Source organism: Ostrea edulis, chromosome 1 (assembly GCF_947568905.1).
Source record: "Ostrea edulis chromosome 1, xbOstEdul1.1, whole genome shotgun sequence".
Taxonomy (NCBI): Eukaryota; Metazoa; Mollusca; class Bivalvia; order Ostreida; family Ostreidae; genus Ostrea; species Ostrea edulis.
Window position 1 is genome coordinate 27,249,009 of NC_079164.1, and position 56,104 is coordinate 27,305,112.

Genomic DNA, 56,104 nt, shown 5'->3' on the forward strand with positions numbered 1-56,104 from the left:
AATTAAAAGCATTTATCGAAGATTGATTCATTCTATCGTGTTTAACCTCTCTCGAGATTTTTTTTCACTCATATGGGGACGTCACCAAGACCGGTGAAGGCTTCAAATGTAGGCCTTTGCCCGGCGCCTACGGCCATTGAGCAGTGACGGTTCTTTAGCGTATCGCACCTACTGTGATCAAGGACATTCGTTTTTAAGGTCGTATCTGAAGACCCATGACATTCACAGCTGATGCCGAGCGTTTGGCGATGGAACTGTTAGTATTTGTTTTAAAGGCTTCGTTCTGTCACGACCAGGATTTGAACCCCGGCCTTCCGCATGTGGGGCGAACGCTCTAACCTCTAGACAACCGCGGCAAGACAGTTATTGATAAATGCCATTAAATAAACTAACATAAAAAAGAAATAAAGGAATTCAATTTTCAGGTAGGGTAACAAAACCACAAATGTATTATTGTACATGCTTAAACGGATGCCCGCATTATAACCTTGAACGAGTTTAAAAGCATGTTGATAAATGCACGAAGCTTAAACCTTTCTCCGGATAACATTGTGTAAATATAAGAAGACTATTAGGTGGGGAAGTTTATCGAGGGTATTGTGCACGATATCGAAGAATACAGTAATAAAACTAATCTATTTCAAATCGAAAGTATATGTCGAGATAGCAAATTTACTGGCCTAAAAATATTTGGCGGCCAAGAGAAAGTGATTGATTTATTGAATATTATTTAACGTCCCTCTCGCGAATATGGAGACGTCACCACTGCCGGTGAAGGGCTGCAAAATCTAGGCCTATGATCGGCGCTTATGACCTTTTAGCAGGGAGGAAATCTTTATCGTGTCACACCTGGTGTGACACGGGACCTCGGTTTTTGCGGTCTCATCCGAAGGGCCGCCCCACATAGTCGGCTTTTACGACAAGTAAGGGATACCGAGGACCTATTCTAACCCGGATCCCCACGGATATACATAACACGACTTTTTTTTTACATAGTCATTTTTGCAATTGGTCCTGTGAATTAAAAAAATTGTAGTTTCCATTTTTTGTGAAGAAAATCTATAGGGGGTGCATCATTATAAGAATGACATAATTTTCACAGTAGTACATGTATGTACATTATGGAGTCACAAAATGGGTCATAATTGCTATGTTGTGAAACAGCTGAATTTGTAAAGGTGGTATTTTCCAAAATGGTATAAGAACAAAACCTGGAATTTAAATTTTGCATTTAATTTAGCTTATTGATAGAACTGTTATCATTGATATATGATAAAGTTTTTGTTAGTTATATGTATCAATAGATAGCATTTTCTTTAAAAATCTTAAACTTTATTCCATACATGAATTCATGTAAAGAAATGCTTTTATTTTAGGTACTAATAAAATTTGAAGTCTCCACTTTTTCTCTACATGTATGCTACACATTAGACACAGACAATTTGCGTCTTTTATTATGGAGTTAAAGCTATGCATAATGGGAAAACCCAGGTTTGGAATTCATGAAAAGGACATAGACACGGTTGATCTGAAAATTTTATTTCTCATTTTCATTGTTTACAATAAGTATTTCTAATGGTCAACTAATTTTTTATTAGTTACAAGTAAGTTACAGCACTCACAATTCTTTGTTATGTAAACAAGGCTCGTGGCATGTTTTTATTTACATATAGATCGCCAGCGTCGAAACCCACAATCGGTCGCTCTCGGTTTACCTCCCTTGGGACACAACGCCGATATTTTCGAATAACTCATTAAAATGCATGACCTTACATGACCTATCGAGGACTAATAGGAATCACCGTAAGTATTCCCGGAAATCAAAGTGTCAGCTGTAATGATGGCTTCTATGAAAGTGTGTGTTTTGTTCGCCACTATCAAAGAAAGATTTGGTACCCAAATAGCAGATTATTTTTGCTAATACTTTACTTTCACATGTGCTCCCCCTTTCGTAAATCCTGGATCCGCCTCTGTTATATTAATTATCATCACTGTTACATGTCACCTGAATAAAATCAGTCATGCATGGTACAATTTAAAAATTAGATGCAAATTTGAATTAAAATATGTTCCTAAAATCCCGTTCACATGTCATTTTGTAATAAGCATAGGTGAGATATCAATTGGGTTTCCACAATGTAAAGAAGGTCATAATTACTGGTTCAAATTGTGCCGACAACACAACTAGAACAACTAGAACTTGATATGCAAGTAAGTTTAACATACCTATATAAACCGATGAAATATCAAGTCCGTTAAAACACGTATAATGGATAAAAGTGGCGAGAACATGTAGACCCGTACATAGACTCGTACGCAGTAGTAAACACTTGGTAACACAGGCGTTCTCCTCCCCTGTCTTTATAGACACAAATACACCCTCCAATAATGCAGTTTTGTAGCTTGTCTAACTTAAACGTAGTAAAATTCTTAGCTCCGAAAGCATGTTTTTCTAATCTTCCAAGGATTAGAAATACGCGGCTTTTTCATTGTTTGAATATCGCAATAAGGAATAGTAGTCGCATATACACTGAGTGGCCAAAAGTATTGCAACAAACATGGCTGACGTCATCACAATTTTACTCGCTTCAAATTTTATTTTTATTGCTGACGCGTAACAAAGTAAGCTTGGGTCGTGATGTCAGGTATGCGAATTAACTAGGGTACGATTTATATGGGGAACCGTTTGTAATTCAAAGTAGCAGACGATTTCCGGTAAGGTATCGAATGAAAACAATGTCGAAGAATGAGAGAGAATTGTCAAAGGACCTAAAGGAAAGGATTGTAATTCTAAATTCAAAGGGATTTAATGACAACAAATTTAGTGAATCATTGGGAATCCATCGAAGCACTGTTGGGCGAGTTTTGAAAACATTCCGTCAAAAAGAAAGTGTTAAAAACGATCCCCGGAGAGTAAGGCCCCGAGTGATAGATGAGAGGGGTGATCGGAAACTGTATCGCTTTCTGAAAACTAACAGAAGACAATTTCTTCAAGACATTACATCAACTTTTAATAGGAATGAAGGTACAAATGTGTCCATGAGAACTGTTCGTCGAAAGTTACACCAGGAAGGATACAGGAGGGGCAAAATTCAGAAAACGCTTACAATCGCTAAAGTCAACAAACAACTCCGAATTTTGTGGTGCCGAGGAAAAGACATTGGAAATTTGAACAGTGGTAGAAAGTTATTTTCTCAGATGAAACACAGGTAGTCATTGGACAAAATAACTCCGTAAGTTTGTGGAGAAAATCGTCCGAGAAGAGGAAACCTTACCGTGTGAACCAACGCAAAACGCCCGTGAGAGTAAGTTGTATGTTTTAGGGGTGTATTACCTATTATGGTATTGGTGTTCGTGTACCTGTTGATAGAAATCTAAACTCAGCAAGGTATATTGAATTGATGGATAATCACTTATGGCCCCTTGTTAGCAAAATTTTTGGAAATCAGTAATTTATTTTCCAAGACGATAATTCCACCCCCCCCCCCCCCACACTCCTCTAGACAGACCAATACTTGGAAATAAGAAAACGGTATTCCAAAATTCAACTGGCCTGCACAGTCCCCGGACCTTAATGTCATTGAAAATGTCTGGCGTTGTATCAAAATCAAACTGTCCCGTGAGTTTGATGATATTAAAAACCGGGATGACCTAATGGCTGCATTGACAAAAATTTGGAATTACCTCTCTCAAACATATATCCGTAGCTTCCATGCTTCAATATCTTCAAGACTACGACAAGTTATTATTCAGAAAGACTTTGCAACAAAATACTAGAAAAAAAATGGTAAATAAATAATGTTTATTTCTTTGAAAGTTGGTTTTTTCCATGCAGCTGTTGTTTACATTGTGATGACGTCAGCCATGTTTGTTGCAATACTTTTGGCCACTCAGTGTAGAAGTCGAGACGCACCTTCCAGGAAAATACTAGCGTTGTGTCCCACGGTCAGTAAACGGAGAGCGACCGACCGTGGGTTTCCGACGATGATAGATTGCTTAATAGAAAATAGCATGTTTAAAACAAAATGATTTGTACTAAGCACTAGAAACTATTTATCTGTGTTTAGAATTAACTTGTAAATTGAAAACTATTCTTTAAACGAACGTTTAGTAGTATATTTAACCTATGTAAACAAGAACATAGCACGAACCTTGTTTACATAAAAAAGAATTCTCCCATGTACATGTACCTCGACAACTGACATTCAAATGTAGGCGGACCATTAAAAACATCGTAATTAAACTTTCTGAACATTACAAATGGAAAAATAAAGTTTGAAAATTTTCAGTTCAAATCGTGTCCATGCCCCTTTAAGTGAACGTGAAAACGCAAATGACTGTAAGTTTTGAAAACAATAATTGACGGATTCGACACACACGACCAGCATACACGACAGCCTTTAAAAATCGCAAGTGGGGATTTGGTGCGTGACTGCCCTTTTTCAAAGCTCTAAATTCGCGACATTTTGTCATGAAAATAAATATGGTTTATCATTATCACTTTTAATATTGTTTTCCATTTATATAACGCCTCATCTAATTAACACAATTACCCAAAACGTTTAACCCCCCCCCCCCCGCCAACCCCCCTCCCTCCCAATAAATACATAAAAAGGATAGAATACTAAACCGAGGTTACCATAGTACTATAAGAGGTTATCTGATGCTGAATTTACACCATTTCAAAGAGAATATCATTCTATCAGTAATACATGTTTCACACCTTGAAAAAAAGATTTTTGCACGTACCAAATAGCTTGATACGCCCCAATTCCAAGCTTCTTGGTTGGGCAACCGTGCCATCGTATTATCATAACAAAAATTGCAATGTATAAAACAGATGGTAGAATTCTGAATTATGGGAGAAGGATAATGAATGAATGAACATTTGCAAAATAATGGGAAACAAAAACAACAGTAAGATGTTGAAGAAGAGTGAGTGTATGAACTTTTCACTGTGAGGTTGTTTATAGATTGCTTACAAGGTCATGAGGGTGAAAGTGATTTTGGCCAGGGGAAACGTATAACCAATTGGAGCATAAGAAATCAGTGACCAGAGGTCATTTGTCTATATCATTTACGAGAAACAAGAAATTAAAGATTATGGTAAAACTAAAGAAGTGTAGTTGAGTATGCAACGCTAAATTACAGGTTTTCAAGGAAAGAATTGTATTGGTTTTGAGTTTGAATTAAAAGCCAAAGTTTATAGTGCTGATTGTTAAGATGTAACAAATATGGTAAGGAATGTTGGAGGATGTACGAGGGTATAAATGCGAGGAACAGAGTTCTTCAGTAGACGATACAGAACTTTGTCTCTGCCCTTTCAGTTGTACAGGTAAGGTATTGAGTATATTTGCGCATTTCTGAAATAACTTTCAAATTTTCAGATGGTTTGGTTAATTTTTGTGTGAAATTTTATAATAATGTTTGTAATTATATTGTATATTGTGTACTATGGATTGTCATCAATAATTATAATGATGAAATGTTTCTTTCATGAAAGAGTAGCTGATACAGAACTTTGTCTTTGCCTTTTCATTTGTTTAGGTTGAACAAGATAGGGCTACTCTGTTCAGTCTGAGAACATAAATATCCCGAGGTTTACTAGCACTTATCGAGTATATGTATATCACGCTTTGCACCATATCTGACCTAAAACACTTCTTCCCCCAACTTGTTATATGAGCAATTATGAAGTTAAAGTCAGTTACCGGTATGGGGTGAAATTTTATATGATAAGTGGTGGCGATCCGGATTTCGGATTAAGTCGTCAAACTCTGTTATGAAAACCACCATTTCGTTTTAATCAACAGGCTTGATATGATAAATGGTGAGAGAATCCTAACTTTGTGTTAATGGAAAAGTTGTCATCGTTCCAGCGATTGAAAAGCTGTTTTCAAACCTTTCCTTTCCGTCATCTAAAAAGGGACCACAACCTGATTTGAGTGACTCGGAAATTCTGTTTAATCCCGTATCGTATCAACCAGACTTTAGTTCGACTCCATTCTCAGTGGCGACTTCGGAAAAACCTTTGGCGTCAACAACTTCGCTGTCCTTTTTTATACAGAGACAACGTCTCCAACAACGAATTGCCGGTACAGAGGTCTCCTCATATAGGAATAAGCAACAAAAGTACGGACGTACAATTCGATATTAATCCAACAGCTCCGTTGTATCAATTTCCGCAGCTATCTTCGACGGTAAACAAAAATCGGTAACCTTGGATTTCCAAAAACGCCCACCACCCACTCTATGCACGTGATTGGGACACCACCCAGTATCAGCACAACGTTCGGGGCTCAAACAACGCTCCGAACAAACACAAAAGGCAAGACTCGAGCAACGTCTAGAACATGGATAGATGAGGATTTGAAGACAGTCGTTCTGAAAGAGCAGTTTAATAGAGCTTACAATTTCTCAACTTTTAAAATGTCATTTCATATCAAACTTGATAAATTCAAAGGCATTGACAGTCAAGATGTTAATGCATGGTTAACAATTTTTTGTCAGTGGGCTAAGTTTCATGACTTGCCTGATTCTAAAACAATTTATGCTTTTCCATTTTATATAGAAGGGCATGCTGAAGTGTGGTATGTTTCATTGTCTGGTGAACAAAAAATCTAATTCTACAACTATTACACGGCCAACCCAATCAAGTTACAACACCAGAAACATATGAGAATCTTTTGTCTGAAATTAGAAATATTAAAAGCAAGATGGGATCTCAACCGGGAATAAATGAATTGGGTCATTATGGATCTCAAGGCTCTTGTTTACCCTCACAATACGTATCACATTATAGGGATTAACCACAGGGTTTCACGGCAGGGGTAAAGTTCACATCGCAATATAATGGAAAGCAGTCGCAAAATTTTAAACGGGTACAATCAAACCAATAAGTATCAATGATTGGTAATTGGTAACAATGAAGGAAGGGCGTCGCGCTTTCTGAAGACGGTGTTTCAGTTACCAGAATTGGTATGGAAGGTGAGGATAACGAACAGTGATCAATCTCATAACTCCTATAAGCAATACAAAATAGATAGTTGGGCAAACACGGACCCCTGGACACATCAGAGGTGGGATCAGATGCCTAGAATGAGTAAGCATCCCCTGTCGACCGGTCACACCCACCATGGGCCCTATATATCCTGATCGGGTAGACGAAGTTATCCGTAGTCAAAATCAATGTGCCAAGAACGGTCTAACAATCGGTATGAAATATGTCAGACAGCATTTGACCCAATGATAGATTGTACTGACGAACTAGGTCGTTTTAACGACCATACATGTATAATTTGCGAAATACTGACTACAATCGAGACCTTTGAAACCCCTGTACCATCAACTTGTTTGTCAGTAGCTAAAATCTTTAAACAAAACCCACAAAAGTTTGGGTAGCTTGGTCGACCAACAGAAACAAGGGATCAGATACATGTATCCTCATAGAGCGATATAAACTCAAACTCTCTCAAACTCTCTCTCTCTCTCTCTCTCTCTCTCTCTCTCTCTCTCTCTCTCTCTGAGGTGTATGTTATGCCCCATTACTAACACTTCCTGAAAATAGTATCAGAAAGCGATACATCGAGCAAATTTAAAAGACTCAAAATCATCACAAGTCAAGGGTTATTGACTCGTTACCTCGCACTTAGCCTTGACTTGTAAAGATGAAAACACAAGGGCAATTTTATATCACTCTATCAGAATATATGATCCGTTTTGGGTTGGCCACCCATATTGTCTGTCAGGTTCAAACGAAAATTTTCAGAATTCGTGGTTGCAAGCTGCACAATGTATCAGCAATACGCTATAATGTATATTCCATGTTCCTTATTGATACAAATATATCTTTAACACCAGGTGTAATTCTTTCAGAGCTTAATTTTCCTCTTTTTGGTACAAGGTCAGGCATCATCGCAAGCCACGCCTAATGTCTTTACACTAGGTCAAACACCGTGGCTGCCTGAGAAAAAAGTCCTCGACTTCATGAATATTTATGCTGATTAGTCGACCAATCGGTGAGCTTCCATGATTCTTTTTTGGTGGGAAGAAAATCATTCGGAGGTCATTGCAGAATATGTTGCCATTTATGGAGATAGCCGAGTGTCTGGTTGCACGAGACAACGATTTGATGCAATTCTTGCGCCGATCCACGTCCGAGTCTTCTTACCGGTTACGGAAAAGGACGAGCGTGTGATCCGATTGCATACGAGGTTCATTTGCATTTACGGAAATAGCCGAATTGTTTCGATTGGTGTGATATGCAATATATAAAGGGGTAAACATGGGACAAAAAGAAATATCACATTGTTTAATAAATGTGAATGAATTGTTAAAACTTTTGAATAGCGTGTCTCAGTTTTGCTGAACTTGTAAGGTTTATTCAATCCATGACATTGTAAACATTTGTAGAAGTCTGAAGTGTAAAATACATGTACTATATACCTAGTAAGGCATATATTTATCTAATCTATTTGTCACATCTAGGCTATAATGTCAGGGTTAGAATAACTAACAAATGAAATCAATGTAAACACATTATAGATAATACAAAATCCATCAGACACAATACAAATGAAATTATACGTGTGCAATACAAAATAGTGATAAAACAATATACAATGCAAATGAAAATTATACACATGCAATACAAGTATACAATGCAAATAAAAATTATACACGTGCAATACAAAATAGTGATAAAATTACACAATGCATATGAAAATTATAAAATATAATAAGAAAATACACAATACAAATGAAAAAAAAAATGTACAGTATACAATTTATATAAGAAAAATGTACATTACAAGATTCAAATAGAAAAGATTATACAATACTAATAGAAGAAGATGAAATGTTGCAACGTTGGACATACATTGTCAGGGCAGATGAATTGAAGCCAGCTCAGTTGACGTATATCGAGTCAATTTGACAAAAAAGTACTTCCGGTCACTAGTTATCAACGATTGTAAAATAAATCAAAGGAAGCTCCATGTATATACCAGTGCATTCTAACAATATCTACCTTTCTTTATTGCTACCCTGTACTTTGGTCTTGTTGCTTTTTCACAATGTTTACTCTACTCCCCCTTCATTTAAACCTGACGTACAAAAATACTAATGTAAACATGCGGCGTTGTTATCTTCATACTTTTCGTTAATCCTAATGCAAATTGGCGACTTTCGCTGGTATTGAATAATTTCCCCCTATTTTAGAAGTTTATAAGTTTATACTAGAGGTAAACTTGTTAATTATTTGGAAGTACCATTGAAGCCATTTGTGTTTTCACGTGTGATTTAATACTTTCGTGTCGATTCAATCAACTCAGATTACGAGTACTTCAAACATGCACCGCGATGACTACTACGTTTACATCATCACTGATATATAAACATTTTATGTCAGTAAAACGTTTATGTAACCTGCCTCTCTTTTATTTTGTGAACACATGATTAGCTGTATTTGTTTACAATTAGCTATTTTCAATTTTGTACAAGACATACGTAATAGAGCCTTATGCTAATTCCGTCGCTAGCGCATGCGCATTCTTAAATCCAATTCATCAACATACGTTATTGGAATAGCCAGCACTCTCCCCACCTTCAACACTACATGAGCGACATTTTTTGAAGGTTGTATGGACGGGCAGGGACGCCCCCTTTTTATGTAAGGTTGCATGCAGATACATGTTGACTCCAGTCTTTGGCACTCTGCTTTTTTTAGTTTTTACAAGTTGATTGTTATATCGGATTTCCAATATTTCGGCTTGAACACCATTGAAGAGACATTATTTATCGAAATGCGCATCTTGTGCATCAAAATTGGTACCGTATACGTTTTACATGTACATATATGTCGAGTTCCTTTACTACGAAAGATATGAAAATTTAATATGTCTAGTCCATTTACTATGGAAATGTGCCATTGATATTTTTATATATGATATTTCTACTTTCTGCAGCACCCATTTTTAAATATACATATTTTTCTATTTGTGTGTGTGTTTATACGTTATTTCTTTTTATTGTCATTCATTCATTTAATGAATGTCAATGTTTATCTTTTATATGAGTTTGGCTTATATCGGGACAGGATGACATAAATTTTCTTATGATTATAAGTATGGTTGAAAATAGTAAAGTTTTATTGTAATTTTCATTCATAGATAAAAATTATGCAGATGCAAGCCCCGCTCGTTGCCCCAAATAACAACGTACGTCATTAGACATATATCTTATCTTTAGTAAATAAAAGTTTAAAAACACACTACTGTATTTTTGGAAAGATAAAAACAATTGACATTGATTTAACCAACTTCGTTTTTCACTGACAGGAATTAAAATAGAAGATAAAATGATGTTGGGCTCTAACTTATATATATTAAAAGGATGGTAACTCTTCCTAAATTCCTAGATTGATTGAATATTGTTTAACGGTCCTCTATATTTCATTCATATCGAGACCTCATCATTGCCGGTCAAGGGCTGTAAAATTTAAGCCTATGCTCGGCGTTTATGGCCTTTGAGCAGGGAGGGATCCTTATCGTGCCATACCTGCTGTGACACGGGATATCGGTGTTTGTGGTCTCCTCCAAAGGACCGCCCCATTTAGTCGCTTCTTACGACAAGCAAGGAGTACTGAGGACCCATTCTAACCTGGATCTCCGCGGAATAAACTCTTACTAGAAAATTACTAGTTAGTAGCAGAAGGGAAATAATCATGACGTCACTTTCTTCGATAAAATCACCCAATACATAGCAAATTGAATAAAATACTATTTACGTCGAAAACGATGATATGTTTTTACCTAAACAGATTATGAATTCATCAAAACTTTGTATAATTAAACAAAGACAATTCTGGACTAGGTTTTTTTTAAGTGCATCTGTTTTTCTTTTTACCACGACCATTTCTCTCAGGAGTTAAAGATGTGAGATCTCTGGAAAGATAGATGCGATATTTACATGTATTTCTTTGTGTTATCACGGGTGACATTTAACAGATCGATATGATATCAGTATTACGAGATTTTCCTATGGATGGTTGGTTGGTTGCCAATGAAGGGCTGCAAAATTTAGGCCTTTGCTCGACGCTTACGGTCCTTGAGCAGGAAGGGATCTTTACCGTGTCACAACTTCTGTGAAACTGGTCCTCGGTTTATATTCAATATTATATTCAAATATCTATTATAAATGTTTATATATTTAGTATTTAAAACAAACGAATGATATAAATTTTTGTTGTCCACCGCACTTGATTTGCAAAACTGGTTAAAACCCCTCAAAAACTCCTACTGTTATGATTTCTACAATACTCGTTTTTGTTATAACGTCAATTTTATACAAATATTGACATTTTAGGTCAATACTATCTTCACAAGTCAAGGGTTATTGATTCGTTACCTCGCACTAACCCTTGACATCAGTCGCTATTTAAAAGTTGGGCTCGAGAAGAAGGATGACGCAATACGCTAAAATTAATCAGCCAATGGGATTTTTTGTTTCAGATGAAAGTTTGGTAAGGGAATAAACAGAAAGTAAAAAATGGCGTCTGTTGACGAAAAGATATGTGAAAAGCATCAAATCGATCATTTGACTGAAAACCAAAAGATTTCGATATCATGTATCAGAGAAGGAAAAGATGTTTTTATTGGGACTAAAACTGGCAGTGGTAAATCGCTATCTTACGAAGTTGTTCCCATTATTTTGGACAATTTGTTAAAACATAGTCGACAAACGTACTTCGACAATCCATCATTTTCATTCGGCTCATACCCCAAAACCTCGTCTAATTGTTTCTTCAAGCAAAACGAACTCCCGAAAATCAATCGACGGTATCTGTCTTGTACTAATTGGCCACACATTCTACACCATAATGCCGTCGCCATGCGTGTTTACTGTTTTGTTTTGTTTTCGACCGATTATAAAAGCCGTTGTCTGATTGGTTTGCAGCTTCAGGCTGCAAACCAATCATATGCTTCTTCTCGGGCCCAACTTTTAAATAGCGACTGATATCATATCTTTTCGTCAACGGACGCCATTTTTTACTTTCTGTTTATTCCCTTACCAAACTTTCATCTGAAACAAGAAATCCCATTGGCTGATTAATTTTAGCGTATTGCGTCATCCTTCTTCTCGAGCCCAACTTTTAAATAGCGACTGATGTCAAGGGTTAGTGCGAGGTAACGAATCAATAACCCTTGACTTGTGAAGATGGGTCAATACATGATTTAGCTACCAGTAAAGTACAATATTCACCGGGAACAGATATGGTGAGTTGAATATTGTACTTTATTTTGTTTTATTTTATGATTGAATGATTTAAACATCAAAATCGGCACAAGAGCTTACGAAACGATACATGATCTTTTTCCAGAAGCTATATATAGCATTGGAATTTCTTTAAAATTCAACTTTTATACCATTAAAGTTGAGGTCTTGAGAAAGTAAATTATCAACAACTTGATGATTACAGATGAAAACCTACTTTGCGAGATTATACACTCTCTAGTTTCCCTCCGAGATCTGGCAGTACTTCAATATATTTATTCTGTGGAGGCAATTTGCAATGAACAGGTTCTCCATATGTGACAGCGTCATCCAATATAAGCCCTGTGTAGTAAGTACTGTGAGGCACATCTGATTTCCTGCAGGTCGTTTGTCGATGTTGCCACTTCCAGAGAACAAATGCCATGATGCTGAGAAACGCTAATATGGCAACCAGGACTAACCATTTGACAATCCCTGAAACTGCAAAATTGTTATTTGCTGTTAAGAATTATGCGTTTTACCTAGGTTTAAAAGAAATTAATGAACCTTTGTTTAGTATCAGATTATCGTAAACAGTCTTTAAGTCAATAATTTATGTTTATTATATTTTCAATGTACATGTATAGGGATTCTTGTGTATTGAAATGTTCTTAAACATTTATGGGGATTGCTTATTTGCCGTTTGCAATATATATATATATATATATATATATATGGAAGTAATGGAAATCAAAATGACACATTGCACCCCCCAAAACAATCATTTACAGTAATTGCTAGCGCTTTCTTAATGCCTACATGGTTGATCACACAGTTCAAATATTCAAAAATAGTTAAGTATTCATACGATAAATCAAACCACAATTAATGATAAGAAAAGTAACCTATGGATAATTCAAGAAGTTGCTAAGTATCTTTGACAACGATTATTCCTTACTGCTCGCATCAAATGTATAAGTTGAGATGTGGCGCGTAATCATTCCCTATTGAGTAAGTGTAGCATTTATACATTTATATGAACGGTGATCAGTCTCATAACGCCTATATAAAAAAAAAAGTAAGAGTAGGGCAAACACGGACCCCTGAACATAATAGAGATGGGATCAGGTGTCTAGAAGTAAACATCCCCTGTCGACCGATCACACCCGCCTTGAGTCCGATATCTTGATTAGGTAAATGGAGTGATCCGTAGTCAAAATCAGTGTGTAAAAAACAGCCTGAAAATCGGCATGAAACACGTCAGGCAGCATTTGACGTGTTATAACGACATAACAACTGTGTATTTGTAAAACTTTGATCCCCTGGAGGGCATGGTTTTAACAAACTTGAACCTGCACAATGGCAGGAAGTTTTCACATAAATGTAAACTTTTCTGGCCCAATGATTCATCAGAAGAATATTTTTAATGATTTTCCCTATACATTTGTATGTAAAAGTTTGATCCCCTATTCTGACCCCATCTTATCTCTGGAGTCCATGATGTTAATTAACAATGTGTCTGTAAGCTTTCACGTAAAAATGTAGTTTCCTGGCCCAATGGTTCTTGAGAATATCTGTACGTCAAACTTTGATCCTCTATTGTGGCCCCATCCTAACCCCGAATATCATGATTTTAATAAACTTGAATCTTCATTTTTTTTCTAGGAAAATTTCATGTAAATTTGTACTGTCCTGGCACAGAGGTTTTTGGGAAGAAATTTTCAAAGATTTTACCTATCTATTCGCATGTTGTAGTTTAAACCCACCTCGGGGGTCATGATTTTAACAAACTTGAATATGCAGTATAAAAGGTGAAGATGACGAATAGTGATCAGTCTCATATAAGCAATACAAAATAGATAGTTGGGCAAACACGCGCCTCTGGATATACATGTACCAGAGGTGGGATTAGGTGCCGAGGAGGAGTAAGCTTCCCCTGTCGACGGTCACGCCTGCCGTGAGCCCTATATCTTGATCAGGTAAACGGAGTTATCCGTAGTCAAAATCAGTATACCAATAATGCTCTAACAATCGGTATGAAACACGTCAGACAGCATTTGACCCAATGATAAGTTATAATGGCAAACTTGATCGTTATAATGATCGTAGAATTCGCGATATGTTGACTTAAAACGAGACTGTTGAAACTCTTGCACCATCAGCCTGTTTGTCAGTAGCCTACCTTGTTATAAAAATTGAACATACGCAGAACAAGCCCTTGCATATCGAATCAATTGAGATATATAAACACCATATACAGGTGATAATGAAATAATTGTTACATAGATTTGGGAAGTTGACGATGGAGAAGCTGAAATAATCCCGTTTGTCCCGTTGAGTTCTTAGTTTACTGTTAATATCTACTTTAAATAAAATATCCAAGTATGAAGCAGACGTGGACGACTCTGTGGTGATTTTTGTCGAGTTCACTGGGATATATGAAATCGACATATGAATGAAAATTATCATTGTTAATACATAAACGTCGTCGATATATCTATACGTCGAACTGAAGCCTTAGCAAGACCTTTTCTTCCCACCTAGAAATTTTTAAATAAATTCTGCTTCTCAGGAATATAAGAACGGGTCAGCTAACAAAGGAGCACAATCCGTGCTCATTGGAATTCCAACAGATTGGAGGAAGATTTGATCACCAAAGACCATAAAGATATATATTGTCTCCGAGGAACCTAAGCACATTTTATTTATGTCAATTGCAGAGTACTTGTGCGTGGAATCAGAGTAGTGTTTAACAAAATACTTTTTTGGATGGCTGATCAGTAGATTTTGAACTTTTCCGTTTTCCGTTTTTGTTGAAAAAGCAACTGTATATGATGTCAAAAAGTCTAGTTTTTGCTTTATCGTGAGCAATGGTCGTGTAAAGTGTTGAAAAGTCATACGTTTAGATGTTGATTTGAGGAGAGTTTTGGGATTTCAAGTTTACTAAAAGTTCTTTAGAATTTTTTTTTAGAATTCACATTTGATTTACACCACTTCTGGCATATGTAGTCGCACAGTACATTTTATTGTTCTACATCACAGATGTTAATATTTTCGCGAGGAGTAAAGATGGGGGCTTGGTAGTACTCTTACTGGATCCAACAATGCATCTTTGTAAGGGTTTTTATAAAGTTTAGGAATCCAGAATAGGAACGGTAACTCATATCCATCCGATCCATTGACTAGAATATCAAATGTGTCTAAAAATGAAGCATGCGTTTGAAGAACTTTATCTTTTGAAAGGGCAGTTGTAGTATAAGTATGATTACCAAAAGTGAAATTAATGCCAAGTTCGTTTCAAATACAGTGGTAATAATGAACTTTACAAAGACAAAGTTGTTTATTAGCTTGACGGAAAACATATTCCTCATGTAACCTATCTAATTCTTTTATCGCCTTTGGTATATATATATATATATATATATATATATATATCTAAAAATGACCAACGACACGAACAACAGTGAATAGTCAAATTTTCGGGACGACCATCGAGTGTCAAGACTAAACTGAACCGGAAACAAACTTTTCTATTGCCACTCGATAATTTTAATATGTAAACCTTTTGTTTGTTATACGTTTTGTAGTGTAGTTGCAGTTTTAGTTTCCTGACTGAGAGAGAGAGAGAGAGAGAGAGCACTGAAATTCAGCAACATCAACAAATAGATAAGGATAATTAAAGCACTAAAATAACCAAAGACGCTCATAACATGAACATGAACATCAGGACTGAACAGATTCGTCTTGACACTTGTTCAGAAGAGATGTTCTGTTACTGCTCATTATTACACAAATTAATTTCAGTACGTAGACGGTCTGTTTGTGTTAAGCTATCATAGTTTATTTTTAATGCTTCAGAGTAGTTTGCATTTTTGTTTTATTTAGTTTTCATTTCTATGTAAATATTCTGTCGTCCTGAAGAAGGAATAGGTTGTCCGATAATTTGACAATTTATATTGTGCATGTCGTTGGTCAATTTTAGTTCTTTTTATTTGCGACAAAAATTTTAAAATATCAAAACACCCTAGAGAAAATACCATAAAATAATTCTTTCACGACACGTTAATGAATAAGTGATAATAACGAAGATTCCAGACGAGAGACATGCTTGTACATATAAGTACTTGATCATGCAGAAGAATTGAAATTCGTTTGTATGCATGAAAAATAACTTATAAGCATAAACACAGCGCCAATTGACCTTGTGATGGAATTTCTATGGAGATTGAACTGTCTGGAACCTTTCCTATAATGTCATTGGACACAGGTGTAAAGTCCAGTATGATTTTATTTGTTGTGTTGTTGGTGACGTCGTTTTGAGAGATATCTGTCACCCTGTCTGGGACGGCGGGTACATGGATGAATCTTGCAGTGGCATTCGATTCTACGTTATCTGGAAAAGAATTTACGTCTCAATACTAACTTTACTAAAACCGTTTTTCAAATACGGAAAGAAAGACATATGTAATGGATGTTTTAGAGAACTATTTCATTTGTTTACATCTTCATGATTTTTTGACAAAGTTTGAGATTCCATATGACATCTGAAAGTTTATGACTTATTCATACAAATATCATTTTAATCAAAATAATTTTCTAATTATCAATCAGCACATAAATGCAATAAAGAGGACAGACCGAGTGGCATAAAATTCTTTAATGTAAAACCTTCAACAAATGTGCTATCATAAGGGTGTAGATACAATATACAGGTTTTCATGTATACCACATATAGTATTATTATTAAGTACATGTATCTGAAATTTAAAAAAAATCTATAAATTTTATCATCAAAAGACACTTCAAGTTGTATTCTATCAATTGATATGAAATACATGTACTTCTATTTTAAGCTGTTAAGATATTTTTTCATATGCAAAAGAATTTGTTGCATTTATTCTTAGATATCCAAGTATGTATGCATAGTTTTGATTTATTTCCCTGACGTTTAAAATTCGCCCACGCACATGTGTTTCAAGAGATATAAAGAGATATAATGGAAAGAACAGTTTTTCCCAGTCTTAAATTTGGCCACTGATAAGAAGTGTTATATATATATATATATGTGTGTGTGTGTGTGTGTGTGTGTGTGTGTGTGTGTGTGTGTGTGTGTGTGTGTGTGTGTGTGTGTGTGTGTGTGTGTGTGTGTGTGTGTGAGTGTATGTGTGTGTGTGTTTTTTCAACTCACCGTCTATTAACACCTTCAGGAACACCACACTCTCTGGTGACGTCAATCTCACAGTCACAGTAAAACGTCGGGTTCTGATTGAGATATTCTGTCCATATATGATGTCTTCGTCGTTTACTGTTTGTGATTAAATGTAGTTTATTAATGATAAAATCAAATATAACGATTTCAAGAAAGGTTTATGATAGACCTATTTCATTCAGTAGTGAAATTTTAACTTTGCTGTTAACTGTTAATTATATGTAAACCAATTAACATTGTTGATAAGAATTAGAAATCGTTTCAATAACGCACATAGAACGGTATTTAACATAATATATATTTATTTAGATATTCTTAAGAAAATGTTCATTAACAAATAATTTCTGGACTGAATTATAATAAGATTAATCATTCATATGCTTTATATTCATCTTCTTGTAATAAAATTTGTTTAGAGTGACCCAAGACCTCTTGAAACGAACATACGAACTAGACCAGGAAGGAAGCATGTGGCAATATGTTATAAACAAGAATGGTTACACCATTAATGATTACACAAAGCACACAGAAAGGAATCACTTGCACGATTCATGTTCATCAATTACGCGTGTTTCATGAAAATTATTACATTACTCCATACAATGGACAGGGACCACCAAACACATCTGTCTATGTAAATCTTAGTTTCGCTATTGCTAATGATATTTATATTCACAATTTTGCCCAAAGAATGTAAAAGAATAAAGAAAAAACCCGATTCTGGTAATTCACAGATTGTTTTTTGTTGTGCATTACATATGAAAGAATAATAATGCTAATGATACAGTGTATCTATCGCAAATGTGGCGTACGTGCACCTATAGTATGAACCGTCGATCGAGGTAAGACGTCGACTTAAGGAAGTACCTTTCACTTAAAAACAAAAAATACAAACAACGACTTACTATTTGCAGGTAATTGATGTGATGGATCTGTCTCAATAACTGTCTTGTATGAGTGTAAAATGACTATACCCGTCATTACCCCGGATATATCACACCTGCATATCCCTGTCCTGCCATCGGACCGCAAATACAGGTTTCCCAATCGACTCACAGTGAGGTTTTTACACAGATCAAAGACAGAGTAATCTGCAAAAATTATCGTAGTTAAAAATACCATTATGGTCTTAAATCACAAACACACGAATATAAAGTATGCTGAATATGATCAAATTCCGTTTTATCACATACGATTGAACGTGTTTAAACTGTTAACCATTAGATAAACAACGAAACACTCTTTTTTGCCCTCCCTATCATGTAACCGACACAAACAACACGAAATAATATAATGCACAAGAATTACAATGCTATCACAGATTTAATACGAACACAGAAAGTGCCATATTGTATTCCAATAATAGTACCAAGACAAAACTCGTACATTGGTTACTCAAATGATAGTACCAAAACAAAATGCAATACATAGTATTCAAATTATAGTTACTGTATACACACAGAAAGCAATATATTGTACCAGAATTAATATAGCCATACAGAATACAGTAAATTGTTTTAGAAGTTAAGCACCAACACATAAAAAAGCATCCACACAGAAAGTATTTACATTGTACTGGTATTATAGTATCAACACAACTAGCAATACTTAATGCTGAAATTATTGTATCAACACTACTAGCAATGTATAATGCTGAAATTATAGTACCACACCAGAAACACCATGCATAGTGATGAACACTGGTATGCTTTCGTATGCAATATTCTGACGAATATTATATTATGATACACATGACTCTGAATCTCTGTACAATCTCTCCGAAATAAATAAAATTACCAACACATGAAATGCATAATACTGAAACTACAATTCCAATCCAGAAAGCAATATGTAGTACTGAAATTATAGTATAAACTAGGAGAGCAATACATTTCACTGAAATTATAATACCGACACAGCAATTAAGCAACACATAGTGCAGATAATATAAAACCAACACAGAAAGCAATGCATTGCCCTCAAATTAAAGTACTAATGTACAAAGCTATGTATCGCATAGTATAAACACAGAAAGCAATACACGATACTGAAATCATAGTACACACAAAGGCAGCAACGAAGTGCATTGAAATCATACGTGTAGTACTAACAAGAAAGCAGTACATATTACTGAAATTATAGTACCTGATATGCATTCGTATTCAATACTCTGACGAACATTATTCATGTGCCTCTGAATCGTTGTACAATCTCTCCAAAATAAATCCTCAGCGTCCTTGAAATATTGTTTCTTTAAAGAACATGACTTTTTCCCATTACAGTTGATAAAAGCATGCTGGAAACGATTCCATCCTGCACGCACAGTAAGTGAATGGCTTGTGGGGTATGACCAATTACAGAATGCATACTGAATTGGACATCCAGACACTGCTTCATTCTCTGAAAGCTTCTGTATTCCATCTTCTACCACGTGAATTAACATGTAAATAGTGTGGTCGCTGAAACATTCTAAACCTTGTGTGTTGAAATCCACTGTTCTTAGACAAGGTAGATAATGAATAGACCCAAAAGCAACTACAAAAGACAAACAAATGTATAGAGAAACGAAGAAATACACAGATATAAAGATATATTTATTGAAATATGGCATCACATACATTCATCTTTGCACACTTCCAGATCTATAAAAGGTCCCTATATATGTCTGGTAATTCATCAATGAATGTATAAATGAACACCTAAGATCTGATAATTCATCAATGATTGTATAAATGAATATCTAAGATCTGATGATTCATCAATGATTGTATAAATGAACACCTAAAATCTGATGATTCATCAATGATCGTATAAATGTACACCTAAGATCTGATAATTCATCAATGATTGTATAAATGTACATTTAAGATATAATTCCATTTCACGTCTTTACAGTGATTTTCCTTACCTTGACATGTGCCTGTGAATAAAAAGAGGCAGGTGAATATATTACGTCTGAAATTCATTGTGCTACCACAACTACCTACAACACTTTCGGCAAAATGAAAATTCAAAGATCCAAGAAAAAATGTATCATCAGCCCTGTCATGTTAAATGACTGTTACGTATTGGTAGAATTAGAATAACCTAGAAAAGAATCTATATACCAAGGCTTTCTTCCGTGTGATGTCAGATTTGTTTGAGGAAATTAGTCTCCATTGTACATGTGTTATTTTGGTATGATACTCAGTATTAAACTGTATTATCCACAGATTAAAAACATTAATACGACACAAATACAGATTATTCATTACCATCCGTGGGGCCCAAAGAGGCGTAGAGCAAATACTGAAACACGTAAATCTTTTCACAATGAAGATATTTATAATATAAAGCATAGACAACAAAAAATAGGACACCGTTAAACCGGTATATGATACACCTGCATACATTATTGACCCAGGAATTTGAACAAGTGAATCCCCATCTAAGGATAATGATTATCTCCTGCAACGTACAAACTGTATTATCCAATGAATAAGGATTGTACTTTGCATGTTCAAGACATGAATTCCTTTGTTTTCCAATTACACCAAAAATAATTATAAAAAACAATACTCATAAAAACCAATACTCATGCATTACCATAATTCACAAAGTTCAGTAGCAATATCTCTTTATTTCATCCCCCCTAATCCCTAGGAATCATATCTTGAACAGTACCATGTAAGTTATATTCACAACTGGAGGTAATTGAGATTACCTTCAAGACTGGGTAAACAATTGTCTCCTTCTAATTCATTCTTCATAAGGACTAAAATTTAGGACATCGCAGCAAAATATAAGTTATGAGTAAACCGAGGTCACAGGCTTTATTATCGCTGTTTAACATTTGTTTGACAGTACTGTTAAATTAAAATCCACGAAAGGATTATCCACAAAAGGATTTCGTCGGAGTTGCAATAACAATGTACTTTGCATTAAATAAATCTATGTCCAAGGGCTGTAACTCCTTCAGAAATAGTGAGACAGCATTTTCTTTGTAATATGCACATCTACACATTGTGATTGTCCTTTCTACTAAGTTTCATTGAAATCCCCCAAAGGATTTAAGAGAAGTTGCGAAGACAAGGTAATTACATAAAATAAATCACCATGGGCCCAAACTCCTTCAAAATAGTGGTGCAGCATGCCCCTTGTAATATGCATATCTCCACAATATGATCTTTCTTTGTACCAAGTCTCATCAAAATCTCCAAAGGGATTAGAAGGACTTGTGAAAACAAAGTATTTTGAATAGAAAAAAAACAAGTACAAGAACCGTAACTCCTTTAAAAATCATTGAACAGCATTCCCCCTGCAATATGCACAGCTCCACATTGTGATATTTCTTTGTACCACGTTTCATCAAAATTTCCCAAAGGGTTTAGGAGAAGCTGCGAAAACAAAGTTAAAGGGACAGACAGACAGAAGACAGCGGTATGGCATAATACGCCCACATTTTTATGCGGGTGTATGATAAAGTATGCTTCAGGAATATACATGTATAAAAGAGATACATATATTACATCATGTTAGTACATCTTAAGAATTTTTGAAGTAATATCTTATACCTCCTTTTTCTCATTGCAATTAAATTTATCAATGGAATTTGTCTCTGTTCATTGTATTTTTGACAAAATAATAAAGAATACAATGCATTACCAATATCATTTGAACAGCAGCGTTGCGAAAGTTTTCATATAGTAAGAGTTTCTTATATCTTCCTTGACAAGATGACGTATAGTATAAAATCTATGATTGCAAGAGTAGTGTTGGTGTTCGACAATATGTGATTTTCCCACCCTTTCACTTTTCTTTTGTCGAACAGTTTATAATCATTTCTTACTTCTATGGATATTCATGTCCATAACATAAATGTATATCAATGAATAACCAATCTTAATGGATTGTCATCGTTTCATTAAGATAGCTACGGATATGAACATTTCGAAGCATCCCACCTCTGGTGTGTCCAGGGGTCCCCTGTTTGTCCAACTATCTATTTTGTATTGCTTATAGGAGTTATGAGATTGATTACTGTTCGTTATATTTACTTTTCATTATAACTAATTGAATATTCCATGATACAAATGTATTTTCGTTTTGATAAATGATTACTACAGGGTAGTGGAATTACTCTTCTCGATGACTTTCCTCACGCAGAATTAAACTGGAATACACACAATGCCATAACGAATGAACGGTTATGGTATTTTCAAAGAAGCGACACAATTTAGATATGAGTATATGACATCTGATCTCAGTTTGGAATGTCAATGTGCAATAAACGCCGGTAGTGTTATTTACTGTTCTGCACAGTTTCAGTTTCCTTGTGGGTAGAGTGGAAAGGATGTGAGATAAATATTTCATAAAAAAATTAATATTGCAGATACTAAATAGAGTACAAAAACTGGTACATCAATATATCAAGCATTTTTGAAAAGGCGATCAAAATATGAAGGTGCTACTTGTTTTGTATCAGTTCATTTATTTGGTTAGAAAGATGGAATAAATTCTTTTAAAAAATATGTTGTATAGCGGGGTTTTTTTCCGCTGGTGATAAATATGGCGGTTACATAGCTTTCCGCCAAACTTTCAATCGCCAAATATGCATTCATTTGCGATTTCAGTATTTGCAACAGAGATAAATCTTGCTGGTCCGCCAAAATTTTCTCCGCTAGAATTATTACCATGCCTTTGAGCTAGCAAATTGCCAAATTTTAGACCCGCGGAAAAAACCACCATAAGTAATTAATGAAAATTAAAGATAACAACAGTGATCAATCTCATAAAGAATACAAAATTAAGAGTTGGATAAACATAGACCTCTAAATACACCAGATGTGGGATCAGATGCCCAGGATGTTTAAGCATCCCCGGTTGACTGGTCACATCCAGTATGATACAAAATCAGTTCAATAACATACAGCATACTGTTACTATTCCAATTTCACATGCTAATTGGGAAAACATCGAATTATTTCACATGTATGAATTGCTTAGATGACCGATATATGAACCTTAAACACAGTAACATTAAAGGTGTTCAAAGGTTCTAGTGGTTTAATCTTGAAACGATAATTCAGCATCCATTCCAAAACAAATGATGTGAAAGAAACATGTTATTGTATAACATTGTCATATTCTTCCAATAGTCTTTTGGAATTCCCATAGTACGAAATGTGCTCCTTTGTTAAGGTAACCTGTTTTTATATTCATATGAAGCAGAATTTATTAAAAAAAAATATCTCCAAGTGAGAAGAAAAACAAATCTCATTGTGGCCTTCAATGCGACATTCAAAAATATCGACGACGTTTTATCTATTAACAAATAATAATTTTCATTCATATGTCGATTCGATATATCCCAGTGAACTCGAAATAAAACACACCAAAGAGTCGTCCACTTCTGCTTCATACTTAGATATTTTATTGAAAGTAGATGTCAACGGCAAACTAACAACTCAACTTTATGACAACCGGGATTATTTCAGCTTCTCTATCGTCAACTTCCCATATTTATGTAGCAATATTTCATAATCACCTGCATATGGTATCTATCTTTTTCATCTGATTCGATACTCAAAAGCTTTTTCTGCGTATGATCAGTTTTTAATCGAGTCAGCCTACTGACAAACGCGTTGATGGTGCAGGGGTTTCGACAGTCTCGTTTAAAGTCAGCATTTCACAAATTCCATGGTCGTTATAACAATATAGTTTACCAATACAATCTATCATTGGATTAAATAATGTCGGACTTGTTTCATACCGATTGTTGGACCGTTCTTGGCACAATGATTTTGACTACGGATAACTCCAATAACCTGATCAAGATATAGGGCTCACGGCGGGTGTGACCAGTCGACAGGGGATGCCTATTCCCCTTAGGCACCTGATCCCACCTCTGGTGTGTCCAAGGGTCCGTGTTTGTCCAACTCTATATTTTGTATTGCCTATAGGAGTTATGAGATTGATCACTGTTTGTTATCTTCATATCAGTTTACTTGCAGTTTATTCAAGTTGACACACCTACATTTAAGCCTCATTCATTTTGAAATGGGTGGCAACCAATATGCACCTCTTAGGGGTTTCAAAATCAATGGTAGATGGAAGTCTAGTGCAGTTAAAGTTCGCAGGTTCCCATAAACAGTCTGGGTAATTGGATCATCCTATATATATTATGCATTCAGTCACACTAAGATCTATTTTGGTAATCGGCACCCGAACCTTATATCCAGGAACAAGTCGATAAGATGTTTTGGCCAGAGGGGCATAGCATGAAATCATATGTCACCTAAATATCGAGGTGACCGGATGTTATAATGTTGCATTATGGTGGCAACAGCATTGGCACAATGTCTCTGAGACAGTTGCAAAGATTTATGAAGCAAACCATTTACAACCTTTATGAATTGTTACCAAATTGCAAGGTTTTTTTGTCTGAAATTTTACCCCAGACCTATTATCGTCACATGTTCTATCTAACTTCCAAAAAAAAGTCCCGCAAGAAAATAGATAATGCGATGAGCTCATTCATAATCCAACGGAGCGGAGGATATATTTCATATCCAGATCTTAAACCGTGTTCCCCTTTTTTGTATCGAGACGGGGTTCATATAACTGATGTTGGACAGGTTATCTTCTTGAATACCATTCAAGGGGGTCTTTACACTATTCTCATGGAAGATGCACAACACTTCCCACAGGGAACAGTTATTTAAGGCCAGTTGATTAATTAATTGGCAGTTTGTCATGGTATTGGCTAAAATTTGTCGCATGTAGCAGATGTCTCCAAACACCTTGCTCCAAAGCATGTACTCTTTGATCTTTGAAGTCCGCCTTAGATTCCTGATCAATAATTGGGCTTTTGTCATTTTATCATTTTCATTAAACTTGCTATATACTATTGAGAAAGTTGGTGTGATCACTGTCATTGTATATTATTGTCATTGTTTAGTGTTGTCATTGTGTGACTAACCAACTCTACGCCTAATGTTACATACATTTCATTGTGTAAACACTAGCTTATCTTAATTGTTCATATCATTGTTCAGGGAATCATTTGATTTATATATAAAGCCATAACAGACACTGCCAAACAGTTTTAATAATTAATTGTGTCGAAATAATTAGAGTAGCTCCTTATGAGTAACTCCCGTAATGGAGATGTACAACGAACGATAACTCGCGTTGAATGCGTGAAATGTGGTTCCTAGTTTTACCTCATCACCAGAGCATACACACCACGGGTGTTTGCTTTTGGAATTTGTAGCTGCTGCATATGACACTCTCCTACCCAACCCATTTTTTTTATATTTATTGGTGTTTGCTGTTGCATGTTTTCTTTGTCGTTTCTGGTTTTGGTAAACCCCCAACGTTATTTTATCTACTTTACTAAATCACAAGCGTCGTGGTGCTATACAGGATGAGCAGTCTTATCGAACTAGTGAGATTTTATGGTGGACTTGGCCGAATTTTGTTCTTTGAAGTCCTCCCTAGATTTCTGTTGTTCATTGCTGTCTCAATGTTTCTCTCAGGATAGGGTGAATGGGCCATCCTTTGCTACAGGTCTTCAATTTATGACGTACAAGCTTACATGTATTAACATCTTCTCATTCACTACTACGTACTAATAACAAAAATAGTGGAGGGGCCAGTCTCGCAATATATCTTCATTGGCATATATGAAAATAACAGGAAATCTTCATTGTCAATTCGTGCAATATGTAGTCACACAGTACGTTTGAATGTTTTCCTTCACAGCTGTTAATATTTTCGTGAGGAGCACAGATAGGGGTTTGGTAGAACATTTACTGGATCCAGCAATGCATGTTTGTTTGTAAGGGTGTTTGTATAATTTAGGAATCCAGTATAGGTACGGTAACTCATAGTTATCTGACCCATTGACTCGGATATTAAATTTGTCTAAAATTGAAGCATGGTTTTGAAGAATTTCGTCTTTTGAAAGGGCAGTTGTTTGATAAGTAAGGTTTACCAAAAATGGAATTAATGACAAGTTCGTTTAAAATACAGTTGTAATAATGAACCTTACAAACAAAGACAATGTTGTTACTAGCTTTGTCATCTGGAACCAAAACTTATTCCTCATGTAACCTATCGAATTCTTTTATCACTTCTGGTTTACTGATCACAGAAGGATAGATGGTACGTACTTTTGTTTTAATATATCTAATGTGGGATTGTAATATTCCTCGTAAACTTTTAAGCTATTCTGACAATGTATCAAGTTCTTTTTCATATTTAGCCCATCGTCTGGCATCATCCTCGACAGAATTCATAATAGAGATGAAGTTATGTCACCAATTGAAAGACCGAGGTTTTCTGTAGGACCTTTTATATTAAGTGATTTGAGGTCCTCATTTTCAACTATATCAACATCAGCAGTAATAACATGTCCAGCTGGACTATAGTTGAAAAATAGATGAACAAAAACACGTTTTTGGATTAAGTATAAGATGGTCTATATCTAGGCACTGCAAAGTTTGTTGATTGAAAAGTTTGGGTGCAATAGTAGAAGTATAGTGGTGGAAATACTGGGTGTAGACTTGAACTTGAAAGAAGTTGGAATACACGACTGAACGCTTTTATGACGAAGAATGTTGCTTATGTTGACAACATCTATTCCTTTTTTTGTAAATTTGAGCTCAAGGAACTGGTGGCATGATTTAGAAGGAATATCATCCCTGATTTGTTGTGGTTTAAAGTGACTGTGATTGGCAACATCCATAATCATAGAGTTCAGTCTACATGTATATTCAAGTGTTGAAAAATCCAAGTATAGTCCAGCTGTGGCTTCTTGAAACAACGGATCTGTGCTGATATGCAAAAATTCACAGTCATGTGAAGTATGGATACTACTATACCCCCACCCCCTCTCTTCAGATTTTTTAGCGGCGATTATTTCTCAGAAATTTGTAGATTCCCCGTTTACCCTATCCCAATTTCAATTTATGTAATCGTTTCACGCTTTTTGTAAGCCTTATACCGACCTTGCAGTGTATACTGTTATAGTATTTTATACTACCAGTCGCTAATCTCTAAAGCTTACAAAAAAGCCTGCAAAAGCCCCCTTCCCCTTTAGTTGTATCTATACATCGGATGCCTGTGGAAAAATGGGTTAATGGACCCCCTTTATTTTTATCCCCTATATCAAATAAGATTAATTATGGTCAATGGTCACTATAAAAAATTAAAACCACCTTTTGCCTGCTATTTTTAATTCATCTCTGACTCTTCATCTTTCTATGAATAATTCTAAAGAATTCCAAACATAATTTAGAAGAGCGTGTTAGCCAATCAAAATGGTGCACTTATTCTGCGCGGTATTAGTACAAAGCACTTCGTGATAGAAAACGGAAAATCGGGCTGTAGACCCATGCTTTGTTGCAGTTTCCGGAGATAAGAGGCAATCAATGCAGTCATGCATACATGTTTTTATTTTTGCATCACATATTCGTTGGTAGCTCAAAAGGCTGATATTCTCAGGGGATGTCATTCAGTGTTATTTGAAGCAAAGTACCTTCTGTTATTATTAGTATACATTGGGTCAAATGCTGTCTGACGTGTTTCATACCGATTGTTAAGCCGTTCTTAGCACACTGATTTGACTGCGGATAACTCCGTTTACCTGATCAGGATATGGGGCTCACGGCGGGTGTGACCGGTCAACAGGGGATGCTTACTCCTCCTAGGCACCTGATCCCACCTCTGGTGTGTCCAGGGGTCCGTGTTTGCCCAACTATCTATTTTGTATTGCTTGTAAGAGTTATGAGACTGATCACTGTTCGTTATCTTCACCTTGCATACAGAGGTGATAACTTATTTACAGAAACAAGTGTATGTGCATTTTATCGGTAAGTGCTTGAAAACACACGATTAAAAGGTGGAAAATAAACTTCAGTGTCTTTCTACTTGCAAATCAGATGTCCTTTGAAAGGCGAAGATAACGAACAGTGATCAATTTCATAACTCCCACAAGCAATACAAAATAGATAATTGGGCAAACACGGACCCCTGGACATACCAGAGGTGGGATCAGGTGCCTCGGAGGAGTAAGCATCCCCTGTCAACCGGTCACACCCGCCGTGAGCCATATATCCTGATCAGGTAAACGGAGTTATCCTAATCATCTGATATATTTGGGATGGAAATATATTTACGCTTTACCTAAAATGTAAATCTAAGTATTGTAACGGTTGCTTTTAGAATTGAATTCCCCTCTTTCCAAAGATTATCGGTCGTTTATATACATATTATGTACTGGTTAAAACAGAGTATATTGCTTCGTTGTGTTGACTTCGTTTGTGAAGTTCGGTCTGATGTAAGTTGAAAGCGGCTGTAAAGAAGAATCACATGTATAACCAATATACAATATATTGATTTATTGATCGAGTCATAAAATGTACAAAGTGTAGTATGATTCAACATGTGGGGACAACATACCTTACAAGATATACGTTAAGCATGCGCTGTTCTGTTTAAACGAATGACAGAGAGATTCTGGACTTTCTTTTCAACGTAGTAACCAGCCACAAAACGATGATCTACCAAACTCATTGCTGAATATCCCCCCGTCTCCATGATATGATGAATGAGTTCGGAGAAAGACATCATCCCCCTGGTTGACATGCGCGACGGCAAATCCTGTCACGGTTTCATCTGCGCCGTCACTATGCTCTAGAACAACACTTCTATTATAAAGCGATGTGTAAGAAGAACCATTCACAATCAGCACAATTGATTGTTTGTTTATCCTAACAGACCACATAAATACATAAACCCCAGTCGTAGGAGCAATGAAAATTCCGGAATTCTGGTGATATCCACCTCCGACATTCAAAGGGGCATGGTCAAAGATTAAGGTGTGGTGCGTTGACACATCATCTTCTATATAAGTCATGTAGGCGAAAAATGAAACTGATGCAGGAGATGTATTTCCTGTAATAAAAATACATCGGATAAATAGGTCAGTAGTGCAATGCTCAAAATCTCTCTCTCTCTCTCTCTCTCTCTCTGTGTGTGTGTGTGTGTGTGTGTGTGTGTGTGTGTGTGTGTGTGTGTCTGTGTGTGTGTGTGTGATAGTTGGTTTTTATGTTTTATCATCTTACATTGTACTTAAAGTTAATTTGAACCAGATCTCTCATTCATCCATGCGCAGCGCTACTGTCTTGTGTATCTTTGTTTCTTTAAACCTATGACAATTTTTGGTGTTGACTAGCCTTGAATTACGTAATTATTGCGTATACAACATGACTAATGTACTTTTAATTTTTTTCAGAAAACATTTAAGATCGTATAAAGTCAATATTTTGATGTTTCACAAGTTTACCACCCGCCATTTTACCGTTCTTTTCGAACATGATTTGTTTTTTGCAATGTCATTGGCTAAGAGGCTTAGTACGGAAGCCGATAGGTGCCAGGGTATAGAATTAATATTTATTTAACTGGCGGTCGCCACTTAATTTATGTGGCGGCCGCCACTTATTTTAACTGGCGGCCACCACTTATTAACTGGCGGCCGCCATATAAATTAACTGGCGGCCGCCAGTTATTTTATCTGGCGGCCGCCACTTAATTCATATATGGCGGCTGCCAATTGCAAAAACAATGTAATTCGTATCGCTGAGTGATTATTTTGGAAAGATTTAGAATAGTACGCAAACACGCAGCATCGTTTTTCAAAGTATATAGGGACACTCGGAGGAGAAATTGTCTTCTACAATTGTTGACAAGCAAAAAAGGAACCTAAAATGTCTCTTTTGTCCAAACTTCGTACTCCTAAATTGGAGGGAGGGGGCTCCGTTCATTCTTCAATTGATCAGTTCATTCATTATTACATCTTTACCATTCATTACTACCACCAAAAGAGTAGGGGGTGGGGGGGGGGGGTGGGGGGGGGGGCAATCCGCCAATTAATCTTATTTCACATGTGAAAATAATTATAGTTTGCATGTGAAAATAATAGAAATTGAACGTTGTCAAAAAAATGGAGGGTCAGCCCCTTGGTTCTACGTATTTAATATTACAATCGAAAAACAATAATTTAATGCTCTTAATTGTATATATATATATATATATATATATATATATATATATATATATATATATCACATACATATTACTAAGCATTGGGAGGGATTGCACCCCTTTCATTTTGAGAGAGAGATAGAGAAAGAGAGAGGAATTGAATAACTGGTGACAGCCATATAAACGATTTAATTTTAGTCTCGGCCGCCATATAAATTAAGTGGCGGCCGCCATTTAATTTATATGGCGGCCGCCATATAATTAACTGACGGCCGCCAGATAAATTAACTGGTGGCCGCCAGACAATAAGTGGCGACCGCGAGATAATAAGTGGCGGCCGCCAGTTAAATTAAGTGGCGGCCGCCACATAAATTAAGTGGCGACCGCCAGATAAATTAAGTAGCGGCCGCCAGTTAATTTATATGGCGGCCGCCAGATAATAAGTTGCGGCCGCCAGTTAATAAGTTGCGGCCGCCAGTTAAATTAAGTGGCGGCCGCCACATAAATTAAGTGGCGGCCGCCAGTTAAATAAATATTAATTTTATACCGTGGCACCTATCGGCTTCCGTAGCTTAGTGCTGACTTATCAAATTGAGCAGTTATTTTAGTATGGCATCCCTATACATGGATGACAACTACATTTTAATAAATTTAAAGTACTTGGAAGGCGAAGATAACGAACAGTGATCAATCTCATAACTCTTATAAGCAATACAAAATAGAGAGTTGGGCAAACACGGACCCCTGGACACACCAGAAGAACACGGACTATTCCATATAACATCTTTATCCGTAAATAAATAAGTTGCGGTAGGGTACAAAAATGAACTAACCTTAAAACAGAAATGAGCGGTGCTTCATCAAATCAGCATTAAAAAAATCGAAACCGGTCATAGTGCACGCTGACAACCGAGGAGAACGAATACAGACTAAACATCCCCAATATACAAATATACAGACTGCGGAATACACGGGTTGCGAGACCTCAGATGCTCCGCGATTAAAACACGTTTGGAACAGGCTCCCAGCGTTAGAAGGTACCGCCAGGCCCATCCCTGAAATCTGACAATTCCAGTGTTTTGCAGAATGTTGACCAATCATGAGAAGGACCCATAAAGGACGGACTATAAGAATGTCCCTGCGGATAATAAATTTAAGTTTACATACAACAAACTGTTTTACAGACTTATTATTCATTGAAGGAGAATGATAAAGACATGGTGATTTTAGTGATGAGAGGATTATGGAAATAAATAGCAATTTAATCGGTCATTGGGATTTCAAAAGACTTATTTCATTGATATAAATAATCATTTTACAAAATGTTTGTGCTATGTGAAAATTGCAGACGACTTCAGTTAATCATCCTTAATCAACACTAAAGAGAACAACACCTTCAAAAACTAAAGAGTATATAAGGTGTGTTTTGTCAAAGACGTTATCTTAGATTGTTTAATTTGATAAGACATGTAAAGGTTCTGCACTCGTTTGATGACGATTTTTTTATGGAGGCTATGGAAAACGGAAAAGTGAGAAAACCGTTTGGTGATGTGACGTGCTATATATGTCTCTGCTATTGAATATTTGGAGATCTGTGATGATTTGTATCATTCTCTTTCGTCCATACGTGAATTGATTCCTATCGCAAAGCATAAAACACGATACAGATTTTTAAATTGACAGTGTAACAAGCTTGAGTTGATAAGTAAAGTTTTGCGTGTAATTCACATTGCTCACGGCGGTACAAGGCGTACTGGTATTAGTTGGATATCATCATACGGATAAATGCATGTGGTTTATTTTTTTTAATCAGGCTTTATCAGTTGATGTAAATTATACACTTTAACTCAGTCACATTAAAAGGCCATCAAGCGAATTTCCTATCCAATTATTTATTCTTTGAGATAGATAACAAACGTTCCTCTTCGAAATTTTTATGACCATTTGACGTCGCAAGTTGAAGTAGAAAGTAAATAATTATGACGACACGGAAGTATGGAGAGCCCGCAAGTTCTTGCAATTGGTGAGTGAAATAGAGTTGAAATTTTCTATGAAACATAAAATTATTTTAAATATAACTACATATTGTAAATGAAATCCTACTCTACGTGATGTTTCTACTACATGTAGATCAAATACTGTTATCGTGCTTGCCCACGTGCATTATAAATGAAAATCCTTCATAAATATACATCTATCTATCCACACACACACACACACACACACACACACACACACACATTATATTATGCTAGATATCTATATCTAATCTATCTATCTATCTATCTATATATATATATATATATATATAGAAAGCACTAAAATCCAACAACACTCAACAATCAAAAGTGTCGGATCTAATAGTAGATACGAGGTCAAATAAAAAAGGGATATAAAAGCACTAAAAATTACCAATGACACGAATAACTTGTCCCTTCCTCGGGACGAGAGAATATTTATATAGAAAAGAAAACTAAATAGAAAAGGAAACTAAATCTACAACTAAACTACAAAAGCTGATAACAAAACTTAGATTATTGAGTGTAATATGTGATAATAGAAAAGTCTGTTCCTATCGAGCGTCAAGACTGATCTGAACTGATCAATCTTACGCTGGGCCAAGTCATTTCAGTGCTTTATACAAAAACTTACTCATGTATGATTTAGTGTCACGTTGTAACCTTTGAGTCCGCTCGGTGTCCTGGAACCCAGCTGTTCCCTGTTCACGACTTTCTGAAATATTTTTGTGGATCACACGATTCCTGTTGTCATCTATCAATACGGACTTGTCATGTTTCTCTCTCTGAATCAACATTTCCATCATCTTTTCTAAGTAATATATTCGTTGATTCTGTAAACGTACCGTTTCTCTTAGAGAAGTGAGCTCCTTCACATCAATGATAGCATGGGTCGCCGAATACAAACACGGGAGTAAAATGAAGGAAAAAAGCAAAAATATTACCATTTTAAAATGTTTTGGAGTTTTTACAACAGATTTGCTCTAGACGTTCCGTTTTATCGGAGAGAGTCACCATTAATACTCCTCTAGGCGTATCTCATACGACAAATCAGTGCAAGTAAATATATAAGGGAGTTTATTTTCAGTCTCTCAGTAGTTCCATAGAAACCAATGAACTTCAATACATACCATCGTCTGACCTTTTTCTTGCGGAGTACAAAAAATAAATCAACAAATAATTACAAAAAAAACTAACTTTTAAAAAAAAATCCAAAAAACACCGTTGATGTAAGTAGAACAGCCTGTTTTCTCAAATAATGAGATTGATTAAATGATAAATGTTGAATCTTCCTGACATAATCTTTTTAAAATAATTGTACCAAACACCTAGTTCTAATCGTAACGGGACCGTTATGGTTGTTTCCAAACGTCCCCCGTTTAAAAACCAAATACCTTGCATTCTAAGGTTTTGTATAACATGTATGTACCTATGATGTCAATATTAGTCCAGTCTTGGAGATCTACATTTAATAGTGCGAAACTATCCGCTGCTACCTAGTGATCTTCCAATCATCTTCACAATACCGCTGTTTTGTTATTTTTCTCTCTAATTTTATGTACAATTCAGTACTTTAGCCTCTCTCTCTCTCTCTCTCTCTCTCTCTCTCTCTCTCTCTCTCTCTCTCCTATCTATCTATTCTTATCAGATACGTTGGTGACGAATTCGCATTCTAGTACATTTTTAGTTAAAAATAGTATATTTATTAATTTAGTAAATTCGTGTATGATGTAGATATTTGGGTTTTTTTTTTCTCTTTTTTTTTTTTTTGGTCGCACTTGAGTAACATGGGTTCGTTTGATGGATGGTTGTATATTGTTTAACGGGGCGTTAAGAATCAAGAGTCAAGAATCTTTCAATCATATGGAGATGTCACCATTCCCGGTGAAGGGCTGCAAAATTTAGGCCAATGCTCGGCATTCCTTACGGCCTTTGAGCGGGGGGGGGGGGGGGGGGTTCTTTATCGTGTTTGGCAGTATCACATGATGGACTAACCTATTTGGCCATTCACTTGCCTCAAGACAAGCAAGGGGTACTGAGGACCTATTTTACATGTAGTTAACCAGGATGTGTAGTATGTAATATCTGTTTATGTAATACGTTTCTCTTGATGAAGTCATGAAGACGCGGGTTGCGTCGAAAATGTGAAGTTTGAATAACCAATAGTGTTGTTGCATTTCCTCTCTCTCTCTCTCTCTCTCTCTCTCTCTCTCTTAAAAGAAATAGAGGAAAAGGCATACAGAATTTCAATTTTTTGTGTATTTTTTCTTTTTCAATTTCTTTTAATACTTTAAACCGGGCACGGATGTTCTTATATTAAATGTATAGACATACTTTCCTGTATTTGACATTGAACTCAACAAATAACCGTTCTGTACCTATGCATCTACATATTGTACTTTCATCTCTGATTTAGTGTCACGCTGTAACCTTTGAGTCAGCTCAATTTCCTGGATCCCAGCTGTTCCTTGTTCATGATCGACTTTCTGAAATATTTTTGTGGTTCACACGATTTCTGTTGTCGTTTTGGGGTGGTGATCTTTGTGCGAGATTCATTTATTCGTCAATTGGTTGTGTGATTTTGTATTTTGATATTATTGAATCACTTTATTCTTACTAGCATTTGTCTTTGTCGGCACTGTTCATCATTCCCAATCCACAATGGTACGAATTACCACCTAACGTTTCAACATAATTGCTCTAATGACCTTCCAATCATCTTCACGATACCACAGTTTTGTTATTTTTCTCTCTAATTTTATGTACAATTCAGTACTTTAGCCTCTCTCTCTCTCTCTCTCTCTCTCTCTCTCTCTCTCTCTCTCTACATGTACGTTGTATCTATTTATATCAGATACGCTGGTGACGAATTAGCATTCTAGTACACTTTTAGTCAGAAATAGTTCATTTATCAATTTTGTCTATTCGTGCAATATTACTGTTAATGATGTAGATATTTGTCTTTATTTTTCCTTTTTCCTTTTTTGGTCGCACTTTAGTGGTATGGTTAGGTTGGATGGATGGTTTAATTTTTAAACGTCCCGCTCTAGAATCTTTCAATCATATGGATATGTCACCATCGCCGGTGAAGGGCTGCAGAATTTATGACTATGCTCAACATTCCTTCCGGCCATTGAACAGTGTCGTTGCAACCCCCCCTTTCTCTCTCTTTTAAGAAATAGAGGAAAAACATACAGAATTTCAATTTTGTGTGTATTTTTCTTTTTTAATTTCTTTTAATAGTTTAAATCGAATATATATAGAATTTCCTGTATTTGACATTGAACTCAACAAATATCCGTTCTGTACTTGTGCATCTACTTATCCATGTCTGATTTAGTGTCACGTTGTAACCTTTGAGTCCCCTCGCTTTCCTGGAACCCAACTGTTCCCTGTTCACGATTTTCTGAAATATTTTTGTGGATCACACGATTCCTGTTGTTATTTATTAATGCGTACTTGTCATGTTTCTCTCTCCGAATCAACATTTCAGCCATCCTCTCTAAGTAATCTATTCGTTGATTTTGTAAATGCACCATTTTTCTTAGAGAAGTGAGCCTTTTCACATCAACGTCCACATAAATCTCCAAATACAAGGCGATGTAAAATTTCATCGTTTTTGATTGTATGGAGTCTTTTTAACAGATTCACTCTACATATTCCCGTTTATCGGACAACGGATCTTTTTATGATCCTTTAAGTTAATTTCGTACGATATAGTCACATTAAGTACATGTAACAAACTAATGCTAATAAACTCAATTATTGCTTCATATAAAATTATGTCTGTCATGTGCACTACTGATGTGTATTGCGAAGTGTTTCAAACATTGTTACTTTTTGTAAGCATCTACAGAAATGTTCTATTTCTTGGAGACTTTGGCATTGCCATTGTTTAAATAAAAGCATTAACACCAGTTTTGGGTCATTTCTTTGAGTATTTCCCCATTCTTTGTGACAAGACAAACCTTTCTCATACATAAAGTAATGTACTGACTAGGTATTTTGAGGTACAAAATCATGTAGAAGTACCATGCCAGTTTTACGTTAGCGCAATTACCACCCAATGCATTTCGACACAACCATCACCACTAAAAAAAGCTTGAATATCGAAAACAGGCGCAGATATAAGAGGGGTGGGGTAGGGGTGGTGGTAACCCTCCCCTCGAGATTGGCAAATATACAAATATTTGTCTACTTTTATGCACTAACATACTGTGTTAGACCCTAATATACACCTGTAGATTGGACCCTTGAAAATACAATGTAATTGCATATCGTAGAATCTCCAACCTGTGGAAAAATTCTTGATCCGCGCATGCCCTCAATATCAATCTAGACGTTCAATGCATTGGAAGATTTATGGCATCATAAAATTGCACATTTTTTTCACAATATCATTATATCGTGATGAATACTAAATCATTAAACCCGGATTAAATCACTAGAACATTGGGGCACAATTCAGTTGGCTTGAAGTGTTTATATTTCATATATATTGGTCCTTAAACAATTCTTATTGTTTCTTAAAACAGTTCTTACGTGTGAAACATTCAATATTTCCGCAATGAGCGTGTGAATATGGTGTATGCTGTTGAATTGATTTTATTTTACATTTTCCTAGACTTGAAAGGTAATGTATATTTTCATGATTTCTTTTCTTCATAACCATATAGAAAAATACACAGTTAAAAATAATCACGTCTTAACTGTTTGGTAACCGCAATATGAATGTTTTGTAATCAAAGAACAGACCAATAAATAACATTAATTTGTGAGTATTTATATTCCACGTAGGCATTCGATACTGAAATCAGTTGTTACACATTGATATTCTATACTGAAATCATTTGTCACACATATATTGATATCCAAACTTCCCCTCACCTTTCAAGCTGTCAGTAATTGTTCATTCCTTTGGCCGTTACGTATATTCCGGTTTAATTTGCGCGATAATAGCTACCGAGGAGAGAAATTAGATTAACTCTATATTAATCAATCATCAAAACAATGAAGATTCGTGTTACAATCATAATTGGTTTTGTCCTCTTTAAATACCATTGTTTCAATATCACGATATATTGAACAATATCTTAAATATATTTCACAACGGTAAGAGAATGCATCCAAATATTGAGTTAATGTTGTTCCAATTCATAGTAAATCATGATGAAACATGCATTTCATTTAACAATATTCTGAACTTCTGTAAAATGCAACAAGCTTTAATTTTCTCCTTTTACACAAATGTTAATTATTTTCAAGAATGTGATGTCATGTTTTTCATTTGGCAGTGAAATGTATGCTGATTTCGTCTCCGTGTATGGAAACACAATACTGGAACAATTACACACTCCAATGTTTCCAGAACCACAGTATATATATCACACGCCACATCGGTAAAGATGTCGTCCAGCAATGGACTCCGCCAGAAAATACATCGGGATGTCAGGAAATGATTTCAAATTATTGTAGTTTTTCATTACCACTCGAAGAAATGATAAGAAAATATTCATCACCGTTTGCATCTGCAGTAAACCAATGTAATAACAAAAGAGAGTGTACATTACCTGCAGATTATTTTGGAAAAATTGATTCCGATCTTCGAAGTTTATGCAAGGACAGTCTTAACATCTCGTTTCGTCAGAGTATTGAATATGAATGCATACCAGGTGTGTACATGTACACATATTTCTGAACCTATTCAATATCTGGCTAGTTTATTTATAATGTTTCAGACGAATTCGTGAATATTTTATTTTTTGTTCTTCGTAGATGCACATGTAGTGAGGAACTGTTCCGGAGTAACGGACAATAGATCAAAACATATTTACCTACAGCTCTTTGACGGATTTAGTGACCAGCCTTGTCATGTTTACGCCGATTTATCAAAAGTTAAAATTTTACAAACCTACCAGACAGAGTTACGCATTTCATCGAATGGAATTCTTATCTATGGTATGAAATGTCAGCGAAGATTTTTGTTTACTTTTACATTATCTATGCATTGACATGGGACCAAGATATATTCATTTCAAAGATACAGAATTATTTGAAGGCCATTCAACCATAGAATCTATAGTCGTTTAGGATATGTTGACCTTCACATCCAGTAGTACCAATAGACCCACGGGCTGTATCGATCATCTGAGTATCATGTAATGCACATGTCAGGCACATAACATTGTTTATCAAAGTGAGGGTGGAGGTGCCTTATCCTCAAGTGTTGTGTGCAATTGTGTGGTGCAAGTGATTGAGAACTAAATGTCCGTATGTTAAAATAGAAGCACAGGCAATCCTAGTATTGCTAATATCTCTGATGTAATAAGCAGTGTATTACTTCATAGTTTAAACCAAGATCCTCTTATTTGTATAGATCAACAGTCAGTACATCATCAAATAGTATCAAGAAAACAAGTTAAAACAAGTGATCTTGACCTTATTCAAATGACTTTGGTTCAAGGTTAATACACATTTTCCGGTTAGCAATCTTCGTGTATACACAAGTTAGATATTCAGGAGTAAATCTATTGAGTTAACTGCTGTCTGGCGTGTTTCATTCCGATTCTTACAATGAAGGCCGTTCTTGGCACACTGATTTTGACAACGAATAACTCCGTTTACCTGATCAAGATATAGGGCTCACGGCAGGTGTGACCGGTCGACAGGTGATGCTTACTCCTCCTATGCACCTGATCCCACCTCTAGTGTGTCCAGGGGTCCGTGTTTACCCAACTCTCTATCTTGTCTTGTTTATAGGAGTCATGAGATTGATCACTGTTCGTTACATTTCATGTTTACTATGAGCTATAGAACCCCACCCTTGGACCAGAACTACAAACCCGGGGTTTATGAATTTCATAATTTGGGCTTCATGTTCATCATAACTATGCACCCAGTGTGTATTTTAGATGTTCAGAGTAATAACCATTTAATACATTTTCACAAGGTGGTTTCCTCAGAATTAGAGATCAATACATATTTGAATAACTATATATATAATACATGCAGCCGGTTCCTGGAACCCTTGGCCCATAAGACATGAATTCAACAGTTTTGATAAAGCCGGGTGTGCATTATACCATGGGCATAATTTATTACTTAATATTTACATTCGTTGAATATTTTCTCTTATATTTCTTTTGGAATCAATCCCGTGGGGATCCGGGCTAGAATGGGTCCTCAGTAACCCTTGCTTGTCGTAAGAGATGACTAAATGAGGCGGTCCTTTGGATGAGATAGCAAAAACAGAGGTTCCGTATCATATCAGGTGTGGCACGATAAAGATTCCTCCCTGCCCAATGGCCATAAACGCCGAGCATAGACCTAAATTTTGCAGCTTTGCATCGGCAATAGTAACGTCTCCATCCGAGTGAAATATTAGTACGTTAAACAATACACAAACAATCAATCTTTTAGAATTGGCATTGCTTTCATCTGCGGCTAATAATACATGTATTTTGAAAACTAGTTCGATCCAGTTTTTAGTACCGCCTGTCTGCGTTATCATTACCAAATATGGAACATCATCAAGATCAAACGGTGAATTGGTTGTTTCGTTTAACGTAACGAATGAGTCAATCATACATTATTTTAATACGTATTTCTAGTCTTTTTGTATGCTTCGAAAATACATAAAACTATAGATATGAAGGTAGCAATCATTGCAGAAAAAATTCATGATTTTTTCCCTGCAATGCTTGCTACCTTCATTACCCGATGAAACAACAAATAAAGCATTTTATTGTCTAAATATTGAGATATACAATGTTTGTACCTTTTGAAATTTTACCGACTGAAATGATAGCCATTTCGTCATGAATGCGGACTATATAGCACGTCTATTTTCACGGCTGAGAATTCAGATGAAGTTAAAAAATAAATAGTGAAATGAATTTCAATTTTGAAAAATACTTCAGGATATGAACTCCAACGCTTCATGCCAGCATATGCATTTTCAACATATGATACATATGGCATATACATGTAGCTCCATCTTGAAGCTTAAATCCTTGATCCAGGGATATTGATAGAAGCATTCATGCTCAATAAATGCCTAGTTTAAATATACAGTATATTTTCACCGTATGATCCAATGCTGGTCTCAGATTACACACTTTTGTCAGAGACCTAATAGCTCATATTTTAGCAGTTACATGTATGTATTTTTACCATCTGATCCATGAGTTTCACTTTTCTAGTAAAGGTTTCAGTCCTACCCTGGGATTCCATAAGGTCAGGGACCACAAAATTCACAATGTTTGTTCCCCTTCCTAAATTTATGCCCCACAACAAAATTAATTTTGAAAAGTAAGTAAAGGCACCTAGAAAAGTTAATGACGGACGACGCAAGATGACGGATGGACACGTTAAGAAATAGGTCATTTGAAATCTCAGGATACTGGTAAAACTTGTCGCTACTTTTGCTATTTAATCTAAAGTCATTTTACAGAACACCTAGCGTCCAATGCTGGCCTATATGGTGTAGACATTCCTCTGTTTACAAACCACCTGATAATTGATATGCGGGAAAGAAGTACAAATACCTATATAATGATGAAATTAGAAGGTATGGTGCATTTAAAAAGAAATGGAGCTCTGAAATATATGGTATAGTTTCACTCTGTTTTACATGAAATTTTGTTTTCATTGAATATTTGTAATCAGAATTATACCCAACATCACTTCCTTCTATGTAGAAAAGTATAACCACCATTTCCATTATCTTTTCATACTAGTCAAGAAATCGTCAAAAATCGTCTTTGAAGTCGGAGGATCTCACGGTAGCATCAAAATTGTGAAAAGTAAGTGAAATACTACAATATTTGATAAATGACATTTTTGTTTTGTTCCCTTGTATCTGTCAGTTCTTCGATGGGCTAACAGTATGAGGCATAAATGACATTGCAGTTAAATATTCTAACGTCTTAGTATGAAGCAGATAAAAGGCGAAGATAACGAACGGTGATCAATCTCATAACTTCCACAATCAATACAAAATAGAGAGTTGGGTAATCAATCATCTTTAAACAGCTTGATTATATGTCATGCGGTTCGTTTCTTTCAGAGGAGACCCACACCAGTGCCTTCATATGGATTCCCACCATATTCACCGTGATGCTTATTCTCCTTGTATCATTTTCAATCTGTCAACAAAGGTACATAAAGGAAAAAAAACTATTAACTTTTAATACATCAAATAAAATATCAGGCGGTTGCTATTCAGATTTTATTTAAATTAGGCTAATATATATATATATTTCAGAATGCAGCACTCGAGGTCGGCAGTAATCGACATGGCTGATACTGGTGGTAAACTCGTATTCCGACTGGAGACCAAAAGAAAGGGCAATGGTATCAAGATAGAGATGCATAAAGCGGAGTGTTTGTGTGAACCGCCTCAGTCGCGCACCACAAGAGTAATCTCTTATCCTCTGTACATACCCTCCAAACATGTCAGCACAGTAAATAACACAATGAACAGTGAACAAGACCTCTCAGATGCAGAATCTGAAACTTACATAGATATGTTATCAAGAAACTAGTAAAGAACACTGGATTTGACAAACGACAGCGATGTGATTTACAAAGATAGACTCACGGCGCATTAATTCATATTCCGCCTGCGAGCAGGTCGTAATATAAGTACAGACGATGTATCCGATGATATTCGATTTTATTTATAGTACATATAAAAAATTTATTCCTTGCCAAAAATATGAGAAACCCAAATTCTACCTGAAATTTTATCCCTTGATAATCTACGGTAGTAGTTAACGTTAGATAGAAATTCATTTGGTCAAAATCCAAGAAAGTGTCCTTGAAACAAAAATCCTGCTGCACCTCTCGAAACAGACGCCGTGTTTAGCAAACTGTAATAAGAGTGTTCTTTAAAAAGATTTCTGATTTGCATCATAACATGTATTTTCGAAATGAAGAACGTTTTTAAGTGTGCATGACGTTATGAACTTCCAGTTGCTCTCCTGGCATATGTTCTATGATGAGCATATGCGAAAAATACCCGGATTTGACTTTGGACTAGTTTTATACTTGTACTATCTCAATAAAGGCTGGGTATATTGAAGTTACCCTGGTCCGTCCGCCTGTCACACTTTCTTTTTCCTCAAACTTTTTTTGAATATGAAAAATATTTTTTTTATTTGTTCTCAATAAATTGCGATTACATTGTGATATACTTGTTCGATTCTAAATATTAAAGGAAGAGTTGTTGTGTATTGCTGGCACATAGTGAAACACTATGTGCTACCTTAGTAAACAACTCTGACATATATGTATTTGTTTGACACAAACAAACGGCACATTGCATCAAAATCTGCATTTTGATAAGTACATGTATAAATTGTCATACAGTAAAAGGTCATATCTCCTTAGAAAACAAAGATTGTGGTGAGTATTGCAAACTTCATTATGCCACTACGCAAGAATACACGTAAAAGGAAATCTACAAGACAGACAAACATTACCGGCTCTTAGTAATTAGTGTTATGGGTCAGAACACACCATTGGTATAGCGCAGCAGAATTTACTAACAAAAGGGAACTAAACAATTAATAAGATTTCTTTACAATTAATAATTGAAAGATAATTATAATTGTAAGAATAGCAAAATACTAACTACGGTAGTTGAATGATAAATCCAAACATAACCTACACACACAAAAATATTAATCCCAAATCGTAATTCCCAGTGAAATTAAATCCAACAGCATATAAAGGTGTCTAACCAGAGCCTTTTTATCATAAGAATTTCAGTATATTTATAATGGGAATGGATTTTCAGTACGATCTTGAAAGACAATGATGCAACCAATACGTAATCTTTCTACTAAAAATAACATATCCAGAACAATCTCGGTCACAGATGTCAATGACAAGTAAACATAACTTTCTAGAACCATCCAAGTCAATTGAGTGCAAATAGTATTATACGTGTACACAACATTAGACTCAGCAATACCAGATATTTCGCTGTCCACAGAACGAGTAGAACAAATCTTAGAATATCAATTATAACCTCTATGTTTCTATGTCTCAAAACATCAATTCTTTGACCCTAAACACATTTGTAAACACCTTTTTGAAACTAGGGATCAATGATGACTTGGTTTACCTTGCAAACATTATACAGAACCAATATATTGCAGCATCTCTGAGAATTGTTTCGACATTCATAGAGTGGTTGTTTAGGTTTGAGATGGGGGTATTAACTATCCACCACTCCCAGGATGATTTTTTCTAGGGTTGATGATATTTTTTTTTTTTTAGATATTGTGTGTAGATTTTGACATACCTTTTTATGAAACTAAAGTTACGTTTCCTACATTTAATTCATTTGTGATGGTCTTGTCATTGATACAGGTTCTCAAAGCATTAGAATACGTACAAATACGTTAGATGACCCATTTCTTAATCTTACCAGCATTGCAATAAGTGAGAGAACATCCCTAATGGTTATACTTAAGCTTAGACTGAAATGCAGTGGATGGGAAGATAACCATCGCCAGCAAAGTAGTGTGTTGTGTTAGAGTTTCAATAGGCGACCTTGTTATATCCCTCTTTCTCCCTATGACACTGGTTCTCAAAATAGTAATATACTATTTAAAGCAGTTTAGTTTTAAGGACCTGGCAAATACAGCACATTTTCTAAATTCTACTATCGTGTATGAAATGGTCCTGATTTCATCCAGAAATAAAAAAGCAGACAAATCCCATTGTCCGACCTCTCCAGAATCCCAGATAAAGTAGACTATCTATAGGTAATCAATAGCATAAAAGCAATTCATATTGGTTGGATAATTGTATAGTGCTAACCGTCCCGCTCGAGAAGTTTTCGCTAATATGGAGACGTCACAATCCCTGGGGAAGGACGGTAAAATCAAGGCCAATGCTCGGCGCTTATGGCGTTTGAGCCTTTGAGCAGGTAGGGATCTTTATCGTGCTACACGTGCTCAGACTGAGTGCGTCGGTTTTTTAGGTCTCATCCGAAGGACAGTCCTCATTTAGACGCCTCTTTTGACAAGCTATCCTAACCAGGATCCCCCACGAGAAAAAGCAATTGATAGTTTAGTTGTAAAGTCGAAGTTATTTAAGGTTTTTAGGGCATTTCATAGGGTATATCAAATCTAGCCACCTGGTGCACCCACTATTACAAAGTTTACAGTTTTTGGGTTACGAACCCGTTCAATTATGAAAATACATGATAGATTAAAATGTAAAGACTTGAATACAAAATAAACATAAAATAACGATTTTACAAACAGATTTATAGCATGTGATGACAGCAAAATATTACATTTTCCCAGCGATATAGTGATGGACTTGCGTCATGAAACACTGTTTCATTGTGACGTCATATCATGTATTGGGTTACTACGGTGATTTTAATTTTGTCTTTAAACCATGAGGATGCGTATGCTATAATATTATAATAATTCAGATACGGACTATTTCTTCGTGGTATTCCAGCTTAGATTTAGAATAGTTGTGAATTTCCTGTGTAGAAATAGGAAGTGATGTGCGTTTATATGGATGACTTCAAGTGGAAGTATGATTTTTTTTAATGAAATATAGAATTTATGAAATCGATCACTATTCGTTTTCTACACTTGTTTATAAATACATTTTCACGTCCTCGTGCCGATGCACATTTATTTATGAGGGCATATCTAGGATTCATGTTACTGGGACCGGATAAATAAGTAAAAAGAATCGGAATTGTTTACTTGTTATTCTTCCGCATTTTTAATCATTAATATTTTCAGTCATTGATGAGGATGTATTTTGTGGTAAATTTAGTAGTAGTTTTTCTCATACAGAACGTTAAAGGTAACTCTTTACAAGTGTTTTGATAATTATGAATGCTATATGAGAGAATGGCTTTCAACAGTAATATGTTAGCACAATGACACTTCCTGTATCTAACCAAAGATATGACATTATTTTGACTATCTTGTGATAAAATTTATTCTTATGTAGACTCTACCGTCATGCAAGTGATTTGTCTATTTCTCATACCGTGATTCAAACATGTTCAATTCATTTTATTGTGTAACTTAATGGATTTTAAATCGAATATTTCTTGCAAAAACATTTAGCTGAAAATGAAAATTGAGTTTGATTACAATGAAAATACTTACAAAACACGATTGGAAGTCAGATTTCTTTGGGTAACTTCAGTGGAACTCAGTAGTTAATATATAAATTTTCAAAATTAGGAAACAAAACAGTCCAACTTGATTATAAGACCGACGATTCGCGAACTTTAATTCTAAATCTTTCTTTGATTTTCTTTGATTTCAGCTCTTGAATAATTACAGACCAAAATCATTGTTAAGGTTATGATTTTCACTTGTTTCTAGGAATTCCAAGCAGATAAAGACATGTCACTAATAAAACAGAATAACATAATTATATCTATTCGAAGGTGATAATGATTTTCTGTTCAAATATTGTCTGTGCTTAATAGTTATTTGTTTCATAATGGATTTTCCTTGATATTAGTCTATGAATGTTTCTGTTTTGAACTGAAAGGTTCGTTGATCAATTCTTCATGCAAGAAAACAAAAGACTGGAAGAACTACGATTGCCAATGCCCCATAAATCACACAATTTATATCAAACATCACGTCATCGAGGATGGTTTTCAAAGATTATCACCTATCGACATTGTCCTCGGGTGTAACACCACGAACGCTGTGTATTGTGGTATCCAGTTCCCAGTCAACCATCGGACAGAAAGAAACAATAGTGCTTTTGCATCTGCTGTCAAGATGTGCAATGGCAAAAATCGGTGTAATCTGTCAAATGAATATTTTCAAACAATGGAGACAAGTCTTCGAAAATCCTGCAAAGACTCCAAACGACCAGGGCTTCAGAATGCGTCATTTCGACAGAGCATTGTCTATGAGTGTATCCAAGGTAGTGTAATGAATGTTAAGTGAGAAATTTGATGTCCTAAAAATTCTTTGAAGATCTTTGGTCTGCATTTATCCACTTTTCTCCATGTTTGTAGATTATCAAGTCGTTGATACATGTGTGTACAGAAAAGATACCAGAAGTCCCCAAATTTATCTACAGTCGACTGGTAACAAGGGTAACTGTTCTTGTCACATAAGTGGTGACGTGTCACGAGTCGAAATTTTACAGACTGTTATGGTGGAACTTATGATGTCTGACAATGGAATCCTTCATTACGGTTAGATGTTATCAATTCAATGTAAATAATCAAACCACAGATAGAAAAAAGCACTAATTTTAATACATACTTGTAAAAACAAATAAACTACCTCTTTTGTTCTTTCAACTATAATTCCGTGGGGATCCTGGTTAGAATAGGTCCTCAGTACCCCCTGCTTGCCGTAAGAAGCGACTAAATAAGGCAGTCCTTCGGATGAGACCGCGAAAACCGAGGTCCCGTGTGACAACAGGTGTGGCACGATAAAGATCCCTCCCTAACCAATGGTCAGAAGCGCTGATCGTAGGCCTAAATTTTGCAACCCTTCACCGGAAATGATGAAGTCTCCATATGAGTGACATATTCTCCAGAGGGCGTTAACCAAATACAATCAATCAATTTTTCAACCATGGTCCAGTTAGACATGTCATTACCGGTGATGGAGATATAGTTCAAAGGAAGGAATCACTTATTTCAAACTATTCTTAATTCAGAGATTTCCGGTCTTTCACTTTAAACGCATCAAAGCAAGAGCTTGTTCTGCGTATAGTCAACTTTTAAATCGAGTTTAACAAATAAGTTGATGTAACTGGGGTTTCAACAGTCAATATTTCGCATATTTCATGGTTGTTATAAAGATTTAATTTACCAATACAACCTGTTATTAAGTAAAATGCTGTCTGACATGATCAAACTGCCCTCCTTCTCTCTCCCAAAGTGAAACGGATGGAACCAATGTAATCTCCCTTTCCAATTTACTTACCATTCATACATTTATTATATTACTACCACCACTAAAAGAGTCGGGTGGGGCCAATCCGCCAATATATCTTATTTTGCATGTCAAAATAACTTAGTTTGCATATAGAAATAAGGAAAGTTAGACAAAAAAGTGTAGAGACAGCCCCCTGCTTCTATGTTCGTGATATGTTGGTATCTCAAGTGCATGTGAAGATTTTCTCTAGCGCGAGTTTGTCGACATTTGGTATCATGAACATTTATATAACTTTTTAAATTAACAGCACCAGCTTTTAATTATTGTAGAGGGAGATTACAGGAGTTGGACTCCTTTCATTTTGGAGGAGGAGCAGTTGAATAATAGGCGACCGCCATATCACTGAACAATCTTGAATAATCGACTTCACGCGAATATATGTTCACGCATACGAGTTATTTCACCCTATCAAGTATTCGCACAAGAAATAAGGCTGCCAATTAAATTGAGTGGCGATCACCAGTTAAATTAAGTGGTGGCCACCGTCAAATAATTTATTTGATTCAATCAATTTATATGGCGGCCGCCAAATAAATTAAATGGCGGCTGCCAGTTAAATAAATATTAATTCTATACCCTGGCACTTATCAGCTACCGTAGGTTTCTGATCGAATGTTTTCGCTCCCATGGTTAATATTTGAATCTTTGTTGCCTTTGCATGCATACAGTTTTTAATTTCCACAAACCCAATTGATAAGAATCAAACTTTCTTGCTATAAGTGTTAATGAGAATATCAAAGATTTCATGAATATGAGATAAAGTATTATCATCAGCAAAATGTATAACTTAAGACTGAGAAATGACATTCAAAACCTATTAGAAAGCTAGGGTCCCAAAATGAAGCTTTTGGGTTACACCTTCTTAATACGGTTGATTCCTAAACATACACGAGGAATTTATTATCGCGTAATTTCCCTAGATGCATCACTCGCAAAATAAATTATTCGCTTTAAAATACATAGTAGAAATCTTGAATAATCGACTTCACGCGAATTTATGTGCAGGCGATTTGACGCATACGAGTTATTTCTCTCTATCAAGTATTCGCACAAAAAATTAGGAATCCAAAATATTGACCCAATTACTTAATACACCTTGAACATTGTACTTTGGCAGACTTTCTTCTATTTCTGAGGCAATCCTTTACCAATTGAATTACATTTCCACTAAACCATGTAATGCAGCTTTACAGTTTAAATTATCCTGTGGTAATGTCTTAGGTCGCAAAACTTTTCTCGAATCAACAACATTAAAACGTATGACTTTTCAACACTTTACTCGACCATTCCTCAAACTAAATTAAAGACTAGACTTTTTGACATCATAGATAGTTGTTTCTTTAACAAAAAGGAACAACGCAAATATTCCTATCTTGTGATCAGTCATCCAAAAAATTACTTTATTAAACGCCACTCTGATTCCACGCACAAGTACTCTGAATTTCAATTAAATAATATGCTAGCGTTGCTCATTGACAATATTCTCGTGGTCTTTTGTGATCAGGTCTTCCAACAGTCTGTTGGAATTTCCGTGGGCACGAATTGTGCTCCTTTGTTAGCTGAACTGTTTTTATATTCCTATAAAGCACAATTTATTCAAAAACTTCTACGTGAGAAGAAAATATATCTTGCTGTGGCCTTCAATTCGACATTTAGAGATATCGACGATGTATTATATATTAACAATAATGATTTTCATTCATATATCGATTCAATATACCCCAATTAACTCGAAATAAAAGGCACCACAGAGTCGTCCACTTATGCTTCATACTTATCTGGACTATAGGTAAAGGAAAAAGAATAACAAGAGCATGTGGGAGGATTTTGTGTATGGTGGTCTATATCTAGGCAGCGTAAAGTTTGATGCGATAGTAGAGGTCTATTTGTACGAAATACAGGGTGTAAACTTGAAAAAGAAATATGATGGAACACAATACAGACATTTCTCAATCTGATTTGAATTACTATAGGTTTACATTCAATAACTATTTATCAGGATAGAATTTGTTATTTACTGAGAGAAATAATTTTGTCACATTTAATTCATGAATGTAAATAGATATACTTATTTTTGATACTCTAGAACACCAAAACTACAATGTTGATTTATATGGAGTCAAAGTTCCCCCTTCAAAAGAGAAACTGCTCGTGAAAATAAAGACACATTCTACAGAGAGTCGAGTACTGATTAAAGTAGCGGGTGAGTAGTCTACTGGTTATAGTACCGGGTGAGTACTCTACTGGTTATAGTAGCGGGTGAGTACTCTACTGGTTATAGTAGCGGGTGAGAATTCTACTGATTATAGTAGCGAGTTAGTACTCATCTGATTATAGTAGCGAGTGAGCACTCTGCTATTTTTTCCAAAATGGTTTTAATTAGAGAGAGAGAAAACCGCATCATTTATTGCATCAATTAATATCATAAAACACAATACGAAAAAAGGCAAGTGTAAATTATTTACATTTCTAATAAAAAAGACACTACTAGACTAAATTAAGAAATAAACAATCCGTGTACTAGGATGTGAATATCGCATCAGCGATCTGATAAGAGTAAAGACGTCGGTCTAGAGAGTTCATACTAGCATCGGGTTGGAATGAATATATATATATATATATATATATATATATATATCAAAAATATAGAAAGTAGGAAAAGGTAAAGAGCAAAATTACAAAACAACGAGATTGTGAAATAAAGAGGATGAAAATATATTAAATTATAGTAATTAGGGTATTAAAAAGTGGATGGTAATTCGAACTACTGTGGATTATTTATTATAGGATGTGTGAAATTAATCACTATTCGTTATCGTCATCTTTTCATTCTTTAAAAAATTGTTTTGAATTTATGATAATTGTACTCTTATTTGGTGACTCATGCAACTGATTAATGTCATTTAAGTAAATTTTTAAGAGATGGCTTTCAAATCGAATAAACTATTTAATGACGTATTGCTAAGATTGGCTTGTTATTCCGAATCACTGATAATATCAATGATTTCAAAATATTTAAAGTGTATCCAGAAATTATCCCTATCTTTCACTTGATGTTTATCATTAAATATCCACTAAGAAAGCGGCTCCAAGACGTCCTCTACATTTACGCCATAAATTCATCTATATGCATATATATTATATGAAAACAGAGTATTGGATCAAATCATAGCATTAAACTTATCATAGAAGCAGGATAATGACTGATATTTAAGGGTTTACAATTGCTTTTTGTTATTGTCTTGTTTTGTTTGCAGGAAATGTAACATTTTATTGTATGAAGGAAGAATTAATTGCCAATACCAACGAACACAGTCAGTCAATAAATTATTCAGAGAGTCGTTTAAGGGTTGAGGCATTGGAAGACACAGCTTCTTCATCACCGTCTGAACCAGATCTTAATACAGCTACTATATCAGAACCGTCCTATTTGGAGGATGTTAGTCCCACTAAGAGCAGCATCACAGCGAACAAACAGGGGAATGGTGACAACTTGGGTAACAGTAAGTATAGTTTGCAGGAAAGCCTTCCATATAGAGACATAATGGTCATGATAAGTCTGCATTCAATTATATCAATGACATTTTATCCGAAACTTACATTCTATAGAAAATCCATATATCTTTTAAAAAGAGAATATGAAAAAGACGAACTTAAGACCTTGTCCAACTGGAATAAAAGTATAAGAGGAATATTAGCATCCCGTATTAGAACAAAAGTACGTAAATCTATCCTACTGTGTGTGGAGAAACTTCAAACAAACTGTGCCACAACATATGCAAGAAATAGTGTATATCAAATGGGGAGTATAAAATATTCTACAGAACTATTAGTAAATTTGAAATAGCAAAACTTTTTTTCAAATCAACATCAAAACATATGGCTTTACAATACTTTACACGACCATTCCTCACGATAAACTAACGACTTCACCTTTTCACATCGTAGACAGTTGCTTCTTTGACAAAAATTAAAAAGGAACTATTATATCTAGTGAACAGTCATCCAAACAATTGCTTTGTTAAACACCATTCTGATTCCACGCACAAGTACTCTGAAGTTGAACAAAAATATGCTGGAGTTTTTCATTGACAATATTCTCGTGGTCTTTCATGATCAGGTCTTCCAACAATCTGTTGGAATTACCATGGGCACGAACTGTTGTCATCTGTTAGCTGACCTGTTTTATATTTTTATGAAGCAGAGTTGATTAAAACAAACTTCTACATCAGAAGAAAAACATTTCTTGCTGTGGCTTTCAACTTGATATTTAGATATACATGTATCGATGACGTTTCATATAATAATCGTTTTCATTCATATGTCGATTCAATATATCCCTGTAAACTTGAGATAAAAGGCACCAAAGTCTTCCATATCTGCTTCGCACCAGATATTTCTTTGATATGAATATTAACGGCAAACTAACAACCCAACTTTGTGACAAACGGAATGCTTTTAGGTAATCCATCGTCAATTTCCTATATTTATGTAGCAATATTCCATTATCACCTGCATATGGTGTGTATCACTTTCAACTGATTCGAAAGGCAAAAGCTTGTTCCGTGTATGGCCAATTTATTTTAAAATCGAGGCAGATTACTGACAAAGAACGTAATGTGCTTTGTATATTGGAAGCAATGGAATACCTATACTCCTATTGCCCTTTCAAAAGATGAAATTCTTCAAAACCATGCTTCAGGTTTAGACACATTTAATATCCAAGTCAATGGGTCGAAAGAATATGAGTTACCGTACCTATACTGGATTCCTAAACTACATAAAACTATTACAAACAAATATACATTGCTGGATCCAGTAAGTCCCTATATTTGCTCCTCACAAAAATATTAACAGCAAACTAACAACCCAACTTTATGACAAACGGAATGATTTCAAGTAATCCATCGTCAATTCCCCATATCTATGTAGCAATATTCCATTATCACCTGCATATGGTGTTTATGTCTCTCAACTGATTCGATACGCAAGAGCTTGTTCTGCGTCTGATCAGTTTTGAAATCGAGGCAAGCTGCTGACAAACAGGTTGATGGTACACGAGTTTCAACAATCTCGTTTAAATCTCGTTTAAAGTCAGCATTTCGCAAATCTTATAGTCGTTATAACCATCTAGTTTGCCTATACAGACTATCATAGGGTCAAATGCTGTCTGACGTGTTTCATACCAATTATTATGCCGTTCTCTGTACACTGATTTTGACTACGAATAACTCCGTTTACCTGATTAAGATATAGGGCTCGTGACGGGTGTGACCGGTGGACAGGGAATGCTTACTCCTCCTAGGCACCTGATCGCACCTGTAGTGTGTACAGGGGTCCATGTTTAACCAACTATATTTTGTATTGCTTATAAGAGTCATGAGATTGATCACTGTTCGTTTTCTTCACCTTTCATAAGCATAGATTATTGCCATATTTCTTTCTTTATTTTATCTAGATCCATCACTTTCTTCGTTCGAAAGATATGGTGGTCCTTTGACTTGGATTATCACGTTCCTCCTTGCTGTATTGATTCTTCTTGTATTTTTTCTGATCATCAAACAGAGGTATTCTTAAGATCAATATATCATATGCAAATTACCAGTAAATGATTCAACAAATACGTTTTTATACGTCCACTAATATTTCCGTTTTGTACTCGTGTAATTAGTTTTACTTATGTTCTGATAATAATGAAAATATAAAATTTCAGACGACTGGATTTAAACACAGCGGTGATCCATGTAAGCAATGCGGGTGACAGATTTTTGCTTAAGCTCACTCCTCAACGAGAATCCAGCAACGCACAGTTAGAGATCCACAGAGCAGGATGTTTGTGTGATCAGCCAGAAACCAACGACATTCAAACTTCCGTACAGCAATATGAACCTTTACTGAATGTTAACGTCAATAATGTCACACTGTATAGTGAACTCAGTCATACACATGAATACATTGATATTTTACAGGAAACATGATTTTGTTCATGAGGTGATTTCATTAACGAAATGTGATTTTGTAAATGAATTTTGATTCTGTAAATAAATTGTAATTTTGTAAATGAATTGTGATTTTGTAAAGAAATTGTGATTTTGTAAATAAAGTGTGATTTTGTAAATGAGACATGGTTTAGTACAGGAGACATACTTTCGTACAGGATACGTGATTTTATATATAAAATTTGATGTTGAACATGAAACATGATATTAATGCCGAATTAATTGCACAGTATTGTATATTGTTTTTTCTTTTAGAGATCACCCGTGCCTAACAATAAATCTACTTACAATTCTATGGTGTCATTCTAGTTCTACGATCTCTCTGTAGTAATTGCGTGCTGATGATTACTGACTGGAATTAAATATCAGCCACAACATTGATGATTTCGGCGACAGCCTCATTGAAATGCTAGCAAAGGAATGTAGCAGATTTTTCTTGTTTGCACTCATCAAACTGTAATGCTTCGTTGAATTAAAATTTTGTTATCAGTGCTCCAGGCTGAATGATTACTCCCACATCTGCATTATACAAGTCGTGTATGTATTGGAAGTTATGTACATAATTGCATCGTTATGTGGATAAAACTATAATGCATTCCTAGCTGATATGCAAGTTAAAGATAACGAATAGTGATCAATCTCGTAACTCCTATAAGCAATACAAAATAGATTGTTGGGCAAACACGGACCCCTGGATACACCAGAGGTGGGATCAGGTGCCTAGCAGGAGTAATAATCCCTTGTTGACCGGTCACACCCGCCGTGAACCCTATATCTTGATCAGGTAAACGGAGTTATCCGCAGTCAAAATCAGTGTGCCAAGAACGGCTTAACAATCGGTATGAAACACGTCAGACAGCATTTGACCCAATGCAAGGTTGTATTGACGAACTAGATCGTTATAACGACCATAGAATTTGCGAAAAGCTTACTTCAATCGAGACTGTTGAAACCCCTGTATCATCAACTTGTTTGTCAGTAGCTTACCTCGATTTGAAAACTGACTATACCCAGAACAAGCTCTTGCATATCGAATCAGTTGAGATACATAAACACCATATGCAGGTGATAATGGAATATTGCTACATAAATATGGGAAGTTGACGATGGAGAAGCTGAAATCATCCCGTTTGTCATACAGTTGAGTTGTTAGTTTGCCGTTAATGTCTACTTTCATTAAAATATTTAAGTATGAAGCAGAAGTTGACGATTCTGTAGTGTCCTTTATTTCGAGCTCACAGGGATATATCAAATCGACATATGAATGGAAGCTATTATTGTTAATAGACAGAACGTCATCGATATATCTAAATGTCGAATTGAAGGCCACAGCGAGAGATTTTTTCTTCTCGCGTAGAAGTCTTTAAATAAATTCTGTTTAATATGAATATAGAAACAGGTCAGCTAACAAAGGAGCACAATTCGTGCCGATGGGAATTCCACAAGACTGTTGGAAGACCTGATCACCAAAAACCACGAAGATATTGTCAATGAGGAACTCTAGCATATTTTTTATTTTAACTTCAGAGTACTTGTGCGTGGAATCAGAGTGGTGTTTCACAAGTAAGTTTTTGAATGACTGATCACTAGATATGAATATTTCCGTTTTCTGCTTTTGTTGAAGAAGCAACTGTCTATGGATGTCAAAAAGTGTAGTCTTTAATTTATCGTGAGGAATGATCGTGTATAGTGTTGAAAAGTCATGGGTTTTAATGTTATTGATTTGGGATAAATTCTGCGATTTCAAGTTTACTAAAAGTTCTTTAGAATTTATTAGAATCCACATTTGATTAACACCACTTCTGGCATATGTAGCGCCTTCACATCCATATGGAAATGCAGTGCCTAGGGTCGTGATCCGGTGATCTTTTCGTTGTCTACGAAAAAGGGTGCTTAATGTTGGATTGTTTGTGTGATGGTAAGTTTTTTTCCTAAAATCCTTACCCTCATGGACAAGATGGAGTGGTCCGGTGCATTAAAATGTTTGTTATCATTTCTAAGATTTCTAAACATTTATTTTGAAAAATACAATTGTGATATCAAGCGCTAAATTACAATTCAAACATTTATTCATAACTGTACATTTAACTGGTTGTCAAAATGTAAGTTCTGTGACACTTAGCAGCACAGTTTCCCGCAACTATTTACGGCACATTTAATGAAAGTATATTTTTTGTATCCAAAATTATTCTTCGAGACTTAATTTGCGGTGAACTTGCCGGAAAGTTATATGTGGTTATGAAATTCAATATCTTTAGTAAAATGTATTAATTGTGTTTGTATCTATATTTGTCTCGATTTTCAATGCGGACAAAACTCTGTTTTGAGGCCCTCTCTTTCAGATGTTGCATATGTATATAAGTTTTCTTGTCATTAGCAGTCTTGTGTGGACATTTTCGATTATGTAACCCTTGAGGATGTAATGTTGGATTACTGCCCTTTATTTAACAATCACAACGTCCCGTTATGGTTCTTTTGGCACTCTTCTTTATTCGCTCGGAGTGAATAGACGGCTCATTTGCAACTGGAAATGAACTTTATCTCTCGGTCGTGATTATCAATTGTGCATTTGTCCTTCATTTGTTTTGCATTACGTTTTTCTACATGCTCCCTTCTTAGAAAACGCAG

The 56,104-nt window shown here is 35.5% G+C and overlaps 4 protein-coding genes across 5 annotated transcripts; 2 read left to right on the plus strand and 2 right to left on the minus strand.

The window, feature by feature from the left end:
- Positions 1 to 12,499: 12,499 nt before the first annotated feature.
- LOC125664048 (uncharacterized) lies at positions 12,500 to 18,498 on the minus strand. Its single transcript, XM_048896553.2, has 4 exons — positions 18,367 to 18,498; positions 17,441 to 17,557; positions 16,454 to 16,645; positions 12,500 to 12,753 (listed from the first exon to the last, which is right to left on the minus strand). The coding sequence occupies exons 1-4, from the start codon at positions 18,440 to 18,442 to the stop codon at positions 12,500 to 12,502; spliced, it is 639 nt and encodes a 212-aa protein (XP_048752510.2). The 5' UTR covers positions 18,443 to 18,498.
- A 10,345-nt stretch (positions 18,499 to 28,843) lies between these two features.
- LOC125665276 (uncharacterized) lies at positions 28,844 to 33,795 on the minus strand. Its single transcript, XM_048897931.2, has 2 exons — positions 33,143 to 33,795; positions 28,844 to 29,401 (listed from the first exon to the last, which is right to left on the minus strand). The coding sequence occupies exons 1-2, from the start codon at positions 33,453 to 33,455 to the stop codon at positions 28,977 to 28,979; spliced, it is 738 nt and encodes a 245-aa protein (XP_048753888.2). The 5' UTR covers positions 33,456 to 33,795; the 3' UTR covers positions 28,844 to 28,976.
- Positions 33,796 to 36,673: 2,878 nt separating this feature from the next.
- LOC125663857 (uncharacterized) lies at positions 36,674 to 42,699 on the plus strand. Its single transcript, XM_048896269.2, has 7 exons — positions 36,674 to 37,141; positions 37,803 to 38,180; positions 38,284 to 38,466; positions 40,961 to 41,077; positions 41,247 to 41,312; positions 41,576 to 41,666; positions 41,774 to 42,699. Exons 1-7 carry the CDS (start codon positions 37,090 to 37,092, stop codon positions 42,051 to 42,053), a joined length of 1,167 nt encoding a protein of 388 aa, XP_048752226.2. The 5' UTR covers positions 36,674 to 37,089; the 3' UTR covers positions 42,054 to 42,699.
- A 2,447-nt stretch (positions 42,700 to 45,146) lies between these two features.
- LOC130052433 (uncharacterized) lies at positions 45,147 to 53,769 on the plus strand. 2 transcript variants are annotated; one of them, XM_056157440.1, is made up of 7 exons: positions 45,150 to 45,354; positions 46,060 to 46,446; positions 46,541 to 46,723; positions 49,564 to 49,680; positions 50,735 to 50,980; positions 52,936 to 53,044; positions 53,191 to 53,769. In XM_056157440.1, the coding sequence occupies exons 1-7, from the start codon at positions 45,297 to 45,299 to the stop codon at positions 53,453 to 53,455; spliced, it is 1,365 nt and encodes a 454-aa protein (XP_056013415.1). In that variant the 5' UTR covers positions 45,150 to 45,296; the 3' UTR covers positions 53,456 to 53,769. The 2 variants fall into 2 exon arrangements, with proteins under 2 accessions (XP_056013454.1, XP_056013415.1); XM_056157479.1 differs by lacking the exon at positions 52,936 to 53,044 and having other exon boundaries at positions 45,147 to 45,354; positions 53,191 to 53,323.
- The last annotated feature ends 2,335 nt before the right edge of the window (positions 53,770 to 56,104 follow it).

Coding starts and splice junctions, on each gene's coding strand:
- LOC125664048 (XM_048896553.2), bottom strand. CDS start 18,442: ATGACGGGTATAGTCATTTTACACTCATACAAGACAGTTATTGAGACA. Junction 17,558..18,366: donor ACATCAATTACCTGCAAATA/GTAAGTCGTTGT, acceptor AATCACAAACAG/TAAACGACGAAGACATCATA. Junction 16,646..17,440: donor CCTGAAGGTGTTAATAGACG/GTGAGTTGAAAA, acceptor ATTCTTTTCCAG/ATAACGTAGAATCGAATGCC.
- LOC125665276 (XM_048897931.2), bottom strand. CDS start 33,455: ATGGTAATATTTTTGCTTTTTTCCTTCATTTTACTCCCGTGTTTGTAT. Junction 29,402..33,142: donor TGACACTAAATCATACATGA/GTAAGTTTTTGT, acceptor TTTTTATTACAG/GAAATACATCTCCTGCATCA.
- LOC125663857 (XM_048896269.2), top strand. CDS start 37,090: ATGGTGTATGCTGTTGAATTGATTTTATTTTACATTTTCCTAGACTTG. Junction 37,142..37,802: donor CATTTTCCTAGACTTGAAAG/GTAATGTATATT, acceptor TTCATTTGGCAG/TGAAATGTATGCTGATTTCG. Junction 41,313..41,575: donor TAGCATCAAAATTGTGAAAA/GTAAGTGAAATA, acceptor CGTTTCTTTCAG/AGGAGACCCACACCAGTGCC.
- LOC130052433 (XM_056157440.1), top strand. CDS start 45,297: ATGAGGATGTATTTTGTGGTAAATTTAGTAGTAGTTTTTCTCATACAG. Junction 45,355..46,059: donor TCTCATACAGAACGTTAAAG/GTAACTCTTTAC, acceptor TTGAACTGAAAG/GTTCGTTGATCAATTCTTCA. Junction 50,981..52,935: donor TGGTGACAACTTGGGTAACA/GTAAGTATAGTT, acceptor TATTTTATCTAG/ATCCATCACTTTCTTCGTTC.